The 55,595-nt window shown below is 36.1% G+C and overlaps 1 protein-coding gene and 1 long non-coding RNA gene across 3 annotated transcripts; both read left to right on the top strand.

Moving 5' to 3' along the window:
- The first annotated feature begins 8,331 nt into the window (after window positions 1-8,331).
- On the top strand, window positions 8,332-37,030 carry LOC142977577 (membrane-bound alkaline phosphatase-like). Of its 2 annotated transcripts, none has more exons than XM_076121550.1 (8): window positions 8,332-8,457; window positions 25,537-25,832; window positions 30,170-30,362; window positions 31,920-32,089; window positions 32,829-32,996; window positions 33,495-33,660; window positions 34,413-34,736; window positions 35,453-37,030. In XM_076121550.1, the coding sequence occupies exons 1-8, from the start codon at window positions 8,412-8,414 to the stop codon at window positions 35,728-35,730; spliced, it is 1,641 nt and encodes a 546-aa protein (XP_075977665.1). In that variant the 5' UTR covers window positions 8,332-8,411; the 3' UTR covers window positions 35,731-37,030. The 2 variants fall into 2 exon arrangements, with proteins under 2 accessions (XP_075977665.1, XP_075977664.1); XM_076121549.1 differs by lacking the exon at window positions 8,332-8,457 and adding an exon at window positions 21,469-21,618 and having other exon boundaries at window positions 35,453-37,029.
- Window positions 37,031-40,302: 3,272 nt separating this feature from the next.
- On the top strand, window positions 40,303-52,959 carry LOC142977708 (uncharacterized). Its single transcript, XR_012959723.1, has 3 exons — window positions 40,303-40,606; window positions 44,510-45,697; window positions 51,102-52,959. It is a non-coding gene; the product is annotated as an uncharacterized LOC142977708 (long non-coding RNA).
- Window positions 52,960-55,595: the final 2,636 nt, after the last annotated feature.

Here is a 55,595-nt window from a genome sequence, read left to right as displayed (position 1 = left end):
TATCAGCGGATTGGGTAGATGGGAATAGTTTTCCCGAATGTCTATTATATGATTAGGTGGAGGCATTCCTGACTTACCTTTAAACTAGCTAATAAAATAATATGAATGACAATTCCTACATTTCAGATGGCAACACTGATTTCAAAATAAGCAACACTGATTTAAATTCATAAGTTGGCAACACAGATATTTGCTACCCCACACCCAAGGCCATATTGAAGTCTTGTAAACCTACCCTACATTTGTGTAGTTGCCGAATACATTAAAACCAGTTTGATTACTATAAGGGACTTATCTATTTAAACGAAATTACTATCTAGGTATATTATTATTTATTGTCATTGAGAAACTTAAATTGTACAATACCCGACCTACATTTTTCTAGATAAGATTATTTACAAATGAACGGTATATTTAAGTACTAGCTGACCCGCGCAACTTCGCTTGCGTCACATAAGAGAGAATGGATCACAATTTTCCCCGTTTTTGTAACATTTTTTGCTGGTACTCTGCTCCTATTGGTCGTAGCGTGATGATATATAGCCTATAGCCTTCGTCGATAAATGGGCTATCTATCACAGAATTTTTCAAATCGGACCCGTAGTTCCTGAGATTAGCGCGTTGAAACAAACATACACACAAACTCTTCAGCTTCATAATATGAGTATAGATGTATGTATGCTGTTGCGTTATCATACTTTTTTTAGTGCGTTTCTTTGCTTATAAAGATACAAAGTCAAGGCTAGTGAGAATGAAATTAGAATATGAAAAGGTTTCATGGTTGCATGGTTCTCGTGCATTCAATTTCAATTGACGTCGGTCTTCGCCAATCAAAGACTTGCATAAATTCTACTGAATATAATAACTCTCACAGATAAATGCCAGATAAACTTTTCCGTTACTAAGTGGCTGTTGGACAACACACAGCCGAAACTACTGAGCGTAGAAAATCCGAAGGGGCTGAAATTCCATGCGGACCAAGTCGCGGGCGGAAAGCTGTTTAATAGAAATTATAAAAATATCAATAGCACTTTGTCGGCCCTAGGAATCGAACCCAAGGACCTCTTGGATAGCAGTCGAGTCTACCGACCGCGCCACAGAGATAGTAATACTCTTTTAAAAAGCATGCAACGATGTCATGATATATGTAAGTATATATGAATACAAACCACTAAAGACAGATGATAAGCACTCTCAAATATCCTTACTACAGTCATAACTTAAATGAGAACTCTTCATACAGAAAATTTGTACAGATACTAGCTTCTGCCCGCAACTTCACACGGAAAGATTTCTCAGAGTAAAAAGTATCCTACGTGGGTATTTTAATTCGTGTCTCAATTCGTACGTGTTGTAAACCTGTGTGCTAAATTTTAATAAGAAATATTCAGTAGTTTTTGCGTAACAGAGTACCAAAGTAACGTCTATTGATACAAATTCTCGTATTTATAATTCTAACTCGGATTAGGAAGAATAATTAGGACTGGAAAGTGCTGCTCGCTAGTGAGGTGAGGTCCATAAGACGAAAAAAAGAATATAATAAGTAAAAAAGTAGTAAGTAATTAATAATTAATGTACTAATAAAAAATACAATAAATGTAATGGCACAGAACAAAGAAATAAAATAAATTTAAAACTTTATTCTGCACGCGCATTTCCCGCCTTTTCAACCGCCATGTTTGTCATAGATAATACTTAGCACACACAATAAAAGAATTATGGCACATTGTCTACTGACCATAAACCGCGAGACGGATCACACTACTAATCTTAATAAACATTTATTTATTAACTTACGTAAATACTTTGAGGAATTATAAAGTTTATTTTTCTCGGTATATTTTTGTATCTTCTTGAACATAACTGTATATTAATTTAACCCACTAACATTCCGCTGCTGAGCAAAGGTCTCCTCCCGTAATGAGGAAGGGGTTAGGCTTTGAGTCCACCACACTAACCAAGTGCAGGTTGGGGAGTTTATATACCTTCAAGAATTTACTGTTCTAAAGAACTCTCAGACCTGTAAGGTTGCATCCCAATTTTTTCCTTCCCAGTTATAATTATTTCTAATACCCACGTAACTTCGAAAAATCACAGGTGTCTTGCCTCGGTTTCGAATCGTCAACCACCTGGGAAGTACCAATTTATGCCACTAAGCTATCATTGCTCAATAGCCCTACTTTTCGGAACAAGCAATTATACTCGCATATTTAATATCAAAACCAAGCCCTTTTTGCATTCTGTTACAAGGCACAATATTAATAAAAAATGATTTCACGTGCGGGTCAATATCGTACAAAATGGATCAAACACAATGAGTTGAGGTCAACGCGATGTATCTTGGACAATACAAGTCTATTTCAGATTCAAGGCCGATCGTGAAGTAGTGCAGACGTTTAGTTATGTTGACCCACAATTATAGAATAGTGATATAAGGTATATTGTACTTTAGACATGGTTTTGGACAGACTATGTATGTGATATTTAACTGTCAGACTAGGTAAAAAAAATCCTTGAATTTCTTTATTTTTTACTTCATTCTTAAAGAGGTATTCGAGAGTTTTTTCTAATGGAGTAAGTATTTGATGATTTAATAGCACTATTCACTATTTATCTTATGATGCAGTCTTGAAATAATAATAAAATTGGTTAAATTGAGATATTGGCAGTAATAGCTCAGTGGCCCGATTCTCTACAGTCGATATCATAGGGTACGAAAGTTTGACATTTAACATGTACTTCATAAAAATTTTCTACGCCGCTTCCTTGAAGAGCTGATCAGGTTTTCATACAAAATTTGTCTATAGTTAGAGCCGGTTGTCGAGAATTATGTTACAGATAAATGTGAATCGTAAACAAAAATACAGCATTTATGTTTATAACAAAATATCTATAAAGGTCTTTATTTTCCTAAGAAGTTCACATTTTAAAAGTCTCACTTTTTATCCTCAAAAACATTGAAGAAACGGAAAGATTCTGCATCTACACAAAGGAGATTGATTAATAGAATGTAGGCCCGTATAGAGGTCACAGACTAAAGGGTCAGGTGGTCATTGATATTCAAATGCATTACAAAACGTGGGCATTATTACTCGTATCCTCTTTAGAGATGAATGGATGGACGCAAATATCAAGACGGGAGACGCGCAGAAACTGTACTACACCGATTTGTTTTTCTTCTCTTCGTACGGTTAGTGGTCAACCTAGTGTCAAAGTTTTTCAAGCCACCCGAAGGTCTTTGACGTGGCTTAACGATTGTTATGTTAATTGATAACAACCGGGATCGACTTTTTACGTGCCCTACGAAGCACGGAAACGCCCAGTTCAAATACCACTATGCGGTCACTTATCTTCGGACGAAATTAATTTAATACCATTATTTGACATGAAGCGACTGCCTATCTGACGTCCAGTGTCCACAGCCCAGTTCTCAGGGTTATAACACGATACCCCTCAGCAAGAATGCTTGTTAGACTTTCAAGCTTCTGACTACTACTAACAATTGTCAAAAATCTTTTATAAATGACAGCCGCGACCCACAATTTTTCGTGCCTTCCGAAACACAAAAGAACTCGGTATGTATAATACGATCACCCATCCACTAACCATCCTCGGCAAGCGTAGCTTAACCTGAGAGATCGATCCGCGCTGCTTTTGTTACTTAGATAAAAATAGCTTCACCCACGAGGCAACCACGTTGTTAGCATTGTAGTATTAAGAATGGTGATAATAAACTACTTACTCTTGAAATCTCAAGTATACATGCGTAGTCACTTTATTGTAAATCCTACCTCTTGTACCTATTTAATCACTTAATCGTTTTATATAAGTATCGGTAGTATCGCAAAAGAAGTGAATAAAAATATTGCAATGAAAAAAGGTGTAGGATGTATTTTCAGCGACCTATAATAACGGTATGTTTTTATCTTAACTAAGTACACTTATTAAGATATACTTTTGATTTAACTAATTTATACATTTTCTATAATACGTTTTATACATAAAATCACGCCATCTCCCCATAGGGTTAGGCAGAGACCAGAAAACGTCACTTGGTACAATCCTTACAAACTTTCATTGCTTCATTCACATACATACCTACATCTTGTTACAGGACCGCCGGTTACAAGTAGAGAAAATAAATTATTTTCTTCTTATTATTTTAAGCTTAACTCTCTTTTCATTATTTTAAATAATGGATTAAAAATCTAAAAACACTTCAATACGTCTATCCCCATGGAAAGAAGGCATGTTTTATGTTTATTTTCTTTTTTTTCTTTTAATCAAAAGATAACTCCCGCACTCAGAATTGACTTTTACAAATATAGGTACAAATAACGGACACAAAGTACAACCAGACCGGAAACAGTTATTTGTGGATCGCACAAAAAAAATCCGTGTGGGAATCAAACCCACGATTTCCCAACGCAACGGTAGCGGCGCGGTGACCTAAACCACTGCGCCACGCAGGCAGTCAAATTTATTTTCAGTAACGTTGTTTTATTATAACATCATTATAATTATTGCCTTTCGTTATATTTACTCATCAGTCATTGCAATTGGCTTTCAGTAGCGACTAGTTATCAAACACTTTTATCTAGCCAATAATATCGAAGTAAAGCGAGGGGTCAGTCATGCGGAGAATACGTATCTACTTAATTAAAAAGAATGATTACTATTGAAATTATCGTTATATTCGTGTAAAACATAGATAATAAGTATTGTAACTAATTACTTTATAACAAGTCACTCTACTTTATAATAGGTTACACGGGCGATGGACCACAGCAACCGCGGTCACCTGGGACCGGCGCCGAAACGTCAGGAATTCTAAGGTAAAGTGCGTACGTATAGACAACTACAAACGTAACATCACGCCTGTTATACCAATAAATGTAGGCAGAGGTGTATAGAATATACTCACGTTTAGCTATTTACAATTTTAGTCCCATGTTATAGGGGGCGAGCCTATTGTCATATACCGGGCACGTTACTAAACTCCGGACTACTATTGAGTAATGTTCTATATGTATTAAAAAATACCAATAGCACTTTACCCGACCCAAGAATCGAACCCGAGACCTTGTAATCAATAGTTTTTAACACTACTGCCTAGACCGTAGAAGAAGCTAGATAGGTAAAAAACGTGTTCGTAAATACATACAACGTGAAATTTTAAAAGTTATGTAATCAAGCTTTATTCACTAATTCTACGGTTTACGTTTCGAAGGGCGAGAGTTGGATATTCAGTAACTGCACGTTTGGCGCAGTGGTATATACATTAGTATAAAAAATAACATCCAGGCTTAGAACAGTTATTCGATCTCATCATACAAATATTTTATCTGGGTGGGATTCGAACTCACCACACGCAGAGCTACGCATGTTAACCATTGCGCCAAGCGCAGGTGAAGTATAGTATAACGATATACGAAAATATAGAATGCAGACTATAAAGATTATAAAAATATAAATACCTGTCATTATGTTCCTTGAACGCACAATATTCAGCAATAAAAATATTCACAATTAACACACACTATAGGTAACGTGTTCTATATAAAACATAATGTAAAAATAGTACGGCACAAATGTTGTTGATTCCATCACACAATGTCATTTTTAGCCAAGTGGTATTTTCGCCTACATCGGCTATGCGTTTTGCCTTTAATAATATCATTTTGTAGCGTTGCGGGTTCCCATATTATTATCACTCTTTGTAACGAACAATTATTTATCGAACTTCCTTCGCTGGCTTATGTTGATATTGGATGCTGAAATGTCAGTATACTGTGTCTCCTAACAAACCCAAATCATACCTTTTTGCCCTGTCACTGTTTCACTGCTGAGCAAAGATCTCACTAACAAGGCAAAGGTTAGGTCTCGAGTCTGGTCAAATGCGGGTCAAATGGTCCGTATTTCCTTATAATTTATATTATTTTTCCTTCTATATTTGTAAATATGAGTATGAACCTCTCAAGTTCGTTTCATTCTTCTTCGTTCTTTAGAGCTAGACCCGAACTACAATTTTCTCAATTTTCGTTAAAATTGATGAAATCAGCAAAATAGCTGAGAAGAACCTTTAGCAGCTTGAACCTTAACTACCAGTTAACCGAACGAAAACCATGAATAAACTAATAACTTAATAATTAAAGAAAAATCTTATATACTACGAAACCTGTTTTCATTATTATCTACTAAGTTAAATACTCAATCAATTCATATTACATAACAAGTTGAAAAAAATATCAACGAAAAAATATTGTTTTTAAAGTTAACGACTCTGTTATCGAACTATGGCCCACGGGTGTGTCACGGGATAGCCACACCGCTGAGCCTATCTTAATAATTCGTTAGACTAATAAGATAAAGAGAAAAAACACTGATAACAAACGCGTCACAGTTACAAGAACAGTTTTGTCCCACGGGGTGATTGCGTGGGGGTTATACAGGGTGATTTGGTAACAAGAAACTATAAATTTCTATAGTTTAGAGAGTCTAGAGTATATAGTAGAGTTATTTACACGAAAATGACCAATTTTAGACCACCGAGAGCCAGATAATGCCACTATCTGCTGATTTAATAGCCGTTGAGGGCTAAAGGCAAGACTAACCGATAGATAAAGTGACAGAAAGCATGAAAATACTACTTTCTGAAGATCGTCTAAAACAATCGGCCATGTATATGTTTTAAACTATCGGAATGCATTATATTTATCATCTAATATTTTGCGAGATTTAACACGAATATAAGACATCTATCTATATTTTCTTCCCATATATAGGTTTGTTTTCAAAAAGTCGGCAGTACTATACCATTTTAAGTATTTCAGTGATCTAATGGAAAATTAATAAAAAATAACCCAAGAGTCTTGAGCACAAGACATTTAAAATTAAGACAAAATAGTACTAATATCAAAGATTAATAACTCAGCACCTGTTTATTTAATCCATAGCTGTTCCACTGCTGGGCAAGGGTCGCCTCTTGAACGAGGGAGGCGTGAGGCCTAGAGTCCACCACACTGGCCATGAACGAGGTTTCTTATAAACATATAAAAGTACCATTTCTTTGGTCGTACTAGCTTTATGTAGTTGCATGAAAATGATTCTAACAAGAATTATTATGTCTGGCCTGCATTGATTTAATAGAATTACGAGATAATTAGGTTACGAGATCAGTAACTCATGTGATCATTTAATTGATTCATAATAAACATATTAAACATCAATTAATATTGTGTTCTACTAGCAACACGTGTTCATTTATTTCTTAACTAACTTTCCGCCCGCAGCTTTGCCCGCATAGAACTTTACTCCCTTCGGGGTGGAATTTCCAAAAAAACTCTCTTATTACTCCTGCAAACTTACTAAGGAATCTTCATGCCAAATTTCAACTTTCTACGCTCAGTAGTTTCGGCTCTGCATTGTATGCCGGTCAGTTAGTCAGTTACTCAGTAACGGAACAGTTTTTAAAAATAGACTTATTTTATGATCAGTCTGTAAAACAAACATATGAACAGTAAATAATTAAAGCAATTTTTATTAAAATTTTAGTAGGAATTTGTTTTGATGGAAAAGCCACGGGCAAATAATACAATAAATGAGAATTTTTATTCGTCTCTTTTAACGTCAAAACAGAGTGAGCGATCTTCGTGCTTTTCTAACAAATTAAATAACTTATGCTTAAAATGACTTTAATTTGATTTTAAGCAAATAAAGCAACTAAAGTTATTCTTCAGCGTCTGTAAATTGAAATAATACTACGGTCACTCAAACAGAAAATGGGGCCAGATATCTTTGTCAAACAGAAGTGCTTCGAGATAACAATCAACACTGCGACGCCTTCAGTAATTTCATCACGGACACACCTCCTTTAGGATTTACGCTAGAAAATTTACACGACCTGTTCATATACTGAGGACCTTTAAACTGAGAGTATTCGTATTCAGTAAGTAAACATACAGGTTGTGAACAAATTAAACAGATCAGGGTATCACGTATTTCAGGTGACAACTATTTGAAATTCTATGCTGTGCATAAGTTAAGTATCTCTTAAAAAACCACACCCTAACGACTTTAAACTGCCGTTAATTACCTTACATACATACATAAAACAACGACTTCTTTACATAGGAGGAGACCAGAGAACGCCACTTGGTACGATCCTTACAAATTTCCTTTGCTTCATTCACATCCATACAAATACCTAATTATATTACAGTTTCTAAAAATACAAAATAAACGGTTACAAAGCCTTGAAAATACACAAACACTAGTTACTATAAACCCACAACACACTGTATATCACCAATTAACTATAAAGTGGCAGTGTTGAGAATAATCTGAACAGTCGCGTGGATCCCGCCACGCCTGTCTTGTCTGTCTGTCTGTCTGTCTGTCTGCTCATCATCATGTACACCATCCTTCTCATCCTAGCGTCTGTTTACGCTATCCCACGTAAGTAGTAGTCTAAGTATATAATAAACAGTTTCTGTCACGTGCGAATTCGCGCGCTAAATCGTGACGTCATTGGGTTTGACTCAATCAATTCAGTGACTCTTTATGAATCGTCGAAATTGTTAGTTATAAAATAATGCCATCAAAAACATTCTGTAAAAACCTCAAGTCTCGCCGTAAAAAGTTGTGAGATCTATATAATACCAAGTCGATTAATCTATTTATTAGTCTCTACTTAAAGGACCTTCTGTCTTAAGTTATTACGTATGTTATTATCATGCCAATTTAAAAAAAATACCTTTAAAACAAATAGACCGACCTGGCCATCGCATGATTTGATTGTTTGTATGTATCACACTACACAGCACGACGAGAAGTTAATGCTCCTGAAATGATAATGGCGAATTTGTGTTTTCTTGCGATGACCAAGTCGATCTATTTGTTTTAAAGGTATTTATTTTTAAATTGGCATGATAATAACATACGTAATAACTTAAGACAGAAGGTCCTTTAAGTAGAGACTAATAAATAGATTAATCGACTTGGTATTATATAGATCTCACAACTTTTTACGGCGAGACTTGAGGTTTTTACAGAATGTTTTTGATGGCATCTCACTTCTTTTTGTAGAGCGAACATAAGTCCAATTTGTATGGAAAGACGTTTTTTTTCATAATTCAACATATTTTCCTATGGGAATGTTATTCAGTTTCATGGGCTAAACACCCTTACCCACCCTATACCCCCTCCTGTTATGCCTTATGTAGTAGGTACCTATTTACACCTATTTATTTTATTTTCTACAGTAATAATAATTCATTAACTGCAAATGTAACCTTGTAATCTTATACATTTATATAGGATTACAAATTTATTGTTGCAGTTGGTGTATTTAGAAAACTGGACCGAAATTAGAAAATATTAAATTTTTCCTATGATTAAGACACTAAACCCTATTTGTATTCTAAATTTTAAGCTTCTAAGTCTGCTAGAAGTACCTTAGACTTTTGATGATCGGTGAGTCAGTGAGTCAGTGAATCAGTGAATCAGTGAGTGACAAAATTCAAAATTTTAACAAGTTGTCATTCTTAAACTACTGGTTCAAATTGACTGAAATTTTAAATATACCGTGTTTATACAATGACTGATTAGTTGTTGAAAATCCAGGCTTCTTGTTTTATCCACAACGAGATTATAGGGGTGTCAAAAATAGGCCGAATTGCTTCGAGAAAAGGATGTTACGGCCGTGCCGCTTTTTTTTTGCTCGACTTGCGGGGGCACTTCCGTGCCCCCAGATGACAAGTAATTAAATAGTATTTTCATTTAAATATAATGAAAGACTAATAGGATCTATATAAATAAAAACTAGAGGTTACTCACTTGCTCGTCCCGAAATCTCAAATACCACAAGAGCTAATAAGTAGAGCCGTATAATAAGTTGTGGAAACGGTAAACTGATGTCTACACGGACGAAATCGTGGAAAACCGCTAGTTTTAAATAAATAGATTTTTCCTAATTGTGAAAGAAATATTTTTATATAGCTCATAGATTGCTCATACATGTTTTATGAAGATTATTATAATTAATTGTTATTTGAGAACTTCATCATAAAACCTTAATTTCTTTGTTTATGTATAGGTGTGTTGATTGATTCGATCTAATTATAGTACTGGTAATTAGTTGTACTGTTTCCGTTTAATTATATATTATGACGTTTATTTGTGTTGTATGTTTATTATTAAAACTAGTTATTCTTGGATAGGAACTGAGAGAATATAAAACAATAAATAACTACCTAATATACGTTATAGTTTTTAATGTAGCAGGAATAATAGCAAAAAGTAAAATTAAAGGAAAATAGGTGACCGTATATTTTATGCTGAGCGTGCTCTATGCTTCGGAGGGCACGTGAAAAGTGTGGTTTGTCCCGGTTGTTGTCAATTATGATAATAGTCGTTAAGCCGTGTCGAAGGCCTTCGGGCGGCTTGAACAACTTTGACACTAGGTTGACCACTGACCATACGATTAATGGAACTTACATACCAAAAATATAGGTCAAATTAAAGTGTCTGCCGGACATTCGGCTAGCACATGAATTTGCGTAGGCGCTAAATACATAACTACGGATTTGCTTCACCGAGCATAATCGAGACGAATCATATTTCGTATCTCGCCGAGATAATGTAAAAATTACTTCCGCGCGTTTATGTCGAGTAAGAACGTACTTTTTATGTGAGTTGCAACGCTATTGAATAGATAAACTACCGCTAAATGTACCTCAGGAACCGGAGGTTAAACATTTCATAGACTATTAAATCGCGGATTTTTCTCTTGTTGGTTAAGTTTATATGAATTATTTTAATATGATTTCTAGCATATTGTATAAAAATAGTAATCACCTGACAAGAGAAACCAACTTATTCCTACCCGGAGCATGAATTTAGGCCGAACAAATCGGGTATTCCCAAAGAAATTGGGACGCCTAATGCTAGTGTAATACCCAAATGAATATACCTAGTATAATATAAAGTTATTTAGATTTAATTATCTGACAAGCGTGTTAAGATATTCCAAATAAATACGTAGATACATAAAGAAAATCCCGCCTTTTTTCCCATAAGGATACCAAAAAACGCTACGATCCTTACAAACTTCTCTTGCTTCATTCACATCCATACATCTTGTCAGGACCGCCGGTTACGAATACTATGCACCTGACCTTTTCGCAAGACATTACTGATATGATCTGTATATGTCAAGTAAATAATAGTAAATAATAAAAAGTAAATTTAATAAAATTATTATCAATTAAAAGATAATTTTCGCGGGGTATATTCATAAGACCTGGGGTCATGAGAGGTCATGTTATCATTTTTTATACAAAATTGTTTGCTATTAAAATACAAACTTTATGTTTATTAGATAAGGTCTATTTTCAAAGAGATAATGTGGCTATAATTAAGTTATGGATACGTTGAGACGGAAATATAATATTATTTCTTTTACTTTAAGATAAAAGATAAAAAATAAGTCTATTAATACATTTTATCGTAGTTCTAACAATAATCACTTGTTCTAAGGCTTAATTACTACTTGCTACTCACATATTCGGTTGGGCATTAATCGGCTTAGCCGAGCGGCAAAACCAAATATGTGTAGATGAACCCGATCGGCACAAGCCGAACAAGTGAGTCGTATCGGTTTCGTTATTCTATAGATATTGCCGAACCGAATATGTGTGTAGCAAGCCTTAGGATGAAAGAAAAACATCGTGATAAAATCTTCTATAATTAAGTTTTTCCGAACGGAGGTTGATAGAAAATATTACGACGATTCATATATTTGTAAAAGGTTGATGAAATAAAGGTTATTTGGAATTTGAATCAAATTCAGCTCAAAATATAGAATTTATTTCAAATAAATCTATACTAATCTATACTAATATTATAAAGCTGAAGAGTTTGTTTGTTTATTTGTTTGTTTGAACGCGCTAATCTCAGAAACTACTGATCCGATTTGAAAAATTCTTTCAGTGTTAGATAGCCCATTCACCGAGGAAGGTTATAGGCTATATATCATCACGCTACGACTAGTAGGAGCAGAGTAGCAGTAAAAAAATGTTCCAAAAACGGGGAAAAATTTGACCCATTCTCTCTTATGTGACGCAAGCGAAGTTGCGCGGGTCAGCTAGTAGCTAATAATTGGAAAATTAGCATAACGTTATTTTAATAGCACAAGTCAATTTCCTGTGTTCCACTAACCACATTTAATAAACGATAATTAAATGATTTTTAATCTATTTTTATACATGGGTATTCCCGTGTGCTACTTACAATAAATATTGATACGGAAAAAAAATCAGACTTTATAACTTGATATTTTTGTTAAATAAAAAAGTTATAAATATAATGTAAAATATACACAACTAAACTGCACTTGGCCAGCGTGGTGGACTCAAGACCCCTCCTCCCTCGTTTGGGAGGAGACCCTTGCCCTGCAGTGGGACCGTTATAGGGTAAAAGAAAAATACACAAATAATTATTGTTTCACCTTCTGAAACATGAAGTCGAGTTAGCCTTTCTGGTTGTTGTCCATTAAGATAACAGTCGACTAGTCGTCTCACAGGCCGCCCGGCTTGAACCACTTTGACGCTAGGTTGACCACTAACCATACGACAAGTCAATATAAGTAACATAGTATTCTCTGGTCTTTGCCTACTCCTACAGAAGAAGGCTTGATTTTGCGTATATATGAGTATGACGATCTCCACGGCGCAGTGGCTAAGGTAGTCGCCACGCCACAACCATTGCGTCGGGAGGTCGTAGGTTGAATTGCCATACGATACAATTATTGATGTGATCCACAAATAGCTGCTTCGGGTCTGTTTGTACTTTGTGTCCGTTGTTTGTATGTTTGTAAAAGTCCTCGCGACACAAGAGCGATACATAGTGCGGGAGTTGTCTTTAAAAAAAAGTAGTATAGTGAACACATACGTAACCAGTACAAGCTTTCATAATATTTGAGCTAAGAGGAAGTATTCATGCTTCAAGGGACGAGGAAAATACATTGAAGTCTATTGTCAACATTATGAATCGTTAAATCAACCAATAGATAAGTATATATCTGTTAAAACAACTATAAAAGGAACGTGACTATAACCACAAGAATGACAGATAATAATTAAAATACAATTACCGTAAATAATAATTATTTTAGTGTTGCTTGATAGTTATTTTGTTTTATAGTTTAACGTCAATTCCAAGACTTTGTTTATAGTGTCCATGTGTGTGTGCACAATACACAGGTACACTGTCTATTCCTTCACTCTCATACGGTGAAACACCGACCAGTGAGAAATCAGGCGCAAGACCGACGGCTTCACGTGCACTCCGAGGCACGGAGGTCTTCGACCTCAACTTCCTACCTTCGAGAAATTTCTGAGGAAATTCTTGGATGAACGATTTTTGGGCCGTTTTCTATTTGGATCTATTCAACCCACATAAGATAAATTGCGAAAAAACTACTTTTTAGTCAAAATATTTTAAGTCCACACAAGACAGTAGTGTAGGTATGTTACATGTTTATCAGTTGGTTCACAGAAACCATTTGCATTTTTGAGCAGCTAGAATACTTTAGTTTAGCGTCAAATATTAAAATGTGGATTTTTTCCCATTTGCCCGTAGTCCATTTAAAAAATAATCCTTTTCAAGTGGTCCCATTATATTGATCCGGAGAAAAGTGGTTTTATTTTAAGATATTCTTAAAAAAAATAACATTATATCCTATAATTGTGTCCTGTTTGATCAAAGCCTCCTCATCTTTGAGAACCTCCTTCTTTTCTTGGTCGGTTAAAGAAATGATCGTTATTCATAGAAGGACACTGAAACATTTTTCCTTGTAGAGTATCAGCTGTAGCGTCGTCAGCTGGGTATTGTGCCCCACATACATACAACACGTCAAACGTCATAACTCAAGTGGTTCACAATACATCGACGTCCGCGGGATGATTGTCACGACAATTTGCACCAAGCGCTTACCACAGTCCCGCTATGTACTGCATTTATGCCAAGAATACGAACATTTATCATAGATAATATTATAATGTAACGAACCAAACCGCGATTGAAAATTAAATATAACTGCCTTCCTTGGTTACCCGACGTTTCGATCGAATTACATCGACCGTGGTCACAGGCTTATCATCAATAATTAATTAGTTTTATTTATATATTCATATGCAAAGTCTCCGACCCGCACTTGGCTAGCGTGGTGGACTTAAGACTTAACCCCTCCCCTCGTTTGGGAGGAGACCCTTGCCCTGCAGTGAGACAGTAAATGGGTATCAACTTATACCACTCAACTATCACTGTTCTTCATCTAATTCTACTTTTACTAATTAGAAAAGTAATTATGAAATGTCCTCAATAAGGATACTAAGAACAATTGCAGTATTACTACTACTTTATAAAACAGATCCATTGTTAGTTTACAAGGTGACTTGTTGTGATAAAAATCATCGTTGCATCTTAATGCCGTTCATTCTTAATTCGATACACTTTTTACACCTCTCGTCGTATTTTTCTTGTTTTACAGTCGGTACTGTCGAGTGTAGAGAATTGGATATTAAATTGTACCGAACAATTAGTTTCTACGGCGCTCGCTAGGGGCGCTGATCAGTAGCGGGAGTCTTCACAGTCGGTACCTACTGTCGAGTATCGAAAGTTTGAACTTAAAATGTACTGTCAAAATAGTTCCTACGATGCCCGTTAGGGGCGCTGATAAGATTTTCGTACAAACTCGATAGCTATCGTGGTAGAGAATCACGCTACAGGTTTTACATTTTGTTCTATCGAATATTGATAGTTTTGACTTCTAAATGTACCTACAAAGATCCTGGGCTGAGAAGCGCCTAATTAGATGTTCATAATATAAAGTCGATAAATAGCTAGATGTTGATACTTGAAAATCGGCCGCAAGCAACAACGTCACGGTGGAAGTCATAAAGTTATGATTGTAGACCTCCGTCAATCCTCCTCGGAGAGCACGTAAACCCATCGGTCCTGCGCCTGACCTCACATTGGTCGCGTCGGTGCCCCACCGGGCTATGAGAGTGGAGGAATAGAGAGTGTACCTGTGTATTTGGACACACAAATACACAACCTTAGACATAAGACAGCAGACATTGACTCGAGTGAAAAGGCCACCGGCTAATCGTTAGAAAAACAAAAAAATGTATATGTACATATATGACATTTTTGGACACATTTGGTTCCATAGTCCATATTTACATGGATTAACATATCATAAAGTCTGTATACGAGATACGTCTGTCTTAAATTATCTTTAACATTGAACAAAATGTTTCAGTCAATGCCAAGCGCCTGAAAAACATTTGCTTTGTAGGTACCAGACGCAACGCGTTACGCATATAAAGCTTCATTCAAACGATTCTTTTAAAATTCTCTTATCTTTATATTACGACTAGTAATATGTCATGGACAGAAAACATTATGGAATAAGAATAGAGTCTAATTATTGAATGTTAAAGCGGCAGTCATATTTAAGTAACGCTTAAACCAAAACTAAGCGCTAATTAACGCTAAGCGAAGACTATTGTCACATTGTGCATTTTTTGAAGCGCCAATTTCGACTGACGATTAAGTGCGACTTACTACACACATATTCGGTCGATTCGGCAATGTTTCTCGAACAACAAAACCGACTCGAAAGAATGACTGCACTTGCTTAGTTTGTGTCGATCGAATAGTTCCTTCGGGTACGATCATCAAAATTCGGTTTAAACACTCAAGCGCGGCGAGTTGCTTTTCCTGATCATTTCATCTACACATATTTAGTTTTGCCGCCCTGCCAGGCCGATTTATGACGAACTGAATGTGTGTGCAGCAAGCCTGACGCTTCAGTAGTCGGTCTTAACGTTGTGAAAAACGCAAATATTGGGGATTTTTTTTTAATATGACGTCAGTAATATGCAAAGGTAATAGGCAGAGTACATGGAATACACGATTACGCTTTACCGCATGACGTCTCTGCGATAAAATAGGCAAATTCTTTTAATGCGTAAATACAAACAGGTAAAATAAATAATAGAAAAACGGTATTTTTAATTAGTTATATTTGCAGTAAATCTAATTACATTTTACTATAAAAGGTATTTATGATGTTTAGAAAAATACCGAGCGGGAATTCCTTCGGGAATTTGCCTGAAGCGATGCAGTCAGCACACAGTCATTAGATTAGCGATACAATCTAGTCGGAGCCTTCCTTCCCCCTTTTTAGTTATCATAGTTCATGTGACTGATGTGCTAGGTTAGAGAATCATGTACTAATTTATCTTTTGACAGATAAACCACAATTTTCGATGGGTTTAGGCCTTGGGTCAATGCTTGTAAAATTCGACCTGTTTACCTAACCTACAGTTATTCAGACGGTCAAACCAGCCCTAAAGATTTTAAATCCTGGATGTCAGTTAATTACATACTCACAAAATATCTCGACGTTTTACCATTAACAAAGTTAGTCACACGAGCGAGCCTATTTAATACCGGGCACGTTACCAAACTTCGGGCAACCATTGACAAATATTGTAAAAGACTAGAAAATTAATATTAGGATTGGTATAATTTCATTAATTTTACTTCTATACTTCTGGGACACTATCCGATAGTCCAAGAAAGATGTTTTTTAAGCGGTATAATTATATTATTTTTCATACATTTGCAACGCGTAGCAACTACGAAACATAAGACAAGTAAAGAATAAAATTAACATGAATTACTGAAAACACGTCATCGTTATTGAAACACTATTTGTTAATTTTATACAGTTACGCTTACTAATAAACTATATAATAACACGTATAAATTATGTGCTACTGAAAACAATCTATTGAATTATATACCATTCTAGACATTTTGTTTTACTTTAATATAGTTTATACAATTTAAAATATCTTAAGTATGTACGAGTAACTAACCTCCGGTTTCTGAGGTAAATTTAACGGTAGTTTATCCATTCAAACTGTGATTTTTATATGGGCTTTTACGCTATTGAATAGATAAACTACCGCTAAGGGTACCTCAGAAACTGGGGTAAGAGAATTTAGTATGTTAAACATTTTCAGCCATAACGTATGACACCCCCGGTCAGTACAAGCCTAAATTGAAGTTTGTGGGGTCACCACCATTTTCCCCCGACTTTTTTCCAAGATGGCGGCCGGGGAAAAAGGTTTCAAGCTCAAGGGCGAAAAAATAACATTTCAATGAACTTAGTCAAAATTACCACGGCCATTTTATGTCCAAAGCAATAAAATAAATTGACACATAAACGTAATTTAAGGATAATAAAAGGTCCAATTGGCGGAAGACCTTCAAAATTTTGTCAAAAGGTAATTTTAAGGATTCGACCTTAGGTCAGGAAAGGTCAAGGTGAAAAAAGGATCACATGACAGTGGCGAATAGGAATTGAATTAAGTACACACGAGATATTTTTATTATTGGGCTTACAAGTGGTGGATATAATATACTAGCTGACACGGGCAACTTCGCTTGCGTCACATAAGAGAGAATGGGTAAAATTTTCCCCGTTTTTGCAACATTTTTTATTGCTACTTTGCTCCTATTGGCCTATTGGTGGTAGCGTGATGATATATAGCCTATAGCCTTCCTCGATAAATGGGCTATCTAACACTGAATTTTATTTTTTCAAATGAGACCATTACTTCCTGAGATTAGCGCGTTCAAACAAACAAACACAAACTCTTCAGCTTTATAATATTAGTATAGATAAACTGTGAATTATTTCTCAAATTTCGAGTTATATTCCCCTCTTAAAATGCTCAAAAAGTGACCACTTTGTTAAAGCATACTGCATACACGCTGTAACATGAATAATGTAATAAATAAAATTCTCGTGTCACAATGTTAGTTACCTTACTCCTCCGAAACAGTTTTACCGATTTTTAACAAATTTTATATGTATATTCAGTAAACCTGAGAATCGGCCACTATCTATTATAATACCCCTAAGTGATGAGGATTGCCCACGTCTAATTTTTTTTTTTATTTGTATGGTAACAAGGTTTTCCTGGTCAGCTAGTTAAATATAATAATCAATATAAAACTCTTTCGTTCTGAGTGACTGACTGGTCGACAACGCACAGTTGAAACTACAGAAAATTAAATTTGGTATGAAGATTCCTTAGTAAGTGCAAAGGTACACTAAGATAGGATTTCTGGAAATTCCCTTCCAAAGGGGATAAAAAGGGGGAAAACCTTTTATATGAAATATCACCAAGAAAAAATGTTGTGAAAACGGGAAAACTAAACTTCGTGGTCGCGGTCAAAGTAGCGGGTGGGCGCTAGGCACTTATATTTTCAAGATTTTATTGTTACTACTTCTCCCGGTAAATGCTTTTATTTAATTAATGCAATATTTGAACTTATTCCCTAGCTGAAATCGTATACACAAAATAAAAAAAGGGAGACGATTTTGTTGTTTTGGAAAAAAAAATATTGTAGAAAAAATACTGCTGAAACATTTACTTAAAATTATATAACAGCTTAAAACAAATTATCTTTATCAAACTACTTACAATTCTAATTAAACTGTGTCCTATCTATTCAATTAACAATATTTCTACAACCATAACCTAAATTGTTATCACGTTCTCGTTTCTGTATGAAAAAAAACATAATAAAATGCATACAAGGGCCTTGGCCCTCAAAAACTTGTTCGGCATTGTTGGCAATTATGTGTGCCCGCGCAACCGAGGTCATTGCCCCCTTTCGGTAGCGATTGGCAAAAAAATGGTCAACTTTTCGTCGATAGTAAGACAAGTTGCTATTGAAGTGTTTGTTGCTGAGAAATATTACGTAAATGTACAAATAAAATAGTAAGGTAATGTTTGGATCTAAGTATAGCCATTAGTGTTGCGAAATTGCGATTATTTTGATAACACTTAATAAATGAACAAGTAGCGTTCTTTGGTCTATGCCTACCCCTATGGGAAGAAGTAGTAGGTAAGTACCTGGGTCAAATTTGACCAACTTAAAAATATGGCCACATATACCATCGCATTGCCAAACACGAAATATTTTTACGCGATCATAAATTGTGGCAAGTATCGCATGTATCCGATCGCGTACCTGTAAACCCTTCCAGCCCTGCTAGTCGCCTAGTATCGGTTAAAGTTTCAAGAAACATACATGACGTTTGGAATAATGGTATGTGGCCATATTTTTCAGCTGACCATATATGACCCAGGTACCTTACTACGCACCTGACCTTTTTTTCAAAATACAACGTGAACGAATTGTGTACATATATCTTTTGACGTCAAACAATGCAACTTAAACAAAATATATATTGAAGTTTGCAATTCACTTCATTGACTTTATTTGCGCATACTTGCAAATCGAAAGTTTTACAGTATTACGTAATACCCGGCCAATTTGCAAGGAACCGGCAGTGCGTGGGACGTTCGTAAGGTCACTAAACTTTTCGATAGGGATGACGATTTTTTAAATTTTTTGTTCGCCTGGTAGATTTTAAAAAAAATATCATGCACGTATTTTTCGTCACGTTTTAGTAGAAAAGGTACTTCAACGTGACGTCATTAGTCCCCACTCTGAAACTTTAATGCTTTTAAACTAAGTCTAAGTTCTTCTTGATGAGTTTCTTAATCTTGCTTTTCGATGAGAAAAAATGTGTGTATGATATTTCTTTACAATTTACCAGACGGACAAAAAAATAAAAAAAGTCGTCATCCCTATTGTGAACGAACTGTGATTTAACTCGAACTCATTACGCAAATTAACTGGTGAATAAGTCATTTTTGTTTTTTGACATTCGCAAATGTGAACTGTGATTTTTTTCATGTTGAACATTCGGTCGCCTTGAAAAAAGTTCAGGCGCATAGTACTTGTAACCGGCGGTCCTGTATGACAAAATGTATGAATGTGAATGAAGCAAAGGAAGTTTGTTAGGATCGTATCAAGTAGCGTTCCTGAGTCTCTGCCTACCGCTATAGGAAAAATACGTGATTTTAGCATTTCCACGTTTATCAATTTACCATTTGAACGTAGGTATTTTACAAATATCTGCGCAAAAAGCAGCGAAAACAGATGTTTTAACATTATATTCAGTATTTTATGATCTTGATAACAATATTCGAAGCAAAATGCTATTAGTTACAGTAGTCACAGTTAACTTAACACAGTTTTAACAATAATACAAAACAGTTAGGTACTAAACGTGGTTGAAAATGTATGAGATTTGTCACACTCATGTCGTAAAATCATACATTGAAATGACTTAGCTTAGAAACGATTAAAAACAATGTCCTAGAGTTTCTTGCTCTTTTTCCTAACCGACTTAAAAAAAAGCGGAGATTCTCTACTCATCACGTATCTCCGTTGACAACTGTTTGAAAGCCACTATGATTTACATAGTATTCTCACTTAGATTATAGTGATTTACACGTTACATCAGAGCTACAAGTTAACATCTGAATTTAGTTATATCTATGTGTGTTTCCCATTTATTGACGGCTAGCTATTGCACGTGACTTCTTCCCCGTGAAAAGATTTCGAAAGGAAAAAAATATTCTGTATCAATTTTCAACAGTAGTTCTGAAGATTTTACGCGAACTAGTAACAAACTTACATACATCTTCGCAAACTGTCGCATTTATGTTGTTGTCATTTATATTAGTTGGATAAACTATCCTTATTTGTCGAAATGCTCGCACGATTTCTTCGTTATTTCGGATTTTACAATGACAAAGATCATAAACTCATAGTACAATGAACAAGGTATAAAGTAACATTGTGCTTTTTCCTTAATTATTATCATAATCATACACTAATGTCTACTTACTATCGCTTTTTGAAATGCGTGAACAAAAGAAAATATGGTTCATGATTTTTATCATATCTTCGTACGCGAGGCAGTAGGAGCATATTACCATACTTGTACCATAAATCGACGGTTTGTTTCAATAAATTAACTTCGGCTTTTTTAAGAGGCTTGTCATCAATATGTTTCAAGTACTCAAGTACTCAATAATCACTAAACGGCCACCCGTCTATGAAATGTCCGCGTCGAAGTTTGATTACCTCAATAATTGTTTACCGAGTGTGAAACGGTACTTTTTGGTACTTATAGACAGAAATAGGCTGTCTAATATTATCCTAACAATAATTTAGATACATAGGTATCTACTTATCTAATAAAATTTATATGTATATACAAAAGTATCAAAATTATATTAGGTTCAATTCTTATGTTAAGTTATGGTGATTGACTCTGAAATCATGGATCATGCAACATAATCATGTAACGAATTCGCCACGCACAGTAATCTTCATCAACAAAAAAATAGATGACTGTCAATCTAGTAAAAATGATCGCGGTTTTTTTTTGTTACCGTGTCGAGTTTAACTTGCGTAAAGCCTCTTTCACGTGCAAAGTACGATCTGTCATTCGGTCACTCGCTTGCTGAGTGGTTTAGCCCTAAATCAATCGTGGTTGTGCAGTTGATAAAACGAACGGCGGCCGCGCAGACGCCTCAGTGATGGCGCGAATTTCATTAACGTTCCTTTTCGCCGTGTCGGCCCTTATGGCCGCAAAAGTTGCAACAGGTGCGTTTTAATATTAATGCGTTTGTAGCAAAAAGAAATATCGGTCGTGAATCTTTTTGTGGATTTTGTGTCTGTTTTTCTGGTGTGATTTTTGTCTAGTTGCGTTTTTTTGTTGTGTTGTTCGGGTGGATTTTTTTTTGCGTGCTCTGATTTTTTTTTCTGCTGCATTTGATGGCCCCATTTGGCATCAAAAAATTATCCGTAACTAGTTTTGACAAAAAAAATTAATATCATGTTTACGTATTTTTACACAAATACCTTCATTAGAAATAGCAAAAAACAGTATCTATCATATTAAATTGATCGTAGATGGATTTTTAGTAAAAATATAAATTTCATGAAGGACCTTTTCATTTCATTACTGTATTTTGATTTCGTGTTGAAAAAGACGTATTTCATATAATTTTATTTATTCAATACAATTATTTGAATAGCTGGTGGAACAGTGAATAATACGAACTGTGTTAATATCATTTTAAATAAATATTAATTCATTTTGAATCGTACTTAATTGAAGTTCAAATCAAAAATTAATGAAGGTCGTTAAACGACTCTTATGATAGTGAAATACTTTGTCATTTGGTAATTCTAAAGATTTTACTAATTACTACTTCTAAACTTTTTACTAATTTATATCTAACTTCGGCCCGCGACTTTATCCGCATGACAGATTTCTTAGGGTTCAAAATAACGTATGTGTTATTCCAGGTTATAATTAATCAGTGTACCCAATTTCATTAAAAACCCTTTAGTCTTAGGCCGTCCGGCCAGGCCACCTCTGGGGGACTATCACGTGACAGTTGACAACTAATTGAAAGTCACTATGCTGAACATTGTTTTCTGCCTTAGATTATGCTTAACACGTTACGTCAAAGCAGCAATGTACTAAACAGTGGGCATAAATTTGACGTACACTGATTTTGAATACGAGTTGTCATTAACAAATTATAGTCTAAAAGTTTTTCGTGGCTAGTTGGATCCAGCTACTTTATTTAGAACAAGAGGCCGCCCGTGACTTCATCCGCGTGGAAACCCTTCCCGTGTTAATCCCGATCCTTCGGGAACTCCGGGATGAAAAGTAGCCTATGTTATTTGGGTCTTCAGCTACCTAGATACCAAATTTCATAGTAATCAGTTCAGTAGTATATGCGTGAAAGAGTAGCAAACATCCATACATACATTCTCACAAACTCTCGCATTTATAATATTAGTAGGATATACACAGAATTATGAGTTGTAATCAAGATATTATTATATTGTGGACCCAAAGACTCTTTAACTACTAAGTTGTTGGACTATATTAAGTAACTAGCGGACCCGACAGACGTTGTCGTGTCTACGTCTTCAATTTGAAAATTTTACGGGACAGACTAAAAATATTTGACACTGCGATGGTAGCGCCGTCTGTCGGATCCAATGTAAAACATTCCAAAATCAACAACTACTAATAAATTAAGAATTAATTAAAAAACCATTGTCCAGCGGACAAAATTGTGAATCTAAACCATTCTCAGATCCCCTTGAACACACTCAAAAAATTTCATCAAAATCGGTCTAGTCGTTTAAGATAAGTTCAGTGACATACACACTTACAAAAAAATTATATATATATATAAAGATGTACGGTTGTAAATATCTGTTTACTTAATAATACTCACTAAAACTAAACTAAAAACTAAACCGTGAAAGACCTTTATTTCAATATTTTATCGCTAAATCGTCAGTTTTAATCTCGCTAATTCTATGTACTGAATTTGTCATACTTAATCAAATTCACTGCTATATTTTCTCGCTCTCAATGCAATACTAAAGTAGCACGGTTTTGTTGACATGCTAAATGACATTAAGGTTTATTAAATTCTTCTATTCTATTCTATCGTATGGCTAGTGGCCAACCTAGTGTCAAAGTTGTTCAAGCCGCCCGAAGTACCTTTGACATGGTTTAACGACTGTTATCCTGAGTGACATCAACCGGGACTGATTTTTTACGTGCCCTCCGAAGCACAGAGACGCCCAGCTCAAATACCACTATTCATCTATGGAATGACCGCGCCAAGGGTTGCTTAACCCACAGCTCGTTTACCGACTGGTGAGCGAAAAACAAAGAATAACAAAGAGAGAGACATACATAGATCATATCGGTGATATCAAGGCAAGGGAAGTTTGTAGGGATCGTATTAAGTAGCGTTCTTTGGTCTTTGCCTACCCCTTTGAGAAAAGGCGTGATATTATGTATGTAAATGAAATATTGCAGTTAAAAGTTAAAAACTAGTATATTTTAAAGATACAATCAACTTTTGACATTGTAAATTGTGTATCGTGCGGTGTCGTTTGATTTTAATTAATATTTTAAGAAATTGTTTTTGATTCAACCTTGTGATGTCAATTAGTCTATAGTTTGATACCACGATATGCATTTCATAAATACCGAATATGTAGATTATTTTTTCTACATGTTCATTTAAATGTCAAATATGACAAAATCAGAATTGCATAGATGCATCGATTACTTAATTTGAAATGAGTTTATTTCATAAAGGCGAAAGGTCACTCACTCACTGATCACGAAAACTCTACGAAAAAAATTAATAAAAATCTAGTTTCTGTAACACTAGAAATTTAAATTTTATCATGCAGGTCATTTCGTCATCACGTCGGTGCTCACTAAGACGTTATTTTACGAAAATCAACCCCCAAGGATGGTTTTTAGGGGTTAATAATTTGTATCAAACTTCGTTACTATAAGTGCTAGTTTTTAACAGCTAGTATATAATGTTTTTGCTCGACTCCGTGATGCAAAGGAGAGTTGTGAGTTAATGTTTTTGTGCCTCTAAAGTCTTTTGGACAGTTTATCAATTATAACTTAAATTTGTTTCGCTTTTACGCATATAATGATACTGAATGGTTTTTGATAAAATTTGACAAAAGTAGTTTACAAACTTAACGATCACATAAAATAATTTTATTTTCGGACAACTTAGTAAAGAGCCTTGGCATGGCCGATTTATTTAAATAATTGTAATTAACATTTTTGTGTATTTCCAAAATAAAGTAGCTGAATCAGACAGGCTACCATCAGTTAAGCCTGTGATCATTAATGTTCTAAATTCTTAATTTTGTACAACCTCGACAGCTGCGAACCTTGCCTACAAAGGACTTTAAAAAGTTGTTGAACTATAGCCCTAAGTATCATTCCAGTAATAAGTGATTCGTAAAACGTTAAACGATTTTTATTATCTCCGCGATAAGGTAAACTTGAATTCAAAATATCTTACAAAGTAGTTTGTGTTTAAACAAAGTGATTAGCGCTATACATTCACGATCACGTTTAAAAATGTATCTTAAGTCACGTATACGGCACGGTTTAATGATAGCACGACTTTCTATAACAAACGTGAATGTCTGTAATACACTGTAGGATGCAACAGAAGAGTAACAGAACTGCAATCTACATCAGAATAACTACGGAGTTTAATCAAAAACGTATATAAACATTTATTTGTTTAATACATTTTTTGAGGGCCTACAAGACCTAACCCCTCTCCCTCGTTTGGGAGGAGACCCCTGCCCTGCAGTGGGACAGTAAAGGGTTAAAAAAATAAAAAAACGTCTCAAGGTTGCGCAGAACTTGACACGAGACGTCCAGTTTCATAAAAACTGTGCAGGGTTTTGTCTACAGGGCCTAACGCCCGGTTTCTGAGTACATTTAGCAGTAGTTTATCTATTCAATAGCGTTTTTTTTATATGAGTTTAAACACTATTGAATAGATAAACTACCGCTTAATGTACCGCTTAATGTAAGTGATGTGCCAATCCACGCATCCACGAGAGCAACTGTCAATGCAATAAACCGGCTGCAGTGAAGAGCTGACTCCTCTTGCTAGGAAAGCTTTTTCAACTTCCATATTTTCTTTGCAGAAGATGTCGTGCCGAAACCGAAGAAGATTCTGGACACGGTAATGACCCCAGCATACATCCCGGCTGAAGAGAAACACGGTTCTTACTGGCGTAAATCAGCTGCTAGCACGATCAAAGAGAAATTGCAAGAGAAACCTAACATCAATCAGGCAAAGAACGGCATTTTGTTCATTGGAGACGGCATGTCTCTGGCCACTGTTATGGCAGCCAGGACTTTTTCTGGACAGTTAGATCGAGGATTAGGAGAAGAATCTATTTTGAATTTCGAAAAGTTTCCTGTCAGTGGACTAGCTAGGGTAAGTGGAAAATAAAACTTAGATTATTATATGCCAGTTTCTCTATTTACTAATACATTTTCCCATTTTTTTTTGTGTTTATTAGAGTTAAATTAGCCTATTATTTATGTGGTGAATAATATATTGTACATTACATATCAAATATGCAGTGTATAATATAGTGTAGGACAACCTAAATTAAGAAACATAAAGTGACGGCAAATATTTGTCCAAACTCCACTTGATAAACTAACTTATACTTATTCGGAAGTAATAACAATGATTAACCAATATAAGACAAACATTTCAGGGGCTCAGCTGAATGGTAATATTAATAAGTTAATTCTGTTAAAGTATTTAAAAAAAAGTTATTATAATATTCCTACTACTGCTTCCCGCATCTGTCCCACTGTCCGTGTGTATGTATGCTTAGATATTTAAAACTTCACAACGGATTTTGATGCGGGTTTTTTTAATATTATAGATAGGATGATTCAAGAGAATTGTTTACGTGTAAAAGTTGTAAAGGCTTTTTTTTTGTAAAATAACTGTCTAAGCCGGGATAAACCGCTAGTAGATTATAACTCGGAGACTGGATTAACACCTATAGTACAGGTATTTCTACCTCGGGTTTTTTCTTCACAAAAAAATCGTGGAAAAATAATAATAATGTGCAATTGTACATACAAGTAGCCATTGTCTTTAATTATCAATTCTTATATTTAAAAAGGCACTCACTGTACAGGTAAAGATTTTTAACAAGGTTTTCCTGTGAATGCAAGAGGAAATCTTTTACTACCGGAGACGTAAACAATGGCCTGTCATTGGTCAATTCAAAATGTAGGTGTATATTCGTGACCGCTTGTTTAAATAACGTAAATTAAAAAACCCCCGACACGCAACTGAATTGAAATCACTGCATCCGTTCGGGAGTTATGATGCCACAGGCAGACACACAGACAGGCACGTCAAGCTTATAACATCCCTCTTTTTGGTGTCGGGGGTTAAAAAGAGTTTTTGACAGATTATTCGTGAACAACACCATCAAAATTAGGCCCTACTATGGTTTATTCTATTCCTATTCAACAGGTTAAAGCGTAATTCAGATAAAAAATCTCAAACCGCATACGCTTTCAGTGGTATCTTTCATATCATCAGCCTCGCCTTTCTACCAACTATGTTGGAGTCCGCTTCCAGTCTCACCGGACGTACCTGAATACTAGTATTTTACATAGAGCGACTGCCTATCGGACCTCCACAACCCAGTTACCTGGGTTACAATTACACGATACCCATCGGTAAGACTGGTTGTCAAACTTTCAAGCTTCTGAATACTGATAACGACTGTCAAGTATCTTTGAAAATTACAACCGGGACCTACAATTTAACGTGCCTACCGGAACACGGAGGAGCTCTAAATGTAAAAGATTGTCACCCATCCACGGAACAACCCCGGAAAGCGTAGCATACCCTAGAGATTGATCCGCGCGATCGTTGTTACTCCACCACGAGAAAATTTTAATAAATAAATCCATTTAAAAAAAATATATACCATATAATCTGATCATCTCATTCAGTATCACTTAGTAAGATAATGTATAGGTAAGTGTTTGGCCGCCGCAGAGTCACGTTCAAGGCGAAGCGTACGCGCATGCGCCGAGGCCGCACTATGACGTCACACTCTTCCGTTTTACCTCAGCTGTTCGAAGTAGAGATGAAACGGATAGCAGTTTGGCCGGATACCGGATACCGGATATTCGGCCTACCACCTGGCCGGATAGCCGGATATCCGGCCGCCGAATATTCGGCGGACCTTAGCCGTTTGGTGCAGCGCACACACACTTGGCGTAGGCGACGCGCGAACGACCGGGTGGCCTCGGTTTGATTCGGGTCTTTTCGTTGATGAGCGAAGTTAGCAATTCTTTCATTCATTGACTTATTGTGTCGATTGCAGTGCAGACACGTGCGTGACTTTAGGTTATTATTTCATTGTGCTATTGTTATTTGAAAATTTCAAGCTCTTAAGTCTTACTAAATAAAGTAAATAATTACTAAACAATTTTTTTTATCCAGACCTTTTTTTATTTCGGCCGGATGTCTATCCGGCCGAATAGTAGTTATCCGGTATTCGGCCGGATAGTATTAAAGCCGCCGGATAGGCCGGATACCGGATAGTTACCGGATATCCGTTTCATCTCTAGTTCGAAGACACTATTTGGCACTACCTTATTTTGTAGTTGTGGTACTAAGTGTATCTTTTGTTCCCAGTTTGATTTCCAAGTTTGGTAAAATCTTTTTTGTACGGTGGTCGGTGTTTGATACCGTAAATGACGTCAGGTTTGTACTACATTCAACTAAGAAACTTGTTATTAAATATTTATAATATAATTCATATAATATATTCATCTTGCGTCTGAATGTGTTGTCTGTAAAACCGCCTGTATCGATTTGTATACAATGTGTTAAGATGATAGATTCTATCCCGGGGAAAAATATATGCGTTTCCAAACATTGGCAGATGAAAATCTATGTTTTAAAAAAACTAATATTGATATCAATATTATTTGAATAATTTAAAGTCCCTTACATACACTTCTGCCTACCTTTTTAAAGTGCAACTGTCGTGATGTCATAGGCACATATCACCGGACTTACGGTCTGTCAGTCAGTCTTTTATATAGTGACATGCAAATTTCTTCCACAATGAAGGGAAGGAAATGTCATGAATTATCTTCACGGCAATTACATTGTGTAGTAGACAGAGCTCTCAGACAAGGTCATGATGTCAGTTGTAAAGATAATTCAATTATAAGTCTACTTTGACAACTAGTTTTACACGCCGGTCCGTTCGCGTTTAAAGTTGCAACGCATATTTTGGGGATTAAAAAATCTTATGAAGCCTGTGTTTCGTCAGTGAAGTCTTGAACAAAAGGCTCTCATAGCCAGCTGCGTTCACCGGTAGGTAAAAGATTAGTGGGTTAAGCAACCGTTGCCGTGTCATTCTATAGATGTGTGACCGCTTAGTGGTATTTGAACTGAGCAACTCCGTGCTTCGGAGGGCACGTAAATAGTCGGCGACAGCTAGCCAGTTGTCGATAGTCGATAGTAGTAGAGAATCGCGATTCTGAGATTATATTTTACTCAATAAAAGTAATGTAGTTACTTTACAAAACAAAATTTCAAAGATTTTCACTAAACGGAAGAAAGTTTACGTTTCCGTAAATAAAGTTAAATTTCCACACAGAATAGTGGACTCTATGTCATATCAATTACAGTTAAAATTGGCTTGTTTACTACTGATTGTTCATCCATGACGAAAATCGAACAAAAAATGTTTTTGTTGTGCCTTTTTGCTCTTGCAAGACGATCACGTTAGACAGAATTCTTACTCAACGTTGTATAATAGATTGGTACGGTAACACTAATATTCTCTTAACCGATTATTAGTCACAGCAGTAATAGTCTATCAACTTAGTAGAGAACCTTGTATGCAAGGAGCTGACAGATGTACCGTAGAATGAGGCTACATTAGGAAAATTCATACATATTGTCATACTAAACCGCCGCGCCGGTTACGAGTAATACGAACCTGACCTTTTTGCAAGTCATCACCGATTTGATCAGTGTTTTTCTTTCTAGGACCTTCCGGCACTACCGTTTACTTGATTAGGATTTTAAAATATCTATTTGCGATCATTCATTTGTTTCCACGTAAATCTAAATCAGTGGCAATGAAACGTACAACATTACATTGTGGTAATATTTTAATCAGGCGCTTCGACAATCGATACTGTTGAATGTTGATACAGCGTACGAACCCAATATGAAAACTCAAGAACTCGTGATTATAGTCCGTTGACTTAGTAGAGAGTTATAAATAGTGTACGTTTTATCTAGATTATAATTATTGAAATATATACATAATAATATTTACAAAGTAAACTGCCTCTAGTTGCACCAAAAAGGCCACAGTCAAATGCAGACGTCTGCGGGTTTATTGTTTAAGTTCTGAATTTTGTTTACGTCTGCGAGCTGCTACTATAATAGACGTACAAGCGTTTGCAATCTTTCCTAATAATGCAATTTAGCACTTTCAAAAAGTTAGTAGGTACCTGTCTTTATATAATACTAGCTAAAACCTGTCCCATGTCTTAAAAACTATTTAACAAAACAATAAGTCGAATTGGTTGAGCCATTCTAGAGTTTTGCGCTTGGCAAAACATTTACGAAAAACCACTTTAAAAACCACGTTTAACAATTTTCAGCCGAACCGATTCAGGCATTATTGAGTTACAAATAGTGTAACTATAACTAACACGACTATTCTTATATGTATATGATTTTTTTTTATTTTCCAGACATACTGTCTCGACGCTCAAGTGCCAGATTCAGCGTGCACAGCCACTTCGTACCTGACGGGAGTGAAGACCAAGTACGGGGTCATTGGCCTCGACGGGAACGTTACAAGAGGCTCCTGTAACTCTCAACTCCATGAGCCGAACAGAGCACCGTCTATCGGACAATGGGCTTTAGATCAAGGTTTAGACGTGGGTGAGTAGCAACTGTCATCAAAATTACTATAAATTAGTTTCTCTTTCTTTTTGGATAGACGACTCCCGCTCTAAGAATTGTTCTAGTGGCGCGGAGACTTTTACAAACATATAAACAACGGACACAAAGTACAATCAGACCTGAAACAATTATTTGTGGATCGTATAAATAATTTAATTGTTCCGTGTGGGAATCTAACCCACGACCTCCCAAAGCAATGATAGTGGCGTAGCGACCTAAAAATCACCTTCAAATAGGATATAATGCGTTTAAAATTTAAACCTGTACCGGCGATAACCCAATTAGTAAAATACTACAAGTGGTAGGTAAAACGCCTGTAAGACATATTATAGCAACATGCTGACAGATGTAAAATACAGATTTAAATGCAATAAGGCAATTAAGTACAAAGGAACTATAAGATTGTATAAACACTGATTCGATTTACTGACTAAAAAAAACTACACTTTAAACAAAATTTTTGCCATATGGTTTAACAGCTTGTCAACTAATTTCTACATTGCTCAGTATTTCAAAAACTGATATTTGCTTTTTTTTTAACACCTACACGAAAACACAACATTATAATATTATATCACAAAGAATATTATTATATTCATTTACAATACGTCACATGTGCCTCAATAATACACCTACGTAAAGACACTTTACAATTACGGAACAATTGATCATTAACAAATGAATGCGTGGAAATGATATATGATTCATTATCTTTAATGTTTTGTACGTGACGTGTTTCTTTTAATAATAATAATAGACTAGAGGCCGCCCGCGACTTCGTCCGCGTGAAAACCCATCCTGTCTAAATCCCGATCCCTCGGAAACTCCTGGATAAATACCCCAAGTGTTATTCTAAAGGTGCTCCCAGCTACACAGCAATTGTATTACGTTATACAACATTGTGTAACACGATAACAAAACAATTTTTTTTAAACAAAGCTTATAAGCTCGTTTCTAAGGTTATATAACTGCTGTGTGGGAGCACCCTAAGTCTTCAGCAACCTATATACCAAATTTCATCGTAATCGCTTCAGTAGTATTTGCAAAGTGAAAGAGTAACAAACATCCATACATACTCACAAACAATCGCATTTATAAGTAGGATTTACTTTGCGACATCGTCCACGTTTTTTACAATGATCTTCTAAGAAGACGTGATAAACAATGTATATATGACATAGCATCGAGATTTACCACAATCGGACTATGTACAACTGAATAGCTATGGTTTTTTCCATTGAAACCGGATCAGCGCCTCTAACGGGCGCAGTAGGAACTATTTTCGCCATACATTTTAAATGTAAAAATCTCGGCACTCGATAATACTGACTGAAGATTCTCTACAGCCGATACTTAGCGAGTATCAAGAAGTGACATTTTAAATGTACTACATAAATAAGTTCTTTAGGCACCTACTAAAGGCACTGTTTTGATTCTCATTCAACATTTTTCGATAGCTGGTCGATAGTCTACAGTGGTAGAGAATCGTGCTATTGTTCATTTAATTTAATTAATCTCTTCTTATTTACATTTCAGGGTTCGTGACTACCACACGGGTGACTCACGCGTCTCCCGCAGGAATGTACGCTCATTCGTCTGAACGTAACTGGGAGTCTGATGCCGACGTCCCAACCGAATGCCTGACTCTTGGCTGCAGGGATATTGCCTACCAATTGGTCATGGATAGCCCTGGACGACATTATAAGGTAGATTCTTGTTCTTCTTCTTCGTGTCATTTTTAAAGTGGCGCCCAGATGCGCTCACCGGTTGGTAAACGATCTGTGGGTTAAGCAACCCTTGGCGCGGTCATTCTATAGATGGATGACCGCATAGTGGTATTTGAGCTGGGCGTCTCCGTGCTTCGGAGGGCACGTAAAAAGTTGGTCTCGGCTTTTATCTGCTAAGATAACAGTCGTTAAGCTATGTCAAAGGCCTCTCAGGCGACCACTAACCAAACGACAAACAAACAAAATTTTTAAAAGCTTCGTGCTGCTCGAGTGTCTTTGACAGTAGTTCGATCATTGACCATACGGAGACTAGGAATGAATTGAGGCGTTTATAACCAGTTGCTATCAATCGATTTTGAAACTGTATACAAGTAAAGAATACAAAGAGTTTACACGACATTAATCTAATATATAAAATTCTCGCGTCACAGTTTTCGTTGCCATACTCCTCCGAAACGGCTTGACCGATTCTGAGGAGTATGGCATATTGACTAGGTCTAAGAATCGACCAACATCTATTTTTCATACACCTAAGTGACACTTTTTTTTTATATGGCAAAGCAACCTTTGCCGGGGCAGCTAGGTTATTATAAAGACAAAAAGTTTTTAAGTATTATCAACATTTCTGTGCTCAGCCTTTATTTTTCATATTTTTTGCACCATAATTTCCTCTCCAAGCCGTCCTATAAGTACTTAATGCTTATATCAATATTTCCAGGTAATTATGGGCGGTGGTAGAAGAGAGTTGCTGCCAAACTTAACGAGTTCCACTGAGAACAAGGGCCGCCGACTGGATGGACTTGATCTCACTGAAATGTGGCATGTGGACAAAGCGCAAATGAACGCCACTCATCAATACGTTACTGACAGAAGAGAACTATTGAAGGTACTGAAATATGACTGCTTCTTTTCTTTTTATTTACCGTAATTCTAATTCTATGTTGTGACTCCTTCCGTAGTGCTTAAGTTCGCCATGCCGCAATCATTGCGTCAGCAAGTCTTGGGTTCGATTCCCACACACACCAACTATTTGTGCGATTTACAATTAGATGTTTGGTGATGGTTGTACTTTGCAATCAGCCCCAAAAACGCTCCAGAGGTATGGTATAAACAGGCTTATGAGATTTTGCTGTTAAGATGTTTTTGTGTTTGCCTGGAGTTAAGAGTTGGTGTGACGCAAATTTTGCCAGTGAACACAGTTCTTGATCCTGAGAGATCCTGAGCCAGTTGTGTTAGTTATCCGTCCCACTGGGCTATGAGAGTGTACCTGTGTATTGTACACTTGAACAGTAAAAACAAAGTCATGCATAGATTGCTGGTCTCGACGAAACTGTCCGCTGATACTAATACAGCCAAAGTAACCATTGTCATATATTTTCACCAGGTCTTCAACTCCGACGACCTTCCCGAGTATCTTCTGGGCCTGTTTCGCGATGACCACATGGAGTACCACTTGAAAGCACAGAACCAGCCTACTCTTGAGGAAATGGTGGAAGTAGCCATCAAGATGCTTAGCAGAAGCGAAAAAGGATACTTCTTGTTTGTTGAAGGTAATTCAGAAACAATTTTTAGTTAACAACATTAATTCTTCTTCTTGTGGTCAACCTAGTGTCAATGTTGTTCAAGCCACCCGTAGACCTTTGACGTGGCCTAACGACTGTAACGACTGTTATCTTAATTGACCACAACCGGGACAGACATTTTACGTGTCCTCCTCGGCACGGAGTCGCCCAGTTCAAATACCACTATGCGGTCACTCATCTGTCGAATGATCGCACCAAGGTTTGCTTAACCCACAGATCGTTTACCGATCGGTGAGCGCAACTGGCTATAGGCGTCTCAAATAAAAGCAACATTTGACTAATTCCCGGTTTCTGTCATTCTGTGGCACATTTAGCGGTAGTTTATGTATTCAAACTGTCATGTTTATATGAGCTTAAACGCTATTGAATAGTTAACTACCGCTAATTGTACCTTAGCAACCAGGCATTAGTCTTAAGAGCATTAAGCCGCTTCGCAGAAAATAGGGAACTGTGTATGACGCAGACCTAACATCGTCACCGTCTCTCCGTTACAGTAACCGGTTGTGCATCTTAACTATGACTTCATATTCTTATCGTTTCTCATCGATTACTCATCATATTGGCACGTTAATCCAAAAAAATGATATATACTTTACCTTGAAATGTAAATTTATATAGGAGTTCAAATAAGCAGATTAGATATACAAATAAAATAGACGGTAACTTATGAGTAAGGTTTAAAACTGTTTGTATTTATGACTTCATATTTCCTGTTTTAGGTGGCAGGATAGACCACGCTCATCACGACAGCCTCGCACATTTAGCACTTGACGAAACAGTTGAGTACTCCAAGGCCGTTAAAAAAGCCAGGGAATTGACTAATGAAGAGGACACACTGATTGTCGTCAGTGCAGACCATGCTCATACTATGACGGTAGCCGGCTATCCATCCAGAGGCAACGATATCTTAGGCACCGTTGACACAGCCACGGGGTTGGATGGGAAGCCTTACACTACGATCAGCTACGCCAACGGAAAAGCACACTCTATTGATGAGAATGGAACCAGAGTGGATGTCACTCAGGACCAGAATTTTACAACTCGTAAGTTGCTTTAACATTTATATTTTTATATAATAACTTCGCTTGCGTCACATAAGAGAGAATGGGTCATAATTTTCCCCGTTTTTGTAACATTTTTCGTTGCTACTCCTCTCCTAATGGCCGTAGCGTGATGTTATATAGCCTAAAGCCTTCCTCGATAAATGATGTATTCAACACAAAAAGATTTTTCTATTCGAACCAGTAGTTCCTGAGATAGCGCGTTCAAACAAACAAACAAAGTCTTCAGCTTTATAATATTAGTATAGACTATAATAAAAAACTTGCCACAAGTATGTGGCATTAAACTTCTTTGTTTGTTTAACATAGTTAGTCGCAATAAAAACGTGTTAGTAAAAAACTGAGTGGTATGTATGTATGCATTCGCTCTCTTTTGCGAAAGGTCACGAGTTCAAAACTAAGCCACAAAAAGTGACAGATGACGAGCAAATAATTACATGTAGTATGCACGAGGATGAAACCATCGTAATTATCTACAACCGGCTAGCTATCGAGAAATTGAATGTATAAAATCTGTTCAGCGCCTCTAGCGGCCGTCGTAGTAACTAATTTTGCAGTACATTTTAAATGTCAAACTTTCGATTCTCGATTGTTCCCATTATAGAGATTGGCGCTACAGTACGCTACTACGCTTTCACGATCCTGCGCTTGTCTCATTCAACACATTAAAGATCCTTAAAATCTTTCTTTGTTTCCAGGTGATTTAGAATACGCATACCCGAGTTTGGTGCCTTTGGACTCAGAGACTCACGGTGGGGAAGACGTGGCTGTCTACGCCTCAGGTCCTTGGCAGCACCTATTCACGGCCAGTTATGAGCAAAACCTAGTCCCTCACCTAATGGCATATGCCATGTGTATGACAGAAGATCACCATCAAAACTGTGGAAAGAACTCCAATGATGGAGTACATATACAACCTAGTAGAACAACATTATTAGGTATATCTGTGATTTTCGGTCTAAGATTATACTTTTAGGTAAAATACTTAATTTTAGTCTAGGATCTCGAGTCCGCTCTCGTGTCGTCGTATTTTAAGTCCGATATTTACTCGTATATTGGTAAATTGAATTGCTACTTAGACAGAAATAAATAATTAACTTCTAAAAAGAAACATGAATACAGAATAAGACGAAATGTTCAATTTATTACAATATACTGGTACTGAACAAAATGCACGAGAGTGGACTTTAACCAGGGTTACATTGCGGGACAAATTTCTTGCGACGTGTGTCGGCGACATGTTAAACGTAGCCGGGCGATTTCGCTTAACGTTGGCCCAACATAGGCCCCAACGCTAATAGTTCAACGTGTGGATCTAGAAAATGGCATTGGTCCCAACGGTGGCGCGAGCGTTGGTAGTTGGCCGGCTCGTGTCGGTTTCATCAGACGAATCTGCGCCAACGTTCGCGATTTGACGGGATAGAACTAGTTTATTAGCCAACGTGTGTACGCCTCACCAATTTTGCAGTCCAACGTTGGCACGAGCGTTGGGACCACCGTGTGGAGGATAACATATCAGGCGATATTGCGCGGCTGATGTTCAAAGCGACGAGGGAAGAATAGCATGTAGAGTAAGTGTGGCAAGTTGTACGACATCGCCCGATGTCGCTGGCGACGCGTGTCACAGGACATCTGTGTGTCCCTGGATTTGACGTAAGAGATGCTTGAGTGTAGGTGTGTTTTTAATTCAGTTGGTTGTGGTCATGTCTTTCTGTGTAAAGTACAAAATAATTTTATACTCTTGTAAAACAATAGTTATTTATTTATGGATACAAAGCTACAATCTCGTCTATGTTTGAAGTCGGTCTGTTCGTCTACGTTTCTAAAACCGTTGAACAGTAGCTCGATTCTCTACTACTATCGACTACTTACAATCGGCTTGTCATCGAGAAATTTTGTACGAAAATCTGAACAGCGCCTCTGACGGGCGTCGTAGAAACTATTTTGGCAGTACATTCTAAATGTCAAACTTTTCGATACTCGACAGTACCGACTGTACAGAATCGCACTACTGGTTTTCAGAAGCGTAGAGCTAGTTGAAGACCTGTATTATTTTAAATCCTTGACCACTTGCGTAAGAGGCGAATGCAAACTCGACAATAACTGTTATTTCTTCCTAAAACATAATGAAATTATGTAAACTGCGCTGTGACATGTACGAAATAGAAAAACTTTGTAAATAATATTTAAAATAATTAAGTTATTTGTAATAAGTATGACTTAAATATTATATAATTATTCAGTATTTTATTAAATAATAAAAAAATCTTAGTTATGTATTTAGTTGTTTTATTCACTGAAATATACACAATCAATCAGCCTAGCCTTTCTTTCAATTATGTAGAAGTCGGCTTCCAGTTTCACCGGATGCCGCTGGATACCAGTATTTTACATAGAGCGACTGCCTGTCGGACCTCCACAACCCATTTACCGGGGTAATAATATGATGAAATGAATTGTCCCTATTGCACCTAATTATGCATACACGTGTGCATTACTTATGTGTTACCTTATGTACCGCCAAACACATTTAACAATTTTAAACCGATCATGCTGAAACTGAAAGTAACGATCTCCCAACAAATTCTACTCCTGAGGGGATTAAAGTTTGTATGACGCTTCGTCAATTTTAAACCGATCGGGCTGAAATTTTGCACGCATAAAGCAACGATGATGTAGGCATCCCCTAAGAAAGGACTTTGATACATTCCACCCTTAAATGGATAAAATAGGGGGTGAAAGTTGTCATACAAGGTTTGTCTATTACAAAAAAATTAAAATAGTCTGAAACCTTTTCACGCGGACAAAGTCGCGGGCTAAAGCCAATTAGTTTATAACCTAGATTAACACATAGGTTACCTTTTTGCCTTTAAAAATATATACGTACTCGAACAGAAGCTTCTTTATAAAAGAGAAAGAAAAAGTGTGCAGTGTTTAGCGCTAACTGTTACGATGAGTCATTCCGTGTGACCTGTTGAGTGTATGAGCAATGATCAGGTGCAAGCGAAATGTCCATCCATTAGTAGGTATTATTGTCTACTAGTTTGTACACGTGGTTCCGTCTGTATAAAATCAGAAAAAGCATTTCAGACCACTATAACCTTTATGGTTTTGTCATGGTTTTATCGCGTAGTTAGTTGTTAACTTGTAGTCATAATTGGTTTTAGAGTGTGACTAGCTAAACCTTTGAAAATAAAAGGGTATATTTCTTAATGTGTCAGATATCCCGGCTTCAAAGCTTTTAACACTGTTACCATCGCATCTATACTAATATTATAAAGCTGAAGAGTTTGTTTGTTTGTTTGAACGCGCTAATCTCAGGAACTGCGGGTCCGATTTGAAAAATTATTTCAGTGGTAGATAGTCTATTTATCGAGGAAGGCTATAGGCTATATATCATCACGCTACGACCAATAGGAGCAGAGTAGCAATGAAAAATGTAACAAAAACGGGGAGAATCTTGACCCATTTTCTCTTATGTGACGCAAGCGAAGTTGCGCGGGTCAGCTAGTTAATGATAAAAATCGGAACTGGCTTTCATTATCCCCTCAGAAACCCAAAAATGCACATTCAAGCAACCCATCTATCGAAAGTCTCCGATCAAAGGTGCTTAACGTACAGTTTACCGATTGTAGGCGTGATACCGAATAGCCGGATCCACAGCAAACGATTCAAGCGTCTGATCCAAAGCGTAATGTTGAAGGACGAGCTATCCACGAACCATGATTCACGATCCTGAGACCTTGCTTGTACATTTAACGATAGTTTATCTATTCAATAGCATTTAAACTCATATAAAAAACGCTATTGAATAGATAAACTACCGCAAAATTTGCTTACAAACCGGGGGTAAGTCTTATTACTATAATCAACTAAAATGAAAATTCGTTGAAATTACATTTGTCTCTTATCACAGTTCTATCCATCTTGGATCACGAGGATTGACGGATGGATTGTCGTGGATCCGGCTAATTACCTTGAGCGCCTCATAACCAGTTAGGCTATAGTTCTAAAATATACGGCTAAGTCTAATATTCATCAAATAAAGTAAACACATTTGTACATACCGTCGGTAACGGTAATACCGTCAACTTTAGTAACTATATGAATTCGTTGGTAACTTTACCAATACGGTATTAAATGACTAACGCGCTTTTGTACTTATCAACAAACTCAAAACTCAAGGCCTAAGCCCTCCCCCCTCGTTTGGGAGGAGACCCTTGCCTGGCAGTGGGACAGAAATGGGTTATTATAAAAATGTAAAATTACATATAATTACACTAAATATTGTGCCATTGGAAGTAAAACCTACCAAATTTTTTCAGTGATTATAATTATTATTAACATTAACAGAAGTAGCGATAGCCGAGTGATATAAGTTGGCAAGAGCAAGGTCGCCGAAGGCAGCCGAGAGGTCGATGGCTGGAACCCGAGGTATCATACCAATGACTTTTCGAAGTTATGTAAGTATTATTAAATTAAATAATTATCACTTGCTCTGGTGAAGGAAAACATCGTGATGAAACCTTACATGTCTTAAATTGTATAACACATTTCTTGATGAAAAGTCCCCAACCCTCGTTTAGCCAGGATGGTGGACTCAAGACCTAACCCCTTCCTCGTTTGGTAGAAAACCCTTGCAAGCCGTGGGACAGTATCAGGTAAAAAAATCATAACAGACATACCACAGTCGACTAGTTAAAAATAATATCCTTCAATAAATTAATCCTATATTAAAAATACCGTTTTAGAATGTAAACGTTTATGTAACTCAGTTCTTTACATCTCATATGTCGTATAAGGTCATCAAAACACAAAAATGCGGACACGGAATGACACCCACCCACAGATTTAAATACATATTTATATATCGAATTGCCTTTCACACGTGGTTAGTCATCATCGTTCTGAGAAACGCTATAAAGATCTGAACACACTTAACAATTATATAATACGATTATTAGATGACTTGTCGAACTGCTGATGTCATAAGGGCGAAGTGGTATTTTATTTTCTAATTTATCCTAGTACATATTTATGTATGGATTACGATGAAATTTGGTACGTAGGTAGCTATAGAACCAGAATTACACAAAGGCTATTTTTTATCCTGGAGTTACCGATGGATCGGGATTTACACGGGAATAACGAGTTATGGAAGCGTTTCCACGCGGACGAAGTCAAGGGCGGCCTCTAGTACTAAAATATTTTTCAATAATAGCTCTTCGATGGGGATCGTGCTCGGTATATGGCAATAGACTCGCCCCCTGTTACATGGGAATAACCATTAACTGTCGGTAAAAACTACAAAAAAATTACCTCAATATATATTTTTTTTAAGTATTATTTCGGCGCTAAAAAAATGGAAGTTTTGTAACAGTAATGAAATACAAAATAACTTATTCCATAAAAAAATACCATAACAGGACCTTAAAAAAATCGCACCAAGTACCATGTGTGTTTATAAAATATGAACACTGTCTTATCGGCGCCTGCGCAGGCTGCGACTAATTAAATACCTGTCGTATGTCCGATAACTTGATCGGATTCGCGCATTCAGTCTCATTGTAGCTGGTGACCGGAGCACACGTCGAAGACAACTGCAAGACAAAAATGGAAAAACCAATAGTGTTCAGCGTATTAGTTGTATTACTATTGACGCTAATCAATAGTACAAACGCAAAAAATGTAGCCGTGGAAAAATGTTCGGGAGATTTGAAGTGTTTTTTGGATAATGTACTCAATTTTGACAATAGTGAAGTGAGACTTAGAGAAAAAAGAAGTTTAATGGTCAATGGAAAGTGCCCGCTAGGATACGTGAGATATTTTAGACTGTGCATTACTTGCGATCAGTAAGTCTATAACAATTTATTATTTATTTAAAACTCAAGGCAACACAACAGACTTTTCGAAGTTACGTGTGTTTTAGAAACAATAAATCACTTGTTCGTACGGTGAATGAAAACATCGTAATGCAACCTTGTATGGCTGAGAGTTCTTTAGAACAGTTTTTGAAAATGCAAAGTTTTCATTCTGCACTTGGCCAGCGTAGTGGACTTAAGGTTTAACCCCTCCCTCATTACAGGAGGAGATCCTTGTCCAATAGTGGGACATTAATGGTTAGATGGGTCTATCCCACTAGTCCCGTTGAGTTGTCCCGTGACGGGACAACTGGCACTATTTTGTCCCAGTTGTCCCGTGGCGGGACAAGTGACACTGTTTTGGTGCCAGTTGTCTCGTTGCAGAAAAATCACGGGACTAATGGGACAGACGGAAGGGTCAAAACAACTGGTTCTATTGAGTTGTTGTGTGACAACAGGTACTTGGTACTTTGGTAAGATAGCAGATCATGAATTGTACGCTATATCATATCATATTATTTGTTTGTCCTTTCCATTTCGGGACTATGGAGTTACGGACTTTTGGAAGGCATGCGTCCCCACGCACGAAGCAAACTCGCAGAGATCCTTTTAGACAGTTTTAGTATAACAAAGATGTAATGGGACACAATCCGGTAACTATCCCTGTGTACACTTTGAGTATTATTACTAAGATATAGATTTAAATACCTTTGGTTTTACAATTTATCTACACAAGTATAGTGCATATTCCATTTGAGATATCTACCCTTGTTAAAATGTACTAGTTTGTATAACGTCTGCTATCTTACCAAAGTACCAAGTACCTGTTATCACACAACAACTCAATGGAACCAGTTGTTTTGGCCCTTCCGTCTGTCCCATTAGTCCCGTGATTTTTATGCAACGGGACAACTGACACCAAAACAGTGTCACTTGTCCCGCCACGGGACAACTGGGACAAAATAGTGCCAGTTGTCCCGTCACGGGACAACTCAACGGGACTAGTGGGATAGACCCGGTTAAATTTATATATTTTATTTTATGTTGGAACTGAATTCAGCGAACAAAACAACACAAAACAGCAATGAGTTTTTTTATTTACTGATAAGCGTAATTGTTCTTTTGAATGAGAACGGCATGTAGTCTTTGAAGCCTTCGAATACATTCATAAACTGTTTCAAAGAACTCTCAGGCATGTAAGGTTTTATCACAATGTTTTCCTTCACCGCTGGAAGTGGAACATAATTATTTTAATACACACGTAACTTCGAAAACATACGAATTCGTGAATTGTATTTCTTTTCTGCGTCACTCGGTCTGGCGGCCTTTTCGTGACAAATTCAAAATTTCTAAACAACCCAAGTGCGAGTCGGACCCTTGCACGAAGGATTCCGTACCAAAAAAACGAAATTAACGTTTATTGTAAGGGGACACCCATTAGTATTTTTAAAATTTTTAGTATTTCTTTTTATAAGGGCAACGGAAATACATAATTTGTGTTTTTTTTTACTAGCTAATACGGTTTATGAGATAAAGTCTAGTGACAGACGATCATATAGACTGCGGAGGCATAGTAATAGGTTTCCGTTTTTACCCTTCGGGTACGGAACCCTCAAAAATAGTTATTTTTCTATTACTTTGATGTATTCATTCAATATTGGGGCAGGTTTTAGAGTATATTTAACTAAGGTATTGTGTCAATTGGTAGAAATATGCTAATGATTGTTGAAGATGCCGAAAATGATTCTTAATGCCTACCGAGTGTGTATGTGTGTGTGCATGTTATTGAAATAGTTTATTTGCCGTGTTGAACAAACCTGTGTAAGCCCAAACGACCTTGACAGAAGAATCGGTATATCTAACAAAATTTATACTTAACTTTACAATGTACAGTCAACCTGGGTAACTTTGAATCATTTGGGTAACATTGACAGTGGGAATTTGAACTAGTTTCGATAATTTTTTCATATGAAACCAACACAATTGATTAATACAAACTTATACCAAAATATAATATAAAAAATAGTTTTAACAAATACTAAATAATTACGTTAATAAATACAATGTTACCAATTAATTAATAATATGTGCCATAATAATAATATAATCTTAAATAAGTTAGTTAATAGTTATGTATATCCATGTAATATCTTTATGTTATGTAAACAAAAGTATGGGTGATTTGCCTAAAATAAATGATTATTTAATTTAATTAAGGTTTATTTTAGTTTTGCAAACTTTTATCCATTGTTTTATCCACTGTCAATGTTACCCAAATGATTTAAAGTTACCCAAATTGACTATAACGGGTTTTAAACGCGATTGAGAATGAAAAGTTAAGATACCTACCTTATTTGTTTACCCGACGTGTCGAGCAAAGCGCAATCACGTCGATAAATATTACACCTTTGTTTCATCGTAAAACATATGTTTTTAATAAAATTAATGGTTCTTTTGTATTGATTGTTGGAAATTAATTACAGCTACACGATGTCATCGAATTCAGTTAAATCGGAAAAATAAGTAGTAATAAACTCGATATGTATAAAATGGTCACCCATCCACAGAACAACCTCGGCAAGCGTAGCTTAACCGTAGCGTCGATCCGCGTGTGTGGTCTCTCGATGTCGTATACACAATACTTACATTGATTTTGTTTGTTTGTAATTAATGTCCTCGCCTTCACTTCCGCTTCTTTATATTATTTTTAAAAAACGGAAGTAAAGTCTGAAAAATAAATTTATAATTCGGCTGTACTTTTAATTTCGCGTGTGAGTAATCATGACCGACGGCTACGCTAATATTTGTCATGATTATCGAATTCTTTGATCATTACACATAACAGTCATCGATTATTTTAAAAGTATTTGTAATATGATAAGAGATTTTCTAAAGTACCTATGATGATTAGGCACAGGTAACTCCGTGGTAAGTAAATTTTTAGATACTAACCAGTTGTTGCCCGCGAAACGTTTGCGTAAATGATTTTACAAAATAGTTTACACAGATTATGGGTGACTAGCTGACCCGCGCAACTTCGCTTGCTTCACCGAAAAGAGAATGGGTCACAGTTTTCCCCGTTTTTGTAACATTTTTTGTTGCTACTCCGCTCCTAATGGCCGTAGCGTGATGCTATATCGCCTATAGCCATCCTCGATAAATGGACTATCTAACACTGAAAGATTTTTCAAATCAGACCAGTAGTTCCTGAGATTAGCGCGTTCAAACAAACAAACAATCAAACAAACAAACTCTTCAGCATTATAATATTAGTATAGATTGATCATACTATTTGACTGAATCACTGGTAAAGGAATAGAGAGTGTACCTGTGAATTGTGCATTGACTTTGACACTACAAATAAAGATGGCTACACAGTTGGCTGGTTTCAATGAAACTGGCCGCCGTAGCCGAATATTGGCCAGGGGGACATTAAATACCATAAATTGTGGTCAAGAAATTCACAGGCGGTTGCATTCTAAACTGTAACCGCGCGGCTAACATCTAGCAGTTAACCGCTAGTGCGTAAGGGGGTTAAGAGAACGAAATTAACATACATTTTGACTATGGACTAGTTTATGCTACCTCAAATTAACATTTTAGGTCTATCTATCTATGTATCGTCTGGTTAGTGGTCAACCTGGTGTCAAAGTTGTTCAAGCCGCCCGAGAGGCCTTTGACATGGCTTAACGACTGTTGTCTTAATTGAGAATAACCGGGACCGACTTTTTACGTGCCCTCTGAGACCAAAGCACGGAGACGCTCAGTTCAAATACCACTACGCGGCCATCCATCTATAGAATGACCGCGCCAATGGTTGCTTAACCCACAAATCGTTTACCGACCCGTGTGCACAATTATTTTTAGGTAAACATTACTCTTTTTTTGTTTCAGGTACACGAATATAACCGGCCAGGATTGCTAATAAAAATATAATAGTAGAAAAAAATTACATCTATCAAAATGCGTAGGTATTACGTATATCAGTTGACAGCTAGCGTACGTCAAATTGATGTTCACTATTCAGTACATTGCTGCTTTGAAGTTACGTGTTAATCAATATATTCTAAGAGATAATACGATGTACAGCATAGGTGTTTTCAAATTGTTGTCAATTGAGATACATAGCCTTCCTGTCCGCCATCGAGAGTTATCATCGTTTCAAGAAGGTTTCCGTACCAGTTCCAGCTAAAAAAAAATGTTTTAGTGTGATAGAAATGTGTTACAAAATTCATGTTTACGTGTCAATAGATACTTGTAAAGGCACTGAACTTACCACATTCTATGGCCTATACAATAAGTATTGCTTGCGAAATTCCCACGGTCAAGAATACTTCGTGACTTGTTCAACAATATGTACCTATGACATATGCTTCGAAGTTTAGAGTTACAAACATTCAAGACAAATAACAGCATTTATTACGAAAATTAGTTAGAACTTCATCAGCTTCCAGGCTCACCAGCGAGCAGCCGTTGAATATCAGTATTTTGCATGGAGCAACTGCCTATCGGACCTCCACAACCCAGTTACCTGGGTTACAACACGATACCCTTCAGTAAGATTGGTTATCAGACTTTCAGGCTTCTATATTAATTTATTTGTTAAATTAAAAACTAGAAATGTCCGGTTCAATGTCTTTCAAAATAAGATTTCAAGATAACGTCAGTTTGGACGTTTCTTGACAGTGTTTGAATAAAAATTGTTATTCTCTTTGAAATGATACCTACTTGTAAGTATAGTTGGGCCATGTCAAACGTGCGAACCAAGTCATGTCATTATATCGGAGTCTCTCGCTCGCACTTACACATTGTCACATTCATTTCATTCTTTTGATTATGACGTAGTTCGCTCGTTTGTAATGGCCCAACTATAGCTATGCCTTGCCATAACATTCGTAGAGTTGTTAGTTATAACTTTAGCGCCATGTTATAGGCGAATCAATTGTCGTACCGAGCACGGTACCAAACTCGAAAAGCCTTCGTGTTCCTAAACATCGTCTAGAGTACAAAGACCGTTTATATAATTAAATGAAATATTATCGGTAAGCACCTTTTTTTTTTTTCAATTGTTCTAACTCTAAGGTTTCAGTTGCGTTACGGCGTTCGTACGTAATAGACGAGTGACCAAGTTAAATAAATACTTTTATTCGTTCTATCCGTTGCAGCCGGTTGACCTTGAAGTGCGGCCGGCCGCCCGGTGCCGTTCTTTACAACATTCATTATGAATCAACATTTGTATTATTTTTCTAACTATGGAGGATAACAACTTGCAACTGAATAATACGCCGTTATATACAAATATATTGATGAATAGTGATTCATTAAGTGAGAATGATATGTCGGAAGAGATGATGGAACAACGTTTAGAAGAGGATTACGTAAACAATGATAGTAATATGAGTAACAATACAATAAAAAGAGTTCGCGAAGAAACGGAGGCCGATTGGACAGTAGTTCAAAGAAAAGAAAAAAAGATAAAAGAGAACGATAACTTTGAAATTTACATAACTAGCAAAGAGATGCTGCCTAAACAGTTTTCCCTTGCAAGAATGTTTAAACAAGAAGGCATAAACAACATCAGTACGGTGAAGTACCTGAATTTATATAAAATACGGGTTGATTTTAAAGAGGAGATAGACGCATCTAAACTTGTGACATGTGAGTCGTTTATTCGTAAAGGATGGAGGTTTCAAAGGGCTATGGAGATGGCATATTCTTATGGAGTGATAAAAAACGTTGATATAGATATGTCTGAAAAAGACATATTAGAAAGTATTACATGTTCGAATGATGTGCAATTGCTATCGGTATTACGCCTCAAAAAACGTAATATTGATAAAAGAGATAGCGACGAGACATGGATACCAAGTGAAGCTGTTAGACTGTGCTTTAAGGGTAACTCTTTACCGACTTTTGTGATTGTAGATGGCTTGAGAATCAAAGTTGAACCTTTTTTATTTCCAGTCACGAGGTGTAGTTTATGTTGGAAATTTGGGCATTCACGCAAGACATGTTCGGCGAAGAATCTCACGTGTCCTAGGTGTGCTGGTAACCATGAATTATGCGATTCAACAACACTTAAATGTAGTAATTGTGGAGGGAATCATATGGTATTATATAATGGTTGTCCTGCGTATTTGAAGGAGAAAAAAATAAGAGAGTTGATGGCCGAGTTCAACTGTACGTATCGACGCGCTACGATGATCTATGTTCCTCCTATGAGTGATAAGAATGAGAAGCATGATATATTTAGTGAGTCCACACTGACTACACCCGTTACCAAAAATGTTGTGACATACGAAAGCTGTAATACACCAACATTTGCTGATGTAGTAAAGGTTGAGGCTGTGATACACAAAGAGAAACCCAAAAACAGTTACTTCACTAAGAATAAAATGCAGACACCATTTTATCCAACACAAGCTGTTGTTCAGGAGCCTATTGTTGAAGAACATGTGTCTAATAAAAAACCTGAAGAGTGCACTGAGGAAAGTAAAAGAGAAGTAAACTTTGATGAATTGCTATCGAGACTGAAGGAAATAATTTTTTTAAGAAACGTTACAATACAATCTAAAATTCAGAGTGTTATAAAATGTTGTGTGCAATGGTTAATTTTAGTTATCGTGGAAAATATATCGGATTGGCCAGTATTGAAGAAACTTTTAGACTTGTTTAATGGGTAAGATACAAAAACTTAATATTGTACAATGGAACGCTCAAAGTATACGTCCTAAATCGGTTGCTTTTGAAAATTTATTAGTACAAGAAAAGATCCACATTGCTGCGATTTGTGAAACATGGCTAGAAAAAGATAGCTATTTTAAATTAAACGGCTATTACATTTATCGAAGTGACCGAAGTGACCACTACGGAGGAGTTGCTATTGTTATTCATAACTCTATTAAATCTCAACACCATATGATTCGTTTAAGTAATCCCCAGATATAAATAGTTTGTATAAAGGTCTTTAACTGCATGGATATTAATTTTGTCGTCTCGATCTATTGTCCTCCCTCTGTGCAAACCTGTCAAAAAGAATGGGATGAATTATTTTCTGAATGCAATAAAAAAACTTTAGTGTTAGGGGATTTGAACGGTCATCATAGTAACTGGTCCTGTAAAACTGATAGAAGAGGTACTCAAATATTTGATTCTTTACTTGATCATCAATTAATAATGTTAAATAACGGCTCACCGACCAGAATTAAATTAGTTAATCAAATATTACAACAATCGTCTCCTGACATTTCATTGGCGTCATCAGATATAGCGTTAAAATTTTATTGGTCTCCTATGAATGAAACGTTGGGTAGTGATCATTGTATAATAAGAATTTCTACAAATCTCATCGTTAATCCTAGTAATGTCATGCGTAGAAATTATAAAAAAGCCAATTGGGATGAATATAAAACTTTACTAGAGAAGTTATATACAAACTTTCAATTTTCAAGTAATTTACAACTGACTTATAATTCTTTTATCGATTACATGAACCTTGCGGCAGATATTACTATACCTTTTATTACTATCAATCCAAATCCTAATACAAAATTCACACCGAAACCTTACTGGAATGCTACACTATCGAATTGTGTTGCAGAACGTAGGTTAGCGTTAAAGACATTCAGGCGTAATCCTACTCCATACAACTTAATTGTCCTTCAAGATAAGGTACGCATTGCTCAAAAATCGATTCGTAATGCAAAAACCGCGGCGTGGCAAAATTTCTGCACCAGTATTAACGAAAAATCATCATCTACCGAAATATGGCATAAACTTAGATGGATGAAAGGAGCTAAGTCGCGTGGAGACTATATTGATGAAAATAGAGCTAACCTTTTGCTGCGAAGCTTAACTCCTGACTTTGTATGTCCACAAGACTTACGTTTCTATACACATAACGCTACACTGAGTGAAAAAATTACAATTCAAGAATTAAATAGAGCGATTCGTCCTAAGGATACGTCGCCTGGATATGACAATATTTCTTATTCAATGTTAAAACATTTGCCAGAAGGGGGAAAGCAAATATTATTAAGATTATTTAATGAATTTTACAGTCTAGCATTTGTACCTAAACAGTGGAGAGATGTCACTATTGTCCCAATCCCCAAACCAGGCCGCAATCCTAATAATGTATCATCATTAAGACCAATATCGATGATCTCGTGTCCTTGTAAAGTTTTTCATACCATTCTAACCAGAAGATTAGAGTGGTACATGGAAACAAATAAATATTTCTCTAACGATACCACTGGATTCAGAAAATGTCGTTCCGCGCTAGATAATTTAGCCAATTTAATTTTAAGAGTACAAATAGGGTTTTTTAATAAGCAGTCTACAATAGGATGTTTTATTGATGTAGATAATGCGTATAACAATATCGACTTAACTTGTTTAATGATAACAATGGATAGATTGGGCGTAGGGGATAAAATTTGTGCATACGTGTGGAACTACTTAAAAGAAAGAAATTTAAAAATTACTCTAAACAATGGTTGTTTATGTCGTAGTACGGGTCGGGGACTGGCACAAGGTGACCCTCTTTCTCCACTACTTTTTAATATAGCTACTATACCCATTTGTGATAATATACGCCAGGTCTATGTTTCGCAATACGCGGATGATTTCGTGATTTACACAACTGGTGATAATATATCGATAGCAACAGTCAATTTACAAAATGCGCTAGATACTTTAGTCAATTTACTTTTAAATTTAGGCCTGGAAATATCAACATCAAAAAGCCATGTTTGTGTGTTTAAAAAAGGTTTTAAAAGAGACACTGTAGATCTTCGGATAAATAATGTATTATTACCGGTTGTGGACAATGTTAGATATTTGGGCTTATGGCTTGATCGTTCGTTAAGATGGTCAAAACATATTAATGAGACAAAATGTAAGGTAGTTAAGTTTGTGAATATATTTAAGATACTTACCGGGTCACAATGGGGTGTACATCCTATGCATATACGTCGGTTATATATATCGTTGATAAGGAGTAGGTTAGACTACGGTAGCATGTTTTATGACGACGCGTGTCAAACACACCTAGGCAAACTAGATAAGATTCAAAATATATTTATGAGACTGAGTGGGGCATTTGTTAAAAGCACTCCCATACATACTATGGAAAATGAACTTCATATTCAACCCTTATTTATACGGAGACATTATCTTGCGGGTAAATTTTGGCTTACATCTAAATCTTTTACAAAAAATGAAATGATGCCTTTACTAAATGAACTACAGAATTTCTGTCAAAGTACGCTCAATTCGCGACGGTGGAGAAAACCTTTGTTAGTTACAGTTCATGAATATCTTAAAAATATTACAGTTCATGTGACTGAACAACTAGAGATGTTTACGTTAAACACCTGGGTCGCCAATGTGGATCTCTCAAAAATCATAAATACAAACATGGAAACTGTAACAAAAGCCAAGAAATTCTATCATTCGTACAATCTTAAGCGACTAGCTACCCATTATATAAATTCGAAATATAATTATGTTTACAAAATATTTACTGATGGATCAAAAATTGGCGATAGGGTTGGGGCGGCGGTATTCGATCCGCAGTGTAATGTGTCCATAAAAATTAAAATTAATAATAATGTAAGTGTAATGCATGCCGAACTTTTAGCGATTGCGGAAGCGTTAGCATATGTTGATTCGTTTTCAGAAGGTTACTATGTAATTATCTCAGACTCCAAGAGCGCCCTCCAGCATCTGGCTCGGTGTACCTCGACATTTCGAGGAACACCGATAGCCTATACTATTATCAAAGACATATATGATCTTATGAGTAAGAACAAAAATGTCACACTCCAATGGATGCCTTCTCATATTGGCTTGATTGAGAACGAAAAGGTCGATCAACTAGCTAAAGAAGCTTTAATTGACGGTTTTGAAGTTACGTATCGTCCATACTATACAGACCTGCTATATGTTATTAAAAATCGTTGTTTTGAATCATGGACTGAATATTTCAATGTGAGATCATTAACAAAAGGTATTTGGTATAAAACAATTCAACCACATATTACTCGTTTTCCGTGGATCGATCAAGCTAATATGAGTAGATCAGAATTGATCTTGGCGTTAAGACTACGCTGCGGTCACATTCCATTGAATCAGTTTGCACACCTTATGGGAAAAGTAGATTCACCTAATTGCACGATATGTAATGTTGTAGAGGATGTGCACCATGTTTTAATGGAGTGTGTACGGAACAAAGTTCAGAGGGAGCAAATATTTTGTAAAGATAGCTGTAACGTTGGACAAAGTAATAGTATTCTCGCGTTTCCACTGTCTGAAGAAGCGAAATTAGTATATAGTATGGTGAAAGTTGCTCTTATCAGTAGATTTTAAAGTTTATATATATATCTTTTATAAATGTATGTATATAATGAGGGTGCCATAATCACTTTGTGACAAAACCCTCGTAAATAAATAAAGAGAAAAAAAAAAAAAAAAAAACTCTAAGGTTTGCTGCAGGCATAACTGTAGCGTGATTCTGTCCAACTATAGAGTATCGACAACCGGCTAGCTATCGAGAAATGTTGTATGAAAATCTGATCAGCGCCTCTAGCGGACGTCGTAGAAACTATTTTGGCATTACGTTTGAAATGTCAAACTCTCGATACTCGAAAGTAAAGACTGTACAGAATCGTGCTACAGGTCAGCTCGTTCGGCAATATTTATCGAGCAACAAAACCGACTCGTAGCAACTATTACTACACTTGTTCAGCTTGTGGCGATCGGGTAGTTCCTTTGGATCTGATCGTCACAATTAAATTTGACTTAAACATCGAGGCGAAGCTATGTCGAACTACTTTTTTTTTAAATTTATTTACACTTATTCGATTTTGCCGCCCGTCTAGGCCAATAATGCCGAACCAAATAGGTAAAATATATGTGAGTTTCTAGCAAGTCTAACTTATTTTATTTGTAAGGTTTAGAACTGGAACTGGTTGACGTTATAATTCTGCTCGGAGCCTCTCTAGAAAGAATTTAATGTACTTTAATTTAATATAATGAGTATATAAATTTATATCAGATGGGAATTTGACAGTTCTTTGAACATATTTATTGTCATTTTGTTTACCAGACAGGTTAATTGTTATCTGGCATTTATTCATAAAGTGTGAAACTACACTTAAGTACGTATATAACATTTACCGACCCTTGAGGTAAATCCTAAGATTTACCAAGTGAATAGTGGTAAAACTTCGAAATTAAATAATTGTTCGGACTTTTACCATTGAGAGTTGGTAAATCTTAGGATTTACCACAGTTCGGGCTTTTACAGTAACATACATATACATAGATTAACGTTTGTTGAAAATATTTGCTAGAAATAACAATATTATTGTAGAGATTTATGCATGTCAGGTAGCTTGACTTATTGACAATGTTGTTGCACCGGTAATACCGGTCGTAAGAGGTGTAGAATGCCAATAAGTAAAGTAAAAAATAAACAAAGTAGAACTATCTACTTCCAAGCTCATAATATATAATACCAAAACTTAAAAGGATATGTGGGAAAAGCGTTGTCTTTTACTACAGGCAATTTTCGCTTAAAAGAAGGCTCCAATCACAAAGTTATTGTATAAAGTAAACGAAATAAAAAAAAATTGAATTTTTGCTGAGCTGACTGGGTTAACAAAAAAATATTAAACTTGTACTCGTAAAAAGTTAATCTAAAATGCTCAGGCTATGTGATTTATTTCGTAAATAATGCTTAAATTGTAATGATTACAGGCAGATTTTTTTTTACGCACTCATTTCATACAAACGAAAAACGAATCTGTGACGTCACTATAGTTCTATACTAAAATGAAATTTTAAAATTGCGTGCTCATTAAACTCATTATAATTAACTGTAATTGTATGTAAACAAGCTGAATGCTATAACAGTATCTCAAATTCAAAGTAATTTTACAATCCTGCGTGTTTGTCGAACAAATTAATAATTAAATAGATCTTTTCATGCAGAACAGTCCAACAAAATGAGACAATGTATATGTTGCAGTCAAAACTCATAACCAGTCGAAACTACTATTGACTAGGAAAATCAGTCATGAGGGAAACTGCTCTAGATATTGAAAATATCTTTATTCAGAGATTTTCAAAGATTTTTGATAAATAATGTCATGAATCAAGAATCGAACTCTACAAATTAAAATAAATACAATTCACTATTTATTGTTCAATATTTAGGGTAGCTTCCCTCCACGGCCCATCATTCTTCTATATTTTTTCGCCTTGTATATTTATCTACTGATATCCAAAATGGAACTTAAAGTGATTGATAATTGTCAGAATAAATTAATTAAATTTCATATTTTTTTGTTTTATTAACCCCCGACGCAAAAAGAGGGGTGTTATAAGTTTGACGTGTCAGTCTCTGTGTCTGTCTGTTTGTGGCATCATAACTCCCGAACGAATGCAGTGATTTCAACTTAGTTTTGTTGTAATAAAGGTGACTTATGTGCGAGTGTTCTTAGACATGTTTGATGAAAATCGGTTAAGCTGTTTAAAAGTTGTGGGGGTGAAAGTGGGGAGATTAACCGAAAGTCTGCAAATATACTCGGACTAGCTGACCCGCGCAACTTCGCTTGCGTCACATAAGAGAGAATGTGTCAAAATTTTCCCCGTGTTCGTAACATTTTTTACTGGTACTCTGCTCCTATTGGTCGTATCGTCATGATATGTAGTCTATAGCCTTCCTCAATAAATGGGCTAACTAACACTGAAATAATTTTTCAAATCGGACCCGTAGTTTCTGAGATTAGCGCGTTCAAACAAACAAACAAACAAACAAACTCTTCAACTTTATAATATTAGTAAGTATAGATGAGAAAGTTGTTGGTGGGAAAATTTGAATGGCTTTACCTATCATAAAAAGTATAAGTAAATTAAAAAATGAAATTAGACAATACCCCGACTACTACGGTACTTTAAGATTGAGTTTCTTTTATTATTTTTTACTTTTAAAAGAGAAATTAATCAGTATTTTACTACTTACTGTTTTATATTTTTGATATCTTAACAATATATTTATAATAAATCATCACTGCGTTTTTATGTCTAGGTTAGTACCTACATATACATAAAAAACGCAGATATACCTAAGTTATTGGCTAAAGCCAATTTTTATTTATTTATTTCTCATAGCATTGATTGCCGAGTGGTTTAAATTGGGCTCCTCCCAAGCGAGGGAGGAGTTTGGCCTTGAGTCCACCACGCTGGCCAAGTGCGGGTTAGGGGCCTTGCACGCCCTCAATAAATGTATAAAACGAATGTTAGGCAAGCAGGGCTATATCACGATGTTTTCCTTTACATAACTTCGAAAAGACATTGGTGTGTGCATTGGTTTCGAACTTGTAACCAATTACGTGGGAGGTACCAACTTACATCAATATAATTTAAAAACGCCTACACTTTTGACAGTAGCACGCTTCGCTAAAACGTTACACGACTTCGATACCCAATAATATTATCAAAGGAGATGGCTAAACATTAGTATGAAAGGTATAGTATGGACCCCAGCATTGAATAAGTATTCCTAGTATGTGACAATATGTCATTGTAACGAATGGGTAGCTCAATATTAGTACCTATAACTATAAATCAAAAATTTAAGAAACCCCCGATTTTATACATTTTCTTTTTTTCATACTTTTTATAGATTGGCTAGTTAGGTAAAGCCGTTCTAATATTCCCACCGCCAACTTTCTCGTCATACGAAGCTATTTGAGACTCCATCCGAGTAAATTTCCTCTCCTCCCCTCACTTTCACCCCTTACAACGCGGCTCAGCCGATTTTCAACAAACATGTCTAAGAACACTCGCAGATAAGTAACCTTTAATACAAAAAAAATTAAATTGAAATCATTGTATCCGTTCGGGAGTTATGATGCCACAGACAGACAGACACGAACACACACAAACATAGACACGTCAAACTTATAACACCGCTCTTTTTCTGTCGGGGGTTGAAAAGAAAATACGTAAAATAATAAATCTACATCTATAAAAGAAAGTCGTATTAGTTACATTAGGTATATATTATATATTTATAACTCAAGAACGGCAGAACCAATTTGGCTGAAAATTGGTGGAGATATAGCTTAGAACCAAGAGGCGAACAAAGGATATTTAGTATTTAGTAACTAAATTTTCAGCGTTCTGGTCTGGTCAGAGATTCTCAAATAGAGGCCACGCTGAAGATCATTGCGCCGCATTTTCAGACCCATATTTAAGAACCTCTGGATAAGAGGTTGTTATCCAGTAAACAATTACCACATAATTAAAATCCAAAATTTCAAGTCTATAGGTCATTAAGTTCCAAAGTTAAGCGAAAGCACGTTTCGCATTTATGACACTCACTCATGATCTGAAAAACATTCATTTCAACTATTTCGGAGCGTGATACTCGAAAAATGATGAGAATTTCAGTAAAGTGTATTTACAAAAGTTGTAGACAATTTTATTCTCTTTCATTATGTAGAAGACACTTTTTCTCTACGACGAACCGTTTTAAAGATATTAGTGAAAGACTAAAAAATGGGAACTTTAAACCCCTCCCGCCACTCCCCGCCGCCCCCCCTAGAGGCTGGGATTTTTAGTATGTTTATTCTCTGAGCATCCTGAACCAATTTCTGAAGAAATTGCTTAGGATCCCTCTCACGCACTCTACACTTGCTTTTTTGAGTGGACTAATTAATATTCTGTGGTATAGTGTATCACGACGTAGCATGTAGGTGCTACGCCGTAGCGGATGAATTGACGCATTACGACATTACTAGCATTGAACAATATCTTAATGGACTATTACGTTACGTCCCATATTTACGTTTCTCTTCATTTTCTTAAGGATCTGTTTCTTATCACAAATTTCCAAACACATTTTGTATGTTTCAAAATCTATAGGTGGAAATAGTGGCGTTGAATAAAAACTGTGCATCAATTCATT

Source organism: Anticarsia gemmatalis, chromosome 13 (genome assembly GCF_050436995.1).
Source record: "Anticarsia gemmatalis isolate Benzon Research Colony breed Stoneville strain chromosome 13, ilAntGemm2 primary, whole genome shotgun sequence".
NCBI lineage: Eukaryota > Metazoa > Arthropoda > Insecta > Lepidoptera > Erebidae > Anticarsia > Anticarsia gemmatalis.
This window is presented reverse-complemented; position numbering and strand designations above follow the sequence as displayed.

Excerpts from the sequence above, each read along its gene's own strand:
- LOC142977577 (XM_076121549.1), top strand. The coding sequence starts at position 21,552 with ATGGCGCGAATTTCATTAACGTTCCTTTTCGCCGTGTCGGCCCTTATG. Across the intron at positions 30,363-31,919 it reads AGATCAAGGTTTAGACGTGG|GGTTCGTGACTACCACACGG; the intron begins GTGAGTAGCAAC and ends TTTACATTTCAG. Across the intron at positions 32,997-33,494 it reads ACAGAAGAGAACTATTGAAG|GTCTTCAACTCCGACGACCT; the intron begins GTACTGAAATAT and ends TATTTTCACCAG.